Raw genomic sequence first — 72,089 nt, 5'->3', positions numbered from 1 at the left:
GTGAATTATATTTGCATAAAGCTGTTATCAGCAAACATACAAAGATGACACGCTACCTGCCCACACAGGCTGATGAAGGTGAAAGGAGACAGCAGGCTCTATTCACACAGTCCCTCAAGGACCCAGGTCAGAGGTTCCACTACATTGTTTCACTGCTGTCCCAACCCAAGGCTTCAGGGTTTGCCTTAGGAGAGCCAAAGAGCACCAGAGGGTCACAAATGAGCGATGAATTGCTCAGGTCTGGAAGTGGCACACATCACTTCCATCTACAACCTATTGCCCAGACCTAATTGCAAGGTCCTGCCTATCTTCAATGAGATGGGCAAGCGTTATCTCCCTTTTTTTTTCCAGAAAGCGGAGGAGACCATAATACAGTAGAATATAGTAAGCAACAAAGTCTATTCCACAAGGACAAACAGCTATTGAGCCCGTATTATGTTTCAGGCACTGCTTTAGGCACTTCCCATACATTATATGAAGGTGCTGTTGCTGATAGTAATGATATAATAGCTAATTTCTATTGAGCTTACTATGTGCACAGCACTATTCTACAAGCATTGTGTGCATTAGATCATTTAATCTTCATAGCCACTCTTTGCAGGGTGTACTATTACTCATCCGTTTTTCACATTAGGAAACTAAGGCACAGAGAAAGGAAATAAATTGCTAAGGTCTTATAGCAAGTAAGTGGCATGGTCAAGATTGAAACCCAAGAAGTTTGACTATAGCACCTAAACTCTTAACCACTACACTGGTGTCTTTCAAATTATTTTACCATGACTCACAGTAAGAAATAGGTTATGTGTGTTGACTGAAAAAAAAAAGGTACAACCTAAAAGTTGAGAATTATTTTTTATTCGGCAGACTTGCTGAGGGAGATAGCCTCTCAGAGAGCTCTGAGGGACAGCTGCAAAGAAGTAAGGGAGGGGCTAGGGTATGTAGGAGTTTTTGCAAGAAAGACCGAGTAGTCAGAACACCAAAAGATTATGGTTAATTAAAGAAAACCAGATATCTCAAGTTAAGGAATTTAGCAATTTTCTATGTATGGGAAGACGCAAGAGTCTGGGGTTATTAAAGACATTTCTTTGATATGCACCTTAGCTATCTAGGAACAATGTCCTGCTTTTTTCCATCCTGAATCCCCTTAGGGTACACTGTAGGGGGGTGGCTGAAGTGGCTGATGGCTCGATGGACACAACATTCTTTTTTTACTGATATGGCAGGTGACACTCTTTATTCACTTATGTGACACTGTGCACCTATATGTATGTATAACAGAAACAAAAGACCTACAAAACAATTTTCCTCCTTATTATGTGTGGAGTATTCTGATATTGCATATTCTGCTTTGTTTTGTTTTTCTAGTATTGATTGCAACCCTGATTCACTCCTGGTTCCATGATAAATTATTTTATCGTCCACTATTGAGTCATGGTCTCCAGTTTGGAAAACGCTGCCCTCCATTCACACTGTGGCCTCACCACTACTCCTCATTTCAGGTAGCAGGAAAACTGTGATAACCACACACCTGGCACCTGAAAACAGCAGCGCCAGGAGAAATCCACAGGGTGAGCATGCCTATCGCGCCAACAAAGGCGTTTTTCTCCCCACCTCTGCCCACTCCCTTCTTTGGTACCCTTGGCTGAGCAATCATCATTTAGGAATGAGAACACCTGAGATTGGTCCTCTGGAAGTGGGAAGCAGGGAGAGACAAAAGAGAGAGTGTGGAGGTCACAGGAAGTGGGCAGAGGCTTCAGCCTCTGTCATGGAGTGGGCTGGACATGAGAGACTGAGGGAACTGGTCTGCCTGGGAGATGTGTCAATATTAATTTATGTTTGTTTGTAAGATGAGGTTTAGATGCAAACATCATTGGGGGAACTGTCAATATTAACATTCCTCATAGACTCACAGATACTGCAGAATAGCAACAACAACAAAAAGAGAGAGAGAGAGAAACAAACATTGTGTCACCTTCAGCACAACTGTTCAATAAATTCTTGTGAATGGTAATATCCGCGGGTGCCTTCCCTGTATCAAGCACTTCAAATTCATTGTCTGATTTGATCCTTACAACCTCCTGGCCGGGACAACTGACTATATTCCTTTCCCATTTGGGGCACTGAAGAAACTGAGGTTTGGTAATATTAATTTGCCCAAGACCAAGAAATTAGTAAGTGGTTTTCTTTTAAATTTTTGATATTTTGTTCCTTATGGGTTTCTTGGCACTCATTTCAATTTTTTAAGTTTTGCATTAAAATATAATCTGTCTCGATTACTGATATTTTTGGCACCCTCCTCCCCTTAAATTCTGCGTAGAGGCGAATGCCTCCCTCACCTCACATGGCCTAAGAGCATCAAAATAAAAAGGAACCAGCCCCCAGAGGTGGAGTTATTCGCACAGAGCATTCATGATCCACACGTGAGCACTGGTGCCGGCCACACTCTTACGGCACACGCGTGACAGCACATGTAAGAACATGTGTGAGAGCACATGTGAGCACGTGTGAGCATGTGTGGGCTTCGGCACAATTTCCTGCCCCTGCAGCAGTGACTCCACCCTTTTTCTTCCAGTCAAAAAAGCCTAAGAGAAAGCAGATGAGTGAGGGAGGCATTGTAAGAAGTGCCTAAGGCATAAATGAGTTCTCCATCCTGAGGTGTGGTGGCTCGGTGGCTGAGGACCTCTGTGGCCTGTGGCTTCTTCTTTCTGAGCGAGGGGACTTAGGACGCTGTGGCAAGAGGAGAGACTTACTCACACATCACTGCTGTGGGAATGGGCCTCGTAGTGCAGATAAATGTCTCCTGCGCTCCGATTTAGGAATAGGTTACTGGTAAGATTGAGGGGTCTCCACATTTATCTGGGGTCCTGGCTTTGGAGGTGGGGTGGGGGGGTGCAGGTCAGTGAACCTACAGAATTGCTAACACAGATTCTGGTATTTTCAGGCAGCTTGGCATTCCCCATGAGCATGGACTTGGATGACGTGATTGATAACTTCCTGGCTGGCAGCCCCTGTTTCATTCTCTGTGGCCAGAACCACAGCTTTGCTGAGAAAATGTCCTAGAAGAAAAGATCTCTGTGCACAGGTAAAGCACATGTAGTATTATCAAGTTTGGCACCTTTACGGAAGAGGTGTATTCAGTCAACAAATTCATTCACTTATCCAATAAATATTTACTGAATGTTTAATGCCAGCAGGTACTCTTTTATGTCCTGGCATTACAGAGATAAACAGGACAGTCTCTGATCATATGCAGCTTCTTTTCTAGCCAGGGAGAGACAGATAGTAAACACACTCAAGAACAAGCTAGTGTAATATCTGGCCAGATAAGGAATGATTAAACCATATGATGAAAACAAAGGAAGTGATAAGGATAGAGATGAGGGCAGGGTTGGCAACGTTGACAAGGAGGATGGAGAGGGAGGTGAAGCATGTGCATACCTAGAGAGACACATTCCAGCAGGTGAGAAGAGGCCTCCATGGACCTGGAGGGTGGTTGAGTCGCTTAGTGTGCCTATGGGGTGTGGGGGTGGGGGGGAGGGGCAGGGAGAGTAGCAAGGAAGGATGGTGACTCTTCTTGCTTCCTGGTCCTCTGGCACAGGTCAGAGCTTATCATTTAATGGCACTCTTGCTGCTTCTACAGAAAAAAAAAAAGTACCTTCATTATGATAGTTTCAAGACGCAATAACTTGTGCTTTCCTTTACTTGGGTGGAATATTCCAGAATGCCCCAACCACTGGACCCCTAAAAATTTTACTGGTGTGGCATGCATCCTGAGTCTTGATGGAGTTTATTTCCCACCCTCTGGAGTACATGTTTCTTTTCAAGGTCTCCAATAGGCTAGCCATTTCTGGCTGAGACAGTCCAATTAGCATGCTGTCATTGGTATAGTAGATCCATGTGGGATGTCCAGAAGTCCAGACAGCTTTGAACTATGACAGAAAGCAAGACAGTTAACTGAGCCCTGGGGAAAATCTGTAAATGCATTCTGTTGTCTGTTCTGTCTGAATACAAAATGTCTTTGAGCCTCCTTATTGGTGGGAACAGGAAAAATCCATTTGCCAGCTAAACAAATGCAAAGAACAATTATTGCAATAAACCATGGAATCTAAGCTGGATAAAGAGGGAATCAAGGACGAGGGGATGCTGACTGTCTAGGGAAGGTGGAGGTGATGGACAGTGAAGTTAGATAAGATTAGTGGATCAGAGGTCTTAATGGTACCAAAGAACTGATGAAGTATGAATATTAGAGGACATAAACAGGGTAAGAGGTATTGGTCAGGTTGCGATGCTTAAATTTGGGACTTAATGGTAGTAGATTTATTGGTAGTAACAATATAGAGAGGAAAAGTTCATAACAATTGAAGGGGTCAACTAACTGAGATATCAGAGGCACCAAGAGTTATAGGGATATTGAAAGTTGCCGAGAATGGTTACAGAAGGGGCAGTGAAATGTGGAAGAGTGACCCTGGGGTCAGTAGAAGAGATAGTGGGGCTTACAGTTTGATGCCATGTACTTCAAAGTATCTGAGATGTTGAGAGAAGACATAAACTAAAAGCTGCAATATCCCAGGAGGGTGTTTCCCTGACTTTCAGGCTCGGTGAAATGAAGATGGGCAGAGGAGAAACGGCCCCCTCTTAAGAGAGCTGCAGCGGAGGCATCGTCCTCCAGGGGGCGCATGTTTTCCCCTACAGCAGGTTCATGAACCCAGCACGCAGAGAAGAGATGGAGGATAAAGTACAAGGGATATTGGCAATGAGGTTTGTTGGCAGTGGTCTGTTGGTTATGTTCAATAACCAGTTCTCCGGGGAGGGGGGGAGTTCTGATTTGCAGTGATTGCCAGTTTCTGTGGAGTAAATCCTTCCCACCCCCCAGCGTCCAGCCTATTTCAAATGGCCCAACCTCCAGGGCCGAGGTCAGGGTGAGTCAAGCGAGGCACTCACCTTAGGCTCAAAATTTAACGTGGTGCCCAAAAACTCAGTCATCATGATGAATAAGATTTGAAGACGATATTTTTTAAAGGAATACATTCATTCAATGAATGTGATGATGCCTTGAAACAGTTAAAACAGAATAACGGGGAGGGGAGTGCCTGGGAGCGGGGGCGGGGCTCCTTGAGTCTCTGAGGAGGCCCCACATCTCATTATAAATTTCGTGCACTCTGCGAAAATCCTGAAAGAACTCTTGTCTGCTGCTGCAGGCATCATCAGTTTCATCAGAATCAGGGCTTTGAATCACCATTTGAATCACAAGATTTTGTGGAGAAATGGGAGCCCGCTCCCAAGAAAATCACGGACTTTGCAGAGGCAGCACATGGTGAAACTTGAGGCAGTTTTTTCTTTTGTTAAGAGAAAAGGAAAGCCTATTGTCGAAACAATTCGCCAGGCTTGAACATTCATGAGAGTGAATGAGTCATACATCACTGTACATTTTTAAATATTATTTCTGAGAAAGAAATACATTTTCAATGCAAAAAAGAATGCATTACATGCGCCATTAGGAGTGTATGTTTTTATGTGCATTCTTCCAGGGAGGACTTCCAAGCATTCTTTTAGATCCTCACATGGCTTTCTGACCCCCTGAAAATTAATATTATTAGAGGGCAGCCTCCCTGAAATGTAAATGACAAATATACATAAACCCATCAACTGCAGCATGTCTATACACACATGCAACTTGTTTCATATATATATGAAACTTCTTGTGGGAAAATGTTTTCTGAAATGATGTGATTCATTCTGATTATGAATGCAGAAATACCCCCAGCAAGTTTTATAGGAAGTAAAACTATAGTTGAGAAAAGGTTCTAATTCCATGCTAACCAAGCCAAGGGAATTGAGGTTTCTAAGAGAACATTTCTTGGTAAAGCTAACAACTAAGTAAAGGGTTATGGATATAGCATCCCTTCTTTGCCCTTTCTTCCTTTCTGCTGCCTGGAATGTGGATATAATGGCTGGACCTCAAGCAGCCAGCTGGAATCATGAGACAGCACGGATAAAACAGCAGGATAGAAGGAGCCTAAATTCTTTGAACAGTGTATTGCCATATCAGACCTGGACTGCCTTCCTTCAGTCTTCTTTTTCATGATAGAAAAAGATAACCGTCCATCTTATTTCTGCTACTGTTTGCCACAAACTCTGCACGGATGTTCTCGCTTATGCAACATAATCACCCCAAAAGGTAAGTATTGCTAAACAAGTTTTACAGATGAGGAAACCAAGATCTACAGAGGCTGAGTAGGTGGCAGGTCGAGTTAGGCAGCCTGGCTCCAGAATCTTACTCCGTGCCAGACATTATTCCCAGCACATGACAATTGTTAATTTAAGTTGTCCCTACAGGAAACTTGGAAGATAGTTACTGTTATTCTCCCACTTTGTAAAAGAAGAAACTGAGGCATAGAAAGGTTAAAGGTTCCACAGATCACAGCGAGTAAGTTGGAGTCAGGGTCTAAGGCAGGTATCTGACTCTGGGACTCATTGTCCAGCACTTAGCGATACAGCATTTCTCAGAGGGGTGCTTTTGTCCAGGGAACAGATGTCAGTCATCTGGGTAAACCTGATTTAGGGCCATGTGCCCAGAGCTGGCCCTGATTTAACTCTGGCATTGAAGAGGCATTGGCTTTGTAGCATTGCCGATGCCAAAACTATATATAGACATTAATTTTAAAAAGGCAGAAACGAAAGCCAATATTTGCAAAACAGACAAACAAAAACCTCTCTTCAGTAGTCATTTAAATATCTCAAGGCGAGCTACCCTTGTAGCAAAGCTTAGAAAGGTATTTACCCAAATCATAATCTGATTTAATGCCCCCATACACGGAAGTTGGATTTGTCTAATTTAAGGGTATCAGAACTTGCGTGACAAGCCAACACTTATCTGATGTTCAGAAAAATATCATAATGTATGTTCCTAGCATGGAAATCCCTGGGCAACCATAAGTCAAAGTAATCGCCAGCATGTATTAATCACACTCTATTGGAGTTTGAAGGTGACTGCTCTTCATTTCCTGAGCTGAGAATAAATTGAGCCATAGACACAAGAGTCAGGCATATGGAGATCAAAATATCAGCTTGGTTTCTGACAAACCTGAGTTAGAGAATAGGGTTTTTTTGTTTGTTTTTATATATTTTTTATTTTTATTTTTCATGTGGTATAGTTGTTTTACAGTGCTGTGTTAGTTTCTACTGTACAGCAAAGTGGAGTTCCCTGTGCTCTACAGCAGGTTCTTACTAGTTATTTATTTTATACATTATATGTCAACACCAACCTCCCAATTCATCCCCTCCATCCCGCCCCTCTTTCCCTCCTTGGTGTCCATATGTTTGTTCTTTACATCTGTGTCTGTATTTCTGCATACTGGTTCATATGTACCATTTTTCTAGATTCCACATATATGTGTTAGTATATGATATTTGTTTTTCTCTTTCTGACTTCACTTTGTATGACAGTCTCTAGGTCCATCCACATCTCTACAAATGATCCAACTTCGTTCCTTTTTATGGCTGAGTAATATTCCATTGTATGTATGTACCACATCTTCCTTATCCATTCGTCTGTCGATGGATGAAGAATAGGGTTTGAACTTTGCAGCCAGGCTCCATCACGTGCCCTCTGGATTAAATGTGCCCACCAGGGCCACGCAAAGCTGGACCACTGTGTCTCCCTTTCAGAGGCTGGTCATTTACCTGGTGGAAAATGCCTGCAATCCAAAGACAGGCTTTCTTTCTCTGACACACACAGAGAGAGAAAAGATCCAGAAAAGGCTGTCCCAAGTACGCACAATTCAAATTCAGGAGAAGTCCTAGATTCGCTGAAAAAGTCACTCCACCACCCTTAGGGAAGAGCAAATGAAGAAGTGGGTGAAAGGGAATGAATGTTGTCCTCTAAAGAGCTGCCTGAGAGCAGACTCTCCTACTTTATGGGGGCAATGTGGAATCTCGAGAAATACAACCAAGAGGTCCTGCTAAGATGACTCGAGTGAAAGGCAATGCTGAGTTTTATATGACAAGGTGACAGATAGTCTCACTCCAGAGGCGCCGTACAAAAGCCCCACACTGCACGGGCATCTCCAGTGCGTGAAGAGCAGTCACCAAGGGCCAGCTTGGATTAGGGGGCCCATCTCATCAAAGGAGTGTCACATATGCGTCATTGTTCAGCCACAAGTATGCCCCATTCTCTCTACCCTTCAATTGGGTATCTAAGGAAAGATGTTCTAAAATGAAGGGGGAAGTGTGTGAAATCGCCTCCTCTGTGCAGCCTATTTACATCCAAGTCTTATTAATCTAGCCTGTAGGTGGGCATTAGCACTACCTTATAGGTGAGGTCTTTAAGGCTCAGAGGGGTTAAATGACCTGCCCCAGACCATATAGAGCTAAAAAGAGGATGCGACCAGGATTGGACACTTTAGAAATCCTCTTCACTTTCCCTCTTATCTCACTGCCAAGGAGAAAATGATCTTCCAAGAGCTTGAACCAGGTTGAGGAGTATAACATTAACTGATCTCTATCGTAAGATCTCTCGGTAAGAGTTGTTATAAGATCTATAAATAGAGGAGGATTGTGGCGAGGGAGCTATGAATATGTGGTGAGTTGAGAATTTCTTCCTTTTTCTGGCTCACCTAAGTGTTCAAAGCAGAAATCTTTCTCCTTCCTGTGAAATCTCATAACTATGTGATAGTCTTGAGTACCAGGTAGCAGAGATAATACGTCTGTCAGCCATACATTTCAACAATTTTTTCTTGTGGCAAAAGCTTGGGTGCCTTGTATTTCACAGTTACAGGTTCTCGAGGAGCCAAGAAGGATTCAGGATGAGAAGCTCTGCGGAGCTGGAAGAGGCGATAGTGATGGGTGACAGTGGAAGATGAGCGCAGACATCACTCGCCAGAACTTGGGTGTGAGCAGTTCTCTGAAATTTCTTTATTTTAAAATATACACTTAGGGTAACACTAAAGTAACTAATGGTTTGTTAATTTAATAAAGAGTTATACTTTTACAGGAAGAAGGAAGCATATGCATTGCCAGGATTTTTGCTACAGACAGTTCATACATTATCCTCTTTAATCATCGCAAGAACCAGCAAAAGGCTGTAATCTCTCTCTTTCTCGCTCTCTTTTTGAGCTTTAGTATGTGAAGATCCTTAGGCTAAAAAAGATTAACTCACCTAAGTATAAAAGTCCAAAACCCAAACTCCTTTCAACATACAAGAAAACATTCCAACAACTAATATTCTTAAAACACTATCGAGTTACAGTGAGCAGTTCATATACAGTGTCCTCTTTTGCTCACTTTGCAGGTGAAAAAGCTAAAGTTCAAAAAAGTTACTTCTTAGAGCCAATAAATAGCAGAGTTGGAATTCAAATGCAGAATTCGAATGACACTCCATCTCAGTTCTGCCCCAGACACAGCCACTGAAATCGGAGACACATTCCTCTCCACCCACAGGAAGCCTTTCTATTTGTGTCATGACCTCACAGACAGAACAAAGCTGGCTGCCTAAAGAAGACTTGGGGGTTCGTGTGCTCAGACTTTGAAAACCTAAATCTAAAAGTGATGGCTAACATCATTATCTTAAAAAAACAAACCCCTTAGGTACAGTTATGGTTGGCAACTCCAGAGTGCACCGTTAGAGGAAACTAGAACCTGTGGCATCCATCCCTGTATGAGTCAGTATGCTAAGAACAGAACCAATAGGATGTATATATTTCTCTCCAAAGACAGAGAGATAGATAGATAGATATACGTTCTTTGGCTCTCTATCTCCATCTGTCTCTCTGTCTCTGTCTCTCTCTCTATATATACACATTCTCTCTCTATATTTACATAAACATAAAATAAATATATTATTATATCTTATGTATTATCTCCTTTAATCCTCACAAGAACCTGCAAAACTAGGCTGTAATGTCTCTCTCTCTCTCTTTGATCTTTATTGGGATCCTTTAGCAGGATCAACAGAGAGAATTTATATAGAGAGGGATCTCCTTTAAGCCTCACAAAGATATCAATATATCTATAGGTCTATATCTATCTAGATAGATAGATGGGGGGGGGTAGATTTATTATAAGAAATTGGCTCATGTGATTATGGAGGCTGCATGGAAATCCCAAGATCTGCAGTCAGCAAGATGGAGACTCACGAGAGCTGGTGGAGTGGGTCCCAGTCAGGGGACAAGGCTGGCCTCTCAGCGCCAGCAGTCAGGTAGGCAGAACTCCCTCTTGCTCAGCCCTTTTTTCTATTCAGGTCTCTAACTGATTGCACGAGGCCCACCCTCATTGTGGAGGGCCATCTGCTTTCCTCAGTCTGCCAACTCAAATGTAATCTCATCCAGAGGCACCCTCACAGACACACGCAAAGTAATGTCGATCCCATGTCTGGGCAGCCCATGGCCTAGCCCAGTTAACACATAAAATTAACCATCACGTTACCTAACCAATGACATTGACATTGAGAAAGATAACTGAGATCTTCCGCCACGTACACCTCATCGCTCTTAGGAGAGGCCGGAGAACTGGACAAACGTTATATTTGTAAAGTCTAGATGTTTGCGCTAAGCCTGTAACTCCTTTTTCTCTGCTACTCTTACTATTTGTTCTCTTCACACATCTCCTGTATTAAGCTGCTCTGTGTTCCACTTGGTGACACTTGTCTGTCAACTGAAATAAAAATGTACAGCATTAAAATTGTGAGTTAAGTTATATTTGGGGTCCTTACTGAGGACAGTAACCCAGAGACAGCCTCTCAATTAGCCCTGAGGAACAGCTCTGAAGAGATAAGGCAGGAGCCAAGATACATATGAATTTTTTTTTTGCTGGAAAAAACATGTAGCCAAACATCAAAAAGACTACTGCTAACCCCAAAGAACAGACATCTCAAGTTAATGATTTTAGTGCTTTTTTATGTATGGGGAGATGTAAGAATCAGGGGGTCATCTGACATTTTTCCTTAGATATGCATCTTAACTATCTAAGGGACGGTATATCCAAAGCACAGACTGCTTCCTGTTTTTCTCCATCCTGAATTCCCCTCAGGGTAACTGCAGTGGTTTATGGCTTGAACCTTGTAGAACTGGAATGGTGGGCAACATTTTTTCTCTCTACACATCCAACTGAAAATAAGTTTCACTGACAGCAAAAGTTAGCAAAGGATGGAAGTGCAGAAGGCTTGAGTTTGGATTCCAGCTTTGCATCTTACTAGCTAATGTAAGATTGAATTATATAAATGTATAAATATCCAGCTTTTTAAAATACAAAAAAGTGTCAGATTCATGTGGTTTAAGGTAATAATGAGAGAGTAAGGGGAGGATACCTATTGTCTCATGTAACTCTCACAAAGCCATTTTGAAATAGGTCTCTCATCACTTACATGTTACTGATGAAGAGACTTCAGAGAGTTTGACCAAGGCCACAAAGCTATTGTGTGACTGAACTGGGATTATAACCAGGTCTCCCCATTTCCCCATTTCCACTCTTCTAGGCTTCACTTCCCATTATAATGTGAGTCACTTAAGCATTCTAGGCCTCAGGCATCATGTCTTCTATTTATCCTATGCAAGAAGAAACCTGGGGTTTTCTTTTTTCCACCAGTATTAACAAAGGAGTAAAACCATGAAAATTGACAGAATTCATAAGTAAAGAGGGTCAAACAACTAAAAGAATAAAAGTAAAGGATAAAATCTAGCTACATGCAATAATCATAGGGTATTACTCATGAAAGTAATAATGGTTAATATAAACATGTGATGCCTTCTGTACTTAGGAATCATCGTTGTAGTATTTCTCAGTGAAAAGAAGTGTCTCTTTATCAATGACCACACTATATAAATTCTTATAAACAACACAGAGGAGTAATGGATTCCTTTACAGATTGTTATTTAGCTCTGCATTTCACTCAGATTACAAGTTTTCTTGTCTGTGTAGGAAATGGAGCTGAAGACAAAGCTTCCCTCTCTCACTTCCTTGAAGGAATTTTGCAAAGCAATGGGTGTAACACAGACCCTCAGCTTCAGTGGGGGGACAGTATCCTTCCTGGAATGCAAGGCTTAGATGATCCCATGAAGGCCCGCCTCTGCCTAGGCCAGTCTATGGGTCCTTCCGCTTGGGGTTGGCAGAGCAATAAGGGGCCCTCTTCCCAATCCCATGTCTGCCACAGCTGAGACAAAGCACCATAACAAATATATGTACTCCTCCCTTTGTATCCCTAGACCCTCTTCCAGGGCTGCCCAACATGGCAGCTGCACTAAGCAGATGATACTTGCTACACACATCATTTAGAGGGTCTGGGGGTTGTGGCTTCGCAGGCACTAGAGATAGGACCCGGGGGGCAGGCAACACTGCCCAAAGATGGTGGGGGAAATGAAAGATGTGGGAAAACCTTTTTTTTTTTTTTTCCCTACAATAAGAAACATCTTCATCAGCCTATGCAGGCCACTCTTGCCCAACATGCCTTCCCAACCCCAGGCAGCTCTCTGGAGGGAAAGGGCAGAGAGCCATTCATGAGTCTCAGGCCACAAAAAATGAAATCTGCTCTCCGTCCTTGGATCAATTCCTGACATCCAGGATCAGCTGTCTATAGGTCGGAGATAGGTATATTTTAGGTGAAAACAGAGTAATCATTAAAAACATCCATTTTTAGGGACTTCCCTGGTGGCACAGTGGTTAAGAATCCCACATGCCATGAAGCAACTAAGCCTGTGTGGCACAGCTACTGAGCCTGTGCTCTAGAGCCCACGAGCCACAACCACTGAAGCCCACGCTCTGCAACAAAAGAAGCCACCGCCATGAGAAGCCCGCACACCACAATAAAGAGCAGCCCCCACTCTCTGCAACTAGAGAAAGCCCATGCACAACAACAGAGATCCAACACAGCCAAAAATAAATACATATATACATACATACATAAATAAATAAATAGAAAATGCTTGCTTTAAGAATAAAAAAAAGAAAGAAAGAAAATCAGAGTGTGTACATTGCTAAGCAGTGATTAAAGTGGTGTCAGCAAAGCTGCCTTGAGGAAACAGCCACGGTATTTTTAACAAGTAAATGGATAATTCTGTTCACTGGCACTGACTGGTATGAGTGGACATACCATTGGTTATTATAGGTGTCATTCTTTTATTTGAATGTTAGAGTTATTTCTTCGTTCACTTCTCTCAATATCTTTTTAGTAGCTAACAATTTCTAAAATTCTTGCCTAACTTAGCTATGCCAAGGCAATTCAAAAGAAAGTATATTTTTGTTCTAAACTGGACTGGAATTGTAAACTGTACTCAGGGAAATCCGGGCCTGGTGGTGACAAAGACATTAAATATTAGAACTCATGAAGGAAGGAGAAACTTAGGGGACAGAATCAGGCTTCTCGGTCAGTTTCTCCTCCTTACCTAGAGTTTTCCTTCATTCATTCACTAAAGACATATTTATAAATATATGTCTTTTTATAATATGTATTATTTACACATATAATACATATTCAAAATACAAAATTTATTTAAAATATTTATATACTAGGCAGGCTCTTCTCCACAAAAATTGTGTGGTTCTCTGTTTTCTTTTAATGAGAATCACACTGAGACCTGAAACCATCTATAACACACAGCTTACTGTCTATGTCTACATTCACACACATTTACTTTCTTCATCAGCCTACTCTTCCAGGAGATTCTTGCCCAGGAAAATAAAAATTGAAGATAACATTATTGTTCATGTCAGGACAATAAAAGACCAACCAACACCTAATGAATACAAAACATTAAATGACAGTTTATACCCTTAGAATCTTTAAATCCTATCCTCAAAATCTTTACCTTCCTGGATCCACCAATCCTAGTCTATTACATCCTGATTCTTCCCTAATTTCTAATCAAGCTCTACCTCTGTCCCCTCCTCCTTCAAAGCACCAGACTTCAGACAACTTCATCTTTTACTAAACAAATATTGTAATTATTTTCTAATTATTAAGAATAAGCTGTGGATTAGGCCATAAACTTGGCTTGTTTTGAGAATAATCTAAATATTATAGCAGTACTAAAAAGTAGAGAAATGGAATTTGTTTGGTTATTGGGCTTTTGTAATATGGTACCACAAAAGCAAATATTTAGACTGGTTATTTTAATACTTTCGGTGGAGAAAAGCTTTTATTGTTTATAAATTAGCACAGTATTTTGATCTCAATCTGTCAGAGGTTTAACACATAATGTGTAAGTAAATGTTTTTGCAAATTTATAAAAATATAAATTTTGTTATGCATAAGAACATGCATTCTCATAAATATGATCTGAAAATTTTTAATGTTGTGGAAACATGTAAGTTTAAGTTTAGTTTAAAATTTTTAGTACAAGCTGGAGTGTTCTTCAATTGTAATTTAACTTTCGCAGCATAATTGTAATACAGTTTATGTGGAACTGAGAAAACAGGGAAGATTACTTATAAATTGAAAATCCACTTTGCTTTTAGATTTATGAATCGAGAGATTACTTTTTGGACAACTTCAAATTTAAATTTCCTCATAAATGTGTCAACTTTAAATGACTCAGTTGTAAAATTTTTTCAAGATTGTTTCTTTATAGGTGAATCACTGAATTCATAATAGCCAGTGATATGATGCTGTCAAGAGGATTGAACTTCCGCTGGTTGAAGGTTAATACATCTTGACTGTGGCAAAATAAATAAATGAATAAATAAATAGTCCTTTTGTATTTTGATGAATTCACATGTGGATGCTTTCTTCTGAAGTATCGATAGAATCCTCTCAGTCCTGCACTGAAAGCGGAGAGCCTGGCTTACTCATGTAGTAGTATTAGTTTGGTAAATTGCACTGATGCAATAAAATGGTTACATAAATAAATCAACAATAAAAGGGTTAAAGTGTGACTGGTATGTGCAAGATGTTTTTAGGGGGTTCATGAGGCCAAAACTATTTCATCGTACCTCTTAAGACGGCATTTTCCTTTTTGACTGTTATTCTCTCACAAGCATACAGTGAAGAGGCTACATGACATGCAATATCGCAACAGTTAAATGCAGAAGATATGAGAATTTGGCTGTCTTTTCTTGAACCATGCATTAAAGAGTTTGTAAAAGTGCAAAATAATGCCAGTCTTCTCACTCAATTTTTGCATTTGAAAATAGTCATTTTTGCATCAAATTATGTTATTTGTATAATATGCAATGGGTTTATTATTATTTTTAATGAATTAATACATCAAGATTTGTTAATTGTCTCAGTTTTAATTTCTAACACAGCAAATATTAGTTTATACAGCCCACATTAAACTAAGGCCCTCAGGAGTCTCAATAATTTTTAAGAGTACAAAGCGGTCCTGAAACCAAAAACTCTGAGAACTACAGCCACAAAATTCTACTACTACTCCCCATTCAATGAGGAATCGTTTCCAGCATCCCCCACAGGCAGCCACCCAACCCAGGAAAAGGTGAAGAGTTCAGAGATCTGGGAGGCAGCTTGCTAATTTGTTGGACAATCATAATGTCATAATGTCTCTATTTTGTGCCCCGCAGAGCTCCTGGAAGCATCTTCTTTTTGGTCTTAGTACTTGCAGTCCTAAACTTCCATATGACGGTTCTTCAAATTCTGAAGACAGTATCATCTCCCGTGCAGTTGATTCTCCAAGAATATTATTCCTATTTCTTTTGCATATAATTTGCCATAATTTCTCATCTTCTCATCAGAACACTTCAGTTTTTCATGGTCTCAACACACATAGGAAGAAAAGAGAATTTCTCTGGAAAGGATCTTACCAGAGCCAAGTGCAATGACGCAATAGCTTTCTTGATGGGTCATTCTATTTTTTTTTCCATACTATTTTTTCTTACTGAACTGCTGGTAGCGAATCATTATTGCTTTTTATTGTGAATTTTCCAAGAAGTAGGTCTCTTCATTTCTCCTATTCCATGTTTGTATAATAGAGTCTTTAAACCGTAACCCTGATTCAAACATCTTTGTGTTGGGTTAGGTCCCAAAGTGTAGCATAGCACATTTTTTATCTTCCTTAGATGAAAAATGGCAAGACTTTATCCCATTATCATCTTCTTCCATTCTTGGAATAAGGAATTGGAATATGAAATTTTAAAGCAAGTAAGCCAGCAAAAAATTGATGTTGTATTAAAAATAGAAAAGTAAAATAATACTGATAATTATGACCTACCTATTCAGTGTCTGTAGAAAGGGTAAAAACTGGACTGGGGAGCAGTTTCACATCTTTTTAGGATTACCTGAAATAATCTTATCTTTTAGGCAAATTGCCTGAAATGACTGTACCAGGAAAAATCTGTTAGTGGCTTTTATCTCCAAAGAGAATGTTAGACAAATCATCTTACTTCACTTTCCTCCCTAGATCTAATTTTAAGCACTGAATGTACTGTGTGTTTATAGTTATCTTGGTCCCCAGATGAATTTGTATAACAGGAATTATTAAATTAACCTTTGCATCACATTGGCTTTGTTGTGGGGCAAGTGAACGTTATTTGGTGCAATCACCTGTCAAAGGCAAACTGTGCAAACTCTTCAGAATGTGTCACAAGGGCCAGGTAGGAGAGCATAACCCTGTCTGTTTCATTCAGGTGATTTTAATAACTCAAGTTAATAACTCAAGCTATTTTTTTTTTAAGAAAAATTTAACTTTGAAAATTTTACATAATTATATAATATACTTTGCATCCTGTAAAACTTGGCAACTCATTCTTTTCTTTGGCAAGAAATAACAGCTTTACGTAAAATAGTAATTCTCTAAACTACAGGACAGATTCCTAGTAAATAACACAATTGAATTATGTGAGGACATCATTGATTCATTTATTCAAGCTACTTGATACAAGATGGATAAGGACTATGCTTTCTGAGAGCTTGCATTCTAGTACAGATTGAAAAGTGTGATAAGTAATTAACTTGAAAATACTAACTAGGTGGTGATGATTTATTATATTATGTTGCCGAGTAAATATCACACTCTTACAGTGGACTATAAAACACAGTATCACCAACCATTATTCCAGCTATTCCTCCACCCCAACACATTCCTGCTTGCAGCACAAATTCAGGAGCTTCCCGAACATACTCCCATTATGGCTTATGGGTATCTTGGACCATGACATCCACACAGAATAGTCAGATGTGGACCATCCAAAGTATGCATCTTGCTTGAGAGACAGCAGCTGAGGTCTGATGTAGATGAAGTAAGAATTTTTTAGCTTCTCTAGCTCTGAAACTGGCAGAGATTATTCTGATGGTTAACAGGTATGTCAAACTTAATATGTATTAAACCGAGTTCCTTCCAAATTTTCCCTGTCTACAATCTTCCCCATTCTTATTAATGGATTTCAGTCCAGAAACCATGAATTTATATAACTCAAGCTTTTAAGTTGAAAATCCAAAATCAATACCTATGGTATCAACTTAAAGAAAAATGCACAACATGAGAGTTGTGAGTTTAAGTTTTATTCAGGGACTTACTGAGGACTATAGCGCAGGAGACAACTTCTAGTAGCTCTGAGGGAACTTCTCCAAAGAGGTAGGGGAAAAGTCAGTTTATATGTGAATTTTGTTTTGACTAGGAAATACATGCAGTCAAGTATACATCTTGGTAAAAGATTATTGCTAATCACAAAGAACAGCTATCCCAAGTTAAGGATTTTAGTGCTTTTCTATGTATAGGAAGATGCAAGAATCTGGGGTCATTGAAATTCTTCCTGAGATACATCTATCTATCTAAGCGCCTGTTTATCCAAAGCACAGAAGGCCTCATCCAGTGTTTCTTCCTCTCAGGGTGCACTGTCTGGCAATTGCAGCGGGTCACAATTTAATCCTTGTAGAACTGGGGGGTGAGCAACACTCTTTGTTTTTCTTTGCTCACAATAGTAGCATTCAATCCAACTTTAAAAAAGGCTAGCTAGTGTGCTATACTCTTTACATTTGGAGAAATTGCCCTGAATTTCAAATTAAAACTAATGTTGGTAAATTTCAGTGACCATGAAACCTTTTTTAAAAGTTCCATTTAGAATGTGATAGGTTAAAAAGGTATACTTTAAATCCTAAAGCTACCACTAAAAAATAAAACAGAGTTTTAACTAATAATCTCACAGAAGAGAGAGAATGAAATCATAGAAGATACTCAGTTCATCTAAAAGATGCAGAAAAAGAAAAAAGAGAACAAAGAACAGATGAGACAAACAGAAAATAAATAGCAATATAACAGATTTAAACCTAAATACCTCAATAATCAAGTTAAATGAAAATGGTCTACACATCCCTGTTAAAAGGCAAAGATCATCAGACTGGATAAAAAGCATAATACAACTATATGCTGTTTATAAAAAGCATTTTAATTATAAGGAAGTAATTAGGCGAAAAGAAAAAGGATGAGAATTATATTCCATGCTAACACTAATCAAAAGAAAGCTTGACGGACTATATTAATATCAAACAAACTTACCTTCAGAGCAGATGATATTTCGTGGATAAAGAAGGTTATTTCATAATGATAAAGAAGTCAATTAATCAGGAAGATATAACAACACTGAACTTTTATGTACCCAATAATAGACCTTTAAAATATGTGCAGCAAAAACTGATAGAACTGAAAAGAAAACAAATCTGCAACTATAAGAGATTTCAATATTCCTTCTGTAATAATGATGAAACAAGTGGTCAGAAAATCAGTAAGGGTATGTACAACTTGAACAACACAATCAATCAACTTGATCAAATAAAAATTTATAGAATACCCCATCTAACAACAGCAGAATGTATATTCTTTTAAAATGCATATGGAATATTTACCAAGATAAACAGTAATCTTGTCCATAAAACAGGTCTCAATAAATTTAGAAGGATTCACGTCACACAAAGTGTGTTCTGTGACCAAACTGGAATTAAGCAGGCTCATGAAAAGATGCTCACCATTGCTGTTCACCAGGGAAATGCAAACCAAAACCACAATGAGAGATCACTGCACACCTGTCAGAATGGCCATCATCAAAAAGGACACAAATAATGTGTTGGTGAGGATGTGGAGAAAAGGAAACCCTCCCACATTATTGGTACGAAGTAAATTGGTGCAGCCACTGTGGAGGTTTCGCAAAAAACTAAAAATTGTAACTACCATATGCCCCAGCAATAAGCATATATCCAAAAGAAACAAAAACACCAATTTGAAAAAATACATGCACCCCAATGTTCACAGCAGCATTATTTACAATTGCCAAGGTATGGAAGCAACATAAATGTCCTTCAACAGATGGATAGAGAAGATATGGCATATATATACAATGGAATATTACTCAGCCATAAAAAGGAATGAAAATTTGTCTTTTGCAGCAACACAGATGAACCTGGAGGGTATTATGATAAGTGAAATAGGTCAGACAGAGAAAGACAAATATCATATGATATCACTTACATGTGGCATCTTAAAAATACAACAAACTAATGAATAAAATAAAAAAGAAGCACACTCACAGATATAGAGAACAAACTAGTGGTTACCAGTGAGGGGAGGGGAGGGAGGAGGGGAGGGGGGAGGGGCGATATAGCTGTTGGGGAAAAATAGGGTTATTATAGAATTTTATGGAATTATGTATGTGAAACTTTTGAAAATTGTAAAGCACAATAGAACATAAATAATCTTTCATTCAATCAAAAAATTAAAAACTTAAAAAACTCCTCACAACATAACCCAGTCCCACAAACCTATAGTAGATGCCATAATATTATATTATCTGTCAGTTAAAATATACTTATATTCCGTCTGATACAGACACAAAGGTGATGTATTGTTTAATTGGCAAAAGAAATTCCATCATAGTGCAGGGAGAAAGAAAGAAAGAAAGGAAGAAAGGAAGAAAAGCAGGAAGGCAGGCAGGAAGGAAGGGAACAGAAATATTTCTGGAGACACCTCAAATAAATGTTTGGAAACTAAGTAATGCATTTCTAAATAACTCATGGGTTACAGAAAAAATCAAAGGTAAATTAGAAGGTATTTAGAATTGAATGAAAATAAAAACATACCATTCTAAAGTTTATAGGAGGCAGTTAAAGCAGTACTTAGGAGGAAAATTTAAAAGACTAATACCTATATTAAAAAGAATAAAGGTCTCAAACTAATAATTAATTTCTACCATGTAAAACCAGGGAAAAAAACAAACCCTGAAATTTGAGATAAGAAGAAAGGAAATAATAAACGTCAGAGCAGAAATAAATTGAATGGATTACAGAAAAATAATAGAGAAGATCAATGAATGCATAATTTTTTTAAAGTAAATCAATAAGATCAGTTAATCTCTAGTCAGACTGATCAGGTTTAAAAAAAGAGAGAGAAAAGACTCAGATTACCAGTATCAGGAATGAGAGATGTGATACCACCACACATTCTACAGATATTAAGAGGTAATAGTGTATTATGAACAATATTTTGACAACAAATACAATGATTTAGATGAAATGAACTAATTCTGAAAAAGGCACAAACTCTCAAATCTCACTCAAGAAAATATAGTTACCCGAATAGCTCTATATTTATTAAGGAAATTGAATCTACCTCTCTCTGCCAAAACCCCTCCAAGTCCACTGATGAATTTTACCAAACATTTAAGGAGAAAATAATATTCATTTTACACAAATTCATTCAGAAAACTGAATAAGAGAGAATACTTCCCAACTCATTATATGAAGCCAGCTTTATCTTGATCCCAAACTAGGCAAAGATATTACAGGAAAAAAAACCCAAAAAACTACAGACCAATATCCCTCAAGATAGTGGATACAAACATTCCAAACAAAGTTGTAACAAATAAAATTCAACAAAATATAAAAAGGATAAAACCTCATGACCAAACTGGGTTTATACCAGGATTGCAAAGTTGCTTTAGTATTTGAAAATCAGTTAATTTGCCACATCAATAAACTAAAAAAGAAAGAAATACACAACTGTATCAATAGTCATATGAAAATCATTTGAAGAAAATCCAACATCCATTCCTGAAGAAAACTTTCAGCAAACTAGAAAAAAATATGAATGACTTGGGCATCAAACTGACAAAAGATGTATAAGAAACAGACTTAACATGACAGAGCGCTGCTCAGAGAAATTAAAGAAGTTCTAAGTAAATGGAGAGATAAACTGTGTCCATCAGTTAGAAGACTCAATACTCTTAAGATATCATTTCTCCCCAAACTGATGTCTTGGTTTAATGCATTGCCAATCAAAATGCCATCAGGTTTTTTGACAAGTGACAGAAATTTACAAACTGAGTCTAACATTCACATAGAAGGACCTAGAATGTCCAAATGGCTTTGAGAAAGAATAAAGTTGGAGGATTAACACTAACTGATTTTAAGACTTCTTACACAGTAATTAAGATAGTGTGGTATACACCAGTCCGAATGGCCATCATATATATGCATGTATGACTGAAGCATCTTCCCGTGTATAATCTTTTTTTATCACTGAATTTCAATTTTATTTATTTATTTATTTTATTGTATCTATTATTGTTTTTTTTCAATTATATTTATTTATTTATTTATTATTTTTGGGGGGGATACATCAAGTTCAATCATCTGTTTTTATACACATATCCCCGTATTCCCTCCCTCCCTCGACTCCCCCCCCACCCTCCGTCGAGTCCCATCCCGTGTATAATCTTAATGACACTTTTCATAGAGTCCCCTGAGGGCATCTCACCCTTGCACGGCTGACCCACATCCTTGGGGAGCTGGCCCACCTCCTAAGGGTCCCAAAGCTGCCAGTCCTCAGGGAGCCAGTGTGAAACTGGGATCCACACTAAGTGGGGAGAAAGGGCTCTGCCCACTTTGTCTTGTACTTTGCCACTTGGGTGCTGAAGCACCACTGTTTGAGCCCCAAATCTTACAAAGTTTCTCCCCAAAGCAACTTCTTCAATGTTCACATCTAACCTCTTCCTCCAAAGGAGCTCAAATCAACCCCACATGACAGGAGGCCATAGGGAGGGAGCTGGGGTGGTAAGGACGTGGGACGATGCCTTTCTCTCTGTCTCTCTGTCTCTCTCTCTCTTTCTCTGGAAGTACAGAAAAGGGTGGAATTTAATCTTTATTTATAGGACACTGCAAGATATGAAATTCCACATAGAAATAAACCTTAAGAGGAGAAGCTTCATACAGTATGTACAGTTTGGAACTGTTCAAGTATAGTTTTGTTATACAAAGTGCTACGATAACAGACCACATTTAAAAAGAGTTCTTAGTTGAGAGACAGTAAGACAAACTTATACCAAACATAGTCCACAACAAACAACTTTATGCCTCAGGTGTACAATCTAAAAGCTGAAGGTCCTAGCAGTGCCATCCTGAACCTGGAATGTAATACTCTCTTAGCATAGCCCATGAAAAACGACTTTCCTGATTCCCAGACAAAATAAGCAAACCCTGATCTCCTCTTCCTTCAACTCAAAACAGAAAGTCATTCACTCTTAGAATTGGTAAAATTTGCCTGATAATCTTACGGTTTGTTTAAGCTCTTGATTTTCTTGGTAAACCTATCATACGTATTGCATGCCTAGCTGGGCTTTTGGAAGCATGCTCCCTGAATCATACAATATCTATTTTTTTTCTCCTTTTATTTTCACCCAGATATTCTCTGAGAGTCATAGATTTGTTGCTCAGGTGTGCTTTTTCTTTCTTCAGCGCATAGTGTTATCTTTCTATTAAGTGTGCTTCCTAACAAGAACATACATCCTTCATTTACCAAATTCCGATTTATTTGTATTAAACTATCTAGTGCTCATTCCTATGTTTACTCCACGCAATATTATTTTGGGGGCATTTGAGGTCCTAAGTAAGGTGGCCAATTCACCTCGGTTTACCTGGGACTTTCCTGATTTTAAAACTGAAAGTCCTGTGATCTGGGAACCTCTGTGAAAACAGGCAAACAGAGATGGTTGGTCACCTTAGTAAGAGTTATTCCTGACAAGGGACCTTATCATATTTACTCAACGAGTTTAAGCTCACCTCTCCTTTGCTGCCTCATGTCATGTTTTTTTTCCCCATGGTATCCAATTTTACTGAGTTTCCTTCCTTTCCAAACTCTAAGCATCATAATCCATTAGAGTTGGAAGGAAACAGATATTGTCTGGTCTAACTCATTGATCTATAGATGATCGAACTGAGCCTGGAGAGAAGCGAGCAGCTTAAATGCACACATCTTAAATCCTGTGACAGCTATGCCTTACAACAATAGTATCTATCATAGTCATAGTGGCTAATACTTCTGTGTCCTCAAGTCTTCCTGCTTGCTGGGGACAACTTGTCCTTTAAGATTAAAAAAAAAACTTTCTCAAATTCAGATCCCATCTATGACAAGTGGCCTGGAATCTCTCCCAACCTCCCCAGGATTCTTGGTGTTCTCCCTGTTTAGCTGGGACCTCTAGGTCAGGCCCCAGCTCTGCTGATTTTCTGATGCTGGACTTGCCTTCACTTTCTGTGTGGGGTGTTCTTCTCCACACACGTGGCTGGGGCTCCACTGCTTGGGACTTCAGCAGCTGTGGGCCTGATTTCCCTTCCATTGTCCTTCCTTCCAAAATTGTCATCTTTGTGTTTGACAAGGTCACTCTATGGCCGTGCTCACCAAGGGTCTTCTTCCTGTCATCATTAAAATTCTTCTCATTGGACTTTCCCTTTTAGTTTCTTAAAATGATTTTTCTTTAGCGCACCCCTCCATGTCAGACAAGCACTTCTCTTCTAAAACTTGGAGTTAGTTTTGTTGGTCCAGGTGGAGGACAACCGGAGAGTACCTTTCTCCCACCCCAGTCATACTTTGAATACACCGTCAAGTCAGTGTCCCTAAGCGTTGACACCTCAACTCGCTTCTACCCCAGGAAATTTCCCTGCCCACCCCACACACTGCACCCCCCAAAAGTGAGGCGTGCTCTTTCCTTCTCTTTTCACACCCCAGTCAGAAGTCTTAGTTATAAGAATGACTGTTGGTTTCAAATGTCCCTTATGTCTTTGTCCAGCAGATGGACCATAAACCCATGCAGAGCCCCATGAGGCCCCCGCCCATCATTTACCTGGGTCCCCACAGGTGCCGATCACGCTTGCTCTGGATCCCACTGCATTTAATGATCTCTAATAATAATATCTACAAATACCTATAACAATTCCCAAGACCCAGCTTAGGTGCACTGATACCATTTTCATGGTGTTACCGTAAGGAGAAAGCGATTTCTACCCTAATCCCTAATCTAGTTTTGCTCACATAATTTATGTGATTATCTGCTAAAGAGAGATGCTAGAATTACAGAAACACCGTGCACTGATGATTTGCTCACTCTTCTGAGGGAGCAGGGATGAGCTGCTTCTTTATGCTGCAGTAAACACAGGACTGTTTTCATTTTTTGACTCCTTTCTGTTAACCTATGTCAGTTTTTGGATAATAAGAAACCATGTGTAGCCTCCCAGATTGGGCCTGCCCTGACCCGAGGAGCAGGCTGGGTGGGCTGCAGGGGGCCGCTGGGGAGGACAGAGGCGTTCACTTCCTCTTCCCTCTGCCTTTATCACTCAGAGCCACTTCAGCTCAAGCTTTGAACCTTTATTTTACACCTCAAACAACCCCCCGTGAATAAAACACATTAATCTCTTTGGAGACAGTGCCTCACTAGGCCAGGCCAGTCTGAGCCAGGCCAGTCCGTTTTCCCCCAGGAGTTGATGGTCAGGCACTCCTAGCGGTGTCCTGAGGTTTCTGTCAGAAAGGCCTGCTCAGCAGCTTGCGTTCTGGCAACGAGAGCTTCAGCCTCCAGCCTGGCTGCAGGTAAATGCCCCTCCCAAGAGGACCTGTCACACCCAACCAACCCTTAGTACCCCAGGAACAAGGCGCTACTTTGGCAAGTCTCGGAGTCATCCAGGAGAGGTCTGGCCCTAAGTCAGCCCCTAGTCACAGGTCGCTCTGTCTCCCTTCGAAGAACTGATAACTGGTCTGGGTACATTGACTTGGAGGTGGTCGCTGGCAGGGGAAGCAGAGCTGTTCTTATACGTGGTGTGCTTTGCCTGACCGTGAACATGACTTTGAACGTGGTGCACTAGGTCTGACCCAGGAGATGAGTGCGATAAAAGTCAGAGTGAGTAGGAGAGCCATGGAGGTGTAGAACAGAAATTCAGACCCAGCCTGTGTCCATAAAGGGGCACAGATTTTATTAAAAAAGCACAGGTGGTATCTACCTCAAGCACTTCTGCTGGTAAAGAATGATCAGTTATGTGCCGTGCCAGCATTTTCCCAGTTTCCTTCTGAAAAGCCTTTAAGGATCATCTGGAAAGCTGTCCCCGGTCTCTTTTCCACCCGGGTCGGCCATGGAAACTGCATCCATTCATTTCTTAACTCACTCATTTACTCACCAGATGATACTGTCTACATTGTAACAAGAGCTGAGCTGGGAGAATGTAACTACCCTGGCTCCTGCTCTTAGGAAGCTTTAGGCTAGTGGAAGAGGCTAAAAGCTGAGACACTTATGGTACAGGTGGTCTGAGTAAAATGCTAAGAAAACACAAAGGATTTAGTGATTGACTGCTGCGTGCTGCCGGGAGGGGTCGGGAAGGGCCTCAGAGGGGAGAGACATAGTGTCTAGACCTAGCGGATGAGAGAACCTTGCCAGGTAGGGAAGGTGAAGACAGGTGTCATTGGGGACCTCACCAATGGTAGGACCGTCACGGTTGTGGCCCAGGCAGTCTCTGACCTCCAAAGCGACAGGTGGCGTGAACACACTGGTGCTGCCGGGTGATGACGGCTGCCTCCTCCTCCACCCCTGCTCGCGGGCATTTTCTACCGTGCACAGGCTGTTTTCTATCCTCATCCAGGAAGCAGAAGACTCTGGGCTCATTCATTCCCCAAGCATGGCACTTACTATACACGAGGCCCTGTCCCAGACCCTCTGAGGGGAGCAGAGAACACAAGGCCCTGGGCCTGTGCAGAAGAGCTTGTAGCCGTGTTGGGGGCTGTGTAAGACTGTGCAAAGGTGTCAGTGTGAGTCACAGAAGCAAAGGCCATGGGTTTGTGTTGGGGATGCAGGGCCTTCCACATGTCATGGAATACGATATTGAATATCACAAACACTAAAACTAGCTTTCTAAACTTTTCTCTGACTTTCTTCCGGAAATTAGGCTTGTTTACAAGTAATATGTTTACCCTGACAAATCTTTGTAGACTCAGAGATTCGATGGCCAGGGTTGCTCTGCAGATGGCAATGCACACAGTGTCAATAACCACCCATCTCTGATGTCATATCACTAATTCAATGTTCACAGCGTCAGTCGGTTTCAATGTCTATATTTACCCAAGAACTTAGCACCACCACTGTGACTATAGTTTTGTTGTCACTATATATTCCATTTTATTTTTCATCCGAAATTTTGGTTGAGTGCCTACCCTAGGTCCAGTCCTTTTCCAGGCAGGAATATTCAAAAGCAGGGGACGTAGGAAGAGGTGAATAGCCATGGGATGAGTGATGTACTCAGTGCCCTCTCCGCACATACTCTCCCTTGGAATCCAGCCTTCTCTGCAGATGGAATAACAGACCCGCCTCCCCTCTCAGAACTTCTCTACCAATTCAGTTGCAAGATTTCAACTCAGCTCCAGGCTTTTTTTAAAAAAATCTTTTGGCCGTGCAGCACGGCAGGTGGGATCCTAGTGGCCCAACCAGGGATCAAATCCACACCCCCTGCAGTGGAAGCTGAGTCCTTATCACTGGACCGCCAGGGAAGTCCCATCAGCTGCAGGATTTTAAACGCAAATAGCCTGAAAGACATAGCTCCTAGATCCATGGATCATTTCGTTTGTGGCTCAAGGTGAACACATTTCCAGTGGGTTTCATTATGAAGGAAGAAGATCACCCATGGGGACGGGGCTTAAGAGACCTGGAACACTCAGGTGAGTTGTAGGGAGGAGGGACTGGGGAAAAGGACACATGAAGGCACGCCCTGTTGACATGATGAGTTATCATCGCTTCTTAGTGCAGAGGAGACAAGAAAGCACCCCGTGTGAGCGAGCAGGGACACAGAGGGGAGGGAAGGAAGGAGGGAAGGATGGAGGAAGGGAGGGAGGCAGGAAATGGAGTGGGTGGGGGTGCAGAGGGAGGCTGGGGTCTGGGAACAGGGTGGGTTTCTGGGTAGCATGTGTATGTAGAGAAGGGGTGGTTACCCTAGTGCTTTTCAAACTGCCATGTGAACACAAATCACCTGGAAATCTTGTGAAACTGCAGATCCTGACTCAGTGGATCTGGGGTGGGGCCTGAAATTCTGCATTTCTGACAAACTCCTAGTTCAGGCCGATGCTGCCTGGCCCCCAACCATACTTTGAGAAGCAAAAGAGGGACAAAACAGGAACTGGGGAGGATTCAAAGACAAAATTTTCCCACTTCTGAATATTGCCTTGGTCTAGGTCTGGACCTGGGCCTGAGATCCAGATTGTGTTCTAACTGGCTTTTAATTGATATGCCCAAGTAGACTTAGTTAAAGCTAGTTTGCATCTCCCCAGAAACAATACCTGAGGGCCAGTTTTGCTTTAGATATGTCTGGAAAGCCAGGTATGTAGGTATGTGCTGCCCTCTGCTGCTCATAGTCTGACATGCACATTCTGCTGCATGGGGCAATTTTGGGTCCATGTCCAAAGTCATTAGATTCATTCCTTCAAATTCTGTATCAAGAATTCTGATACAGGTTCACTGTGTATCAAGCCTTTCAATAGCCACATTTTCAAACTGTAACACAAGCTGCTAATGCAGAGCTGGTTCTCCAGACTACATGTTAGATGCGTAAGGGGCCCTTTATTGCCCTTTAGGACTGGGTGGTGGGTATGTTAGAATGACTTTGAAGTTTTTTCACGAGAGACAAGAATAGCATTCCAAGCCATTCTGGCAGGCAGCCCCTCCTCTCTGCGGTGAATCACCGCAGCATTGTTATTTTTCAGAGGAAGAAACTGAGGGCTCAGAGAGGCTACGTGATAGGGCACATTGACAGTGGAAAAGCTGGCCCTAGAAACTGTCACGGCATCTGCCACCTCACCTATGAGTCCCAGGCCATGGCTCTGTGTGAGGAGCTGCTCAGTCCTCTTCCAGACCAGCATGGGCGACTCTCCAGAGCTCCACCAACCCCTCCTGCCCAATAAACCTGTTTGGTCAGTAGCAGGGGAGAATGAGCCGCGGGGCAGCCTCTCTTAACTATTTTTAACACAACAGCTCAGCTCTGGCTGTCTCCAGGCTTCCCTGGTCAAGCACCATGCCAGTAATGACCACTGAGAAGCCCTAGAGCTGGGAATTTAAGCCCCAGGACTTTCCTTTAAAGATTACCGTGAAAGACAGAGATGGAAGGGATCATGAGAAACCCCTCTTCATGTAAATAATAAAAACAATAGCCTTCAATTTCCATCTTATGATGGAGAGCAACTTCAACCGTGATGTTAAGGTTTGTACACATAACCTAGGTGACAGAGATTCAGCAGCAGGCCACAAGGGACCTGTTGACTGATGGTGGGGACAAGGGCCAGAAAGAAAAGCACATGACAGTTATGGCTTCCAGCAGCCAAAGACAAAAGAAGAAAAAGAAAATTGATTGGTGGGGAAAAAAAATCCGAGAGGCCGATTCTGCTCTCTGTCTTTTACTGCTTACCCTCCTTCAAAACTGTTTTATGCCTCTCCTTTCTCCTAAAATTACCAGCTCTTTTCCTTTCAAATTCAGTGATGATCTCCATGCATATTTAGAGACACTGATACATGGAGAAAATGGACAAACACCACCTCATTTCCACTACTGCCAAGTCCACCACCTCCCCCCTCAGCTGTCCTATGCCCACGAGAAGCTTACTTCCGGTTGGGAAAGGAGAGAGACATGGCTGTGGTTTTAATGGGGACTTTCTAAGGGATGAGAAAACAAAAACAGTTTAAGGGAATCAGTTCCCAGATTCTCATGGAGCACCAGCAGGTCTAAGAGGGTCATGTAGACCTTCTTGCTGTGTAACCAGCCCTGGTGCCACACTCCTCTGGGAGCCTCACCAATACCAGGAGCAAATCACGCATATCATCATGGACTTACATTTCTTATTTCGTAAGACTGTTCGGGCTAATTCCAGGCCTGCTGGAATTAACCCCAACAGCACAGCCCACCCCCAATCTGCAGTGAAAGACCTTTTTATGGTAAAACAAACACTCTTAGTTTGACAGGACTTATTTGCCTTGTAACATTGCCTAATCAGATAGACATCAAACAGTACATACAGATTCCAAACATTTTCAATAGCCGGTGAGGGGTTGTTTTTAGATTTAACCAAATAGCTGAAGCATTCAGGGATTCTAACACAGACGGTCTCATATTTTTGTAGTAACTTTACAAATCTTTTACCTCCCTGATCTATAGCTATATGCACTTTATTCAGTACATCTGTTGAATGGTGAAGAACCATAAACAATCATTAATTAAATCTAAATCTTCAGACCCCAATTCTCCTCCATAGAGATAACATCCTGCAGGGGCTTTAATTCAATTTCCCAGTAAATGTGATTATCAATATCAGTATTATTAAGTTTCATTAGCTTCAACGACATTAATTTTACCTATGCTTCCTGAATTATAGCCAGTAGCACTCTGGATATATGGTTACAATCTGAATCAGATATAATCACAATGCAATTATTTTTTTCCCTCTCAACAAAATCTACCTTTGCATACAGTATATGAATTCCTTTCCTAATGCTGCTGTAATAAATGACCCCAAACTTAATGGCTTACAGAGATGCAAATTTGTTATCTTACACTTCTGTAGGTTCCAAGTCTGACATGGTTCTCACTGGGCTAAGAGCAAGGTGTTAGCAGGGCTGCTTTCTTGTCTGGAAGCTCTAGGGGAGATTCTGTTTCCTTGCCTTTTCTAGCTTCTAGAGGCTGCCTGCATCCTTGGCTTGGGGTCTCCTTGTTCCATTTTCAAAAGCCAGCAATGTTTGGCTGAGCCCTTCTCATGCTACCAGCTCTCAGATTCTCTTCTCGTCTCTCTTCTTAACCTCTTCCACTTATAAACACCCGTGTGATGACATCGGGCCCACCTGAATAATTGCGGGTAATCTCCCCATCTCAAAGTCCGTGTGTTAGCAAACTTCATTTCATCTACAACCTTAATTCCCGCGTGCCATGTAACCTAACATACTCACAGGTTCCAAGGATTAGGGAATGAATATCTTTGGGGGATTCATTATTTCATCTACCATTCCCTATATATCATTTCTCAGCAGAGTATGAACTTGAGGCCATGTCTTTGTTATTCCAGGACTCAAAATGTCTGAATAAAAAAATAAAAAGTCTTGAGTACACAGCCAAATTCCTTCCCTCTGGGTATATGGCTTAAATAAATACTGCTCCCCAGTGAGAAAGGCCCACAACAGGGTCCACGGAAACATACTTGTCCTGTTTAAAACGTGTCCAGTGGAAAGAATAATAAAACAACTACCTATAAAAAGGGCACCAGGTCCAGACAATGTTAAGAATGAGTTTTACAAACTTTCAAGGAACAGATCATTTTCATGTCATATAAGTTGTTCCAAAATATGGGGAAGAAAAAAGAAATATTGAGAGAAGCCAGCCAATTGTTTTTATCAGACTAGCAAACCCAATAACAAATAACTATTATTCAGTGCACAGCTGGCCCATGCAAGTCCCCTCAATTTGTCATCTGTTCTCACTTTCATTTTTTCCCCTGTGCCCTTCAACTCTGCTGCCTGTGCCCTGTCCCCTTCCCAGCCCTTGTCAGGGTCAGCACTCTAGTATATTTGCAACCTTGTAAAATGGGTTTTGATGCCTGTGTTTTTAAATTCCATAAACAACATGCTGTTAAAAAAAAAAAAAAGTGTAGGGTAAGAAAACTGTTTGCTAATTGCATATGAATTGAGACACAAAATTCTAACTCCTTTTAAAAAAAATATTTATTTATTTATTTATTTATTTATTTATTTATTTTTGGCTCTGTTGGGTCTTCTTTGCTTTGTGTGGGCTTTCTCTAGTTGTGGAGAGCAGGGGCTATTCTTCGTTGTGGTACACCGGCTTCACATTGGATGACCACTTGTTGTGGAGTAGTGGCTCTAGGCTCATGGGCTTCAGTAATCGTGGCACACAGGCTCAATAGTTGTGGCTCGTGGGCTCTAGAACACAGGCTCAGTAGTGTGGCACTTGGGTGTAGTTGCTCTGCGGCATGTGGGATCTTTCCAGATCAGGGCTTGAACCCATGTCCCCTGCATTGGCAGGAGGATTCTTAACCTCTGTGCCATCAGGGAAGCCCCATAACTATTTTTCCAGTACGCTCCTTGTATTAATGTACTATTATGTTCAGATGTCCAAGATATTGTTCAGCCAAAAAGTTGCCAAAAAAGTGCATGATATTATCCAAAAATAAAGACATAAAAAAAATGTGTCCAATTACCATGAGTTGCATGATGGGGGAAAGAATTGTTAGCGCTCGGTCACCATGCTGACCCTGGGAAAGAGGGTCTCAATAGGCTGCATTCCCCAATTAAACATTTTCATGGACTGGGGGGCTTATAAGTCCCCCACGAGCATTCACTTGGGCTTCTGCTCTGAGCCCCCCTGGCCCCTGTGTCTGGGATGCCTCAGACTCCATTCGCATGAACACATCTAATAACCCAGCTTGTGTGGACCTGCCAGCTGGTTTTCATTGCTGGGTTTGGGCATGTTGTGTTAATATCTGCCCTAATTACAGGGCCCATTTTATCAGGGCTGTGTTATCATCCCAGGTGACTTGCTGTGTTTGTCCTTCTCCCTGGAATAGGATGCCTTCCAGGTGCCCTGTTTATGTTGTAAGGTCTTTTCTTGCATATATGTTTTTCCTCATGAAAAATGAATTCTGCCTGGCCCGTTTCTCCTAGCCCAGCTCCTGCTTCTCTTAAGATCTCTTATTTGAAGTGAGCTAAATGCTGTTTGATCCCCCAGACATGATGTTGCTGATGAGTATGAACTATTTTAGTGCAGTTAGGAAATAAAGTGGAGACCCCAAAAGACTGAGTTCCTCAGGCTAATATCATATGAGTAGCAATGACCTCTAAGTGAATTTTGGTTTGGCGTGTACTGTCGTGCTTCTTAGTAGCCATCCAGGCTGAAATTTTGTCTTTTCATCCTGAGTCATTTGAGCCCATCAAGTTATACCTAATTGTTTTCCTTTGTCAGTGATCCAAGTATGCTAATTGTACCTGTACCTCTGCAGGGATTTCTTACCCACAACAACTATTTTTGTAAACAATATTCTGGCAGATGAGACAGGCAGTGGAAAACCTTCCACGATTATATGCCAATACCTTTCTTAAACCTTCATTGTCATAATTAATGGTCCATATTAACCCCACCCCACCCCCACATCTCCCTAAATTAATTCTATCTCCCCAAATAGCTCATTTTGAGGCTCAGGCAGAAATGTATAGTGTGCCCTTACATCTAATCGACCTGAAAGAGTTTCTTATCCACTCCCAGGCAATTTTACCCTCATGCTTATAAAAGGCCTTGGCTTTATACAGCCAGATGGGGTTCAAATGCTAAATAAGACTCGCAGGGTCCAAAATGGCAATGCACAAATCTACCGGCTATTGTAGGAAAAGGATACAATATAGAAAAGCATTAAAGTAAGAATATCTATCACAGCCAAAGGCTGCCTCACAGCGAAGGGTCTGGAGAGACTCCTGGGCTCCCGTTTTCCTCCCGCTGTAAGGGCTGGACCAGGACACCCTTTGTCTCCTGAATCAAGAACCACCAACTTTTGTAGAGAATCCCATGGAATGAGGGGGTCCAAATGGGAAAGAAACTCAGACAGTGTTTCTTATACCTTACTGGCTGTGTCAGCATTTTCTTGCTTCTATAACTGGCAGTAAAGGAGAGTTTACCCTGAGGTGTAAATCATTGATTTCATTATTGTCAGAAAACAATGCTGACAAATTGGTATAAACTGTCTTGAAAGTCCTCAGACGCAAGGTTACAAAGCAACACTATTAAATTGTTATGTTTCATGCCCAGTAACATATAGCCACCTGCCACGTAGCCACATGTATTATTTTTTGTGAGTCAGGGTATCTTACGTCATTCAGGCCTAGGAGTTGTCTCACGGCACATGTGGACACGTAAACTGCTTTTTAAAACAATTGCCATTTGTCTTTTGTAGAGACGCATTTCCAGTGAAATATTATAGATATTTAATGATTTATCAAAAATTTAAATTATATTCATGCTTTAAAAAAAAATCATTTTTGTACTAATATTGATGTTAATGATAACTCCATTCAGAAGAGAAATTTCCTGATCTTTCAAACCTTATGGTCACAGGAAATAAAACATATTAAAATTTTAAATCTTGGATTTCCCTGGTGGCGCAGTGGTTGAGAATTCACTTGCCAATGCAGGGGACACGGGTTCGATCCCTGGTCTGGGAAGATTCCACATGCCACAGAGCAGCTAAGCTTGTGTGCCACAACTACTGAGCCTACGCACTGCAAGTACTGAAGCCCATGTACCTAGAGCCATGCTCCGCAACAAGAGAAGCCACCGCAATGAGAAGCCCACGCACCACAATGAAGGGTAGCCCCCGCTCACCACAACTAGAGAAAGCCCGTGCACAGCAATGAAGCCCCAATGCAGCCAAAAAACAAAACAAAAAACTTTTTTAAATATCTATTTTTGTTGGAGAGAAAACTCGATCTAGTGAACAAGAAAATGCTTTGAGCATAAAAAGCTACTACATTAGGATAAAATTCTGTAAGGGTAAAAGCCTGGAATTACGAGTTAAGAAGCAAAAGGCAAGATGTGAAGTTTCTAAATGTTAAAGAAAATCTTACATTCAGGAGTGATGTTTTTGTTTTAAAATGTCAATATTGATAATCAACTGGGATTATGTCCTTTGCAACTCTTTCAAAAATTATATATTTTGCAACATTTCTTCAGACAAAAACATTAGATTTCAACAAAGAGTGTGAAGAAGTTCATATTTTTTCCAAATCGTTTTCAGAAAAGTGTGGAAAATTGAAAGACGTTGCCCTAAAGAAATTTACTTAGGTGTATTAGAAAAACTGTCAAAATTTTTCACAGTAGCATTTTCAAAATAACAAAAAAAATTTTTTTTAAGTGTAACAAACCAAATGTCCATTGAGGGGATTAACCCTTGGCATGAGCAAAATATGCCAAAGGCAGGGGTACACAGGCGCTCCAGGTGGAACTGGTCCAGTGCAGTGGTTGGCACACTACAGCCCGTGGCCTAAAGTTAGCCTGTCATCTGTTTTGTAAATACCATTTTATTGGAACATGCTAATTCATTTACATATTGTTCATAGCTGCTCTTACGCTACACAGCAGAGTTGAATATGTGGACACCACATAGTCTGCAACCCTTCATTCTTTTCTTCTCACAGCAGAGAGGGCCAAACTAATTTGCTCATTTGATAAGTTTTGGCCTTTTACAGAAAAAGTTTTCTGTCCCCCGGTTTAGTTCATCAAGCTGGGGGGAGGGGCATAAGCATTCTTTACAATATTCTTTTCTTTTAATTTTTTTTTAAAAATTGGAGTATAGTTCATTTACAATGTCATGTTAGTTTCACGTGTACAGCACAGTGATTCAGTTCAATATATATATGTTTTTATATATATATATTCTTTTCAGATTCTTATACATACATCACAGGTTATTACAAAATATTAAGTATCGTTCCCTGTGCTATACAGTAGGTCCTTGTTGGTTATCTTTTTTTTCAATCAATTCTTTTTAATTCCATAAGCTTCCATCTTTCTTTGTTTTTAATGAGCAATTTTGTGTTTAATTAATTAACTGGCTGCGTTGGGTCCTTGTTGCTGTGCGCGGGCTTTCTCTAGCTGAGGAGAGCAGAGGCTAACTCTTCGTTTCTTCCGTGGTTTCTCTTGTTGCAGAGCATGGGCTCTAGGTGTGCGGGCTTCAGTAGTTGTGGCTCAGGGGCTCTAGAGTGAAGGCTCAGTAGTTGTGGCACATGGGCTTAGTTGCTCCACAGCATGTGGGATCTTCCTGGATGAGGGATCAAACCTGTGTCCCCTGCATTGGCAGCTGGATTCTTAACCACTGCGCCATCAGGGAAGTCCAGTTATCTATTCTTTATAGCTTTTTCGTACATTATGTTTCTCTTTTGTAGGTATGAGATATGGTATACATTTTTATTTAATATAAAATATCAAAGAATACTTTCTATTTCCATACAACTCAAAATTCTAAGTAGATAGTAAGAACACCCTTGACTATTACAGCATAATTTTTGAGGAATAAGTTTTCTTTAGTATTGTTTCTCATTGTGTGCTCTGCAGTTCACTCATGTCAAGGATAATCTACTAACAAAAGTACATAGGAGTGGGAGGATGGTGTTCCAGGATCACAAAGTTTAGAAAAACCACATCTATATCTCCACATCAAGATTCACAATGCACATGATTAGTGTATTAAAGGCTCTGACAACTCCTGCACAAAAGTGACCTGTTTACATTTGTTTCACCAGGAATTTTCCAAACATTTTTGAATACATCCTTTTTTTTTTTTCACATAACATCTATTCCCTGGAACACACTTTTGGCAACTCTCTAATAATCTAATGGCAGTGGATAGGAGGAAGAGAGGGCTAAAGAGAAGCAAAGGGCCATGACAATGGTTTGGGTGATTCTATGTTGTTCTGAACTAAAGCTGGGGCTGTGGAACAGAAAGGTATGGATTGAAATAGGAAACACTTTAAAGAAAGAATCAATAATGCTAGAACTAGATTTGAATATGAGGAAGGAGGCAGGGAGATAGCACATGACCATCTACACATTGTCCTATCGGAGTAACTGGGGACAACTAAATGGGAGAAGATTATGGTGACAGAGGCTGGACCAGGCTATCGATGGGGCAGATTAAGTGCCTGCTGCCAGATCTGAGGAGGCTGCTCCCCGTGTTCCTGCTGGTCAGGGAAAGGTGGAGAGGCAGCTGAACAAGGACTCTGGTCGATCAGTGTATGTTTATTGAAGGATAAAGCCACCTTCATTCTCTTCTCACAGAAGAGACGACAAAGCTCATTGGCTCTGTTGATGAGTTCTTTAAGAAATCCATCAGCAAGCCCCCTCTGCTTTGGTTCATAAAGGTTATTGCCTGTTATTACAAAATGGGGCAGACAGTGAATCTCCCTTCAATGTGCTCATGTCCTGTGGCCTGTGCCAAAGTCAGGGCTGGTGTTTGTGCAAAATGTTGTAAGAGGGATTTGCATCAGCTGGTGTTGGCACCTTGTTTCTGAGCAGAATGTTGGAAAGGAGGGAAGTCTCGCTGATTATTGGCCTCTAGCCTTGATATGTCAAGTGGGCTAGAAACTCTGAGCAAAGTGGAGGAATGAAGGGAGGACGAAGTTGGGAGAGAAAAAAAAAGCAACAAAAAAAATTGCCTTTGGCCGTCTTTGATCCTGGTGAGCGAGGAGAGCCGGAGAGCTGGCGAGGTTGTGGGGAATGGCCCTTGGAAATACCCTTATCAGCCGCTGCTCGGGTCCAGGCCCCACTCCTGCCCTCAGGACAATCACCATCAAAAGCCCACGGCTGAGCCCTGTCCGTGGAGCCGTCTAATCTTCCCTAAAGACAGCCTTTTCACGTATTTTCTTCTGACCTTAAAAATTACTCCTGAACCATTTATAAGGAATCTCTGTTTTTGAGATTCTGAACAAAAATAACAGCTGAAAGTCAGGTGTTCACTTAGACCGCGCGAAGTCACGTAGGCTGCACTTCAAGGCTCCCCAGCCGGAGCATGGGCGTGCTTAGGCCCCTGGCGGGGGGCGGGGGTCCTGCGCTGCCCTCCCTGTCCTGTCCAGGCTGCCTTGTCCCGTGAGAACGCTGTGCTGGTGCCACAGCTTTGCTCTGGCTGGCCCCCAGCCCTGGAGGTGCCAACGCCACGCTGTGGCCTGGCGGGGGACGTGGTGGGGGACGTGGTGGGGGATGGGCCCGAGCCCTTCCCCATCGGAGGTGGAAGCAGGACCTTCTGGGGGGCTGGGACTGCAGCCCGGCATTGAGCACCGTGGCTGGTCCAGGGTGCACACTTAGTGGCTTAATAGATGTTTGTGGAACAAAAGTGAATTGACGAGAGTGGCCGCGTGCCCTGTGTGCCTGTGCCATCTCTCACCAGGTGAGCAGAAAAGAACAGGAAGTGACAGACTGGGAGGGAAGGGCCAGGGGGCAGCGGGGTGAGTGCACAAAGGAACACGCCCGCTTGCTGTCGGCCTTGTAGATTGTTCATAGTTTAGGTTAAGCGACTTTTCTTCTGAAGTCAAAACAGCGGAACAAGTTTATCATGAAGTGAGATCACCCCAAGGCTGGCAGGAAGAGACAGGGGCAGGGGCAGAAGGAGTGCCCGAACCACAAGACCAGGGATTGTTACCGAAAGCTCTAACACATCTGTAGCTCTGCACTAGTACAAGGCAATAGTTGTTTGTAAAGAGGACGAAGGGACTGACATTTTGGAAAGGGTTGTCTTTGTGCTAAGGGCTCTACTTAATTTGTTTAAGAGGAGACTTGCCTTAATTGAACTCCGATACTCAGCAAAGGAAACGTTTAACCAACAGTGTTGGGGGGAGGGGAGCCATCTGATAGTAACATCCTTTTCTCTGCCTGAGCCGTTTCTCCCACCTGGCTCTTCTCCAGCCATTGTACTATAGCTGGCAAGGCCCCCTCTGACCTCTGACCATCTTGCCCCAGCTCCTGTGTTAACACTGTCAGGGTGGCAGGGTTTTTATGGAATATACCAAAAGCCACGGGCCACCAGCACCGGGGCACGGAGTTATCTCGCTTCTCCTGGGCTGGAGTTGTCTCCTAATTTTTCAGGCTGCAGCCAGCCTGAGAGAGGGTTTTGCCTCTTCCCTACTTAATGCTGCAGTGTCCTCTGTGAACTCTGGGAGTCTTGTCCTGTCACTCTTCCTGGGCCCTCCACTCCCAGCCACTAGATCATATTGTTTTTTCTCCTTTAACCTATTAATACATGATCTAAGAATGCGATTCCTTTTGATCATAAGGTAGATTTTAGAAAAAGTGTTGTTAGATTCTATATATTAACATCATTAATATTTTTACACCAATACCCATTCATGGCTTGTAGTCGTTTTGTTTTGTTTTTCCTGCCAGTTTTATTGAGATAAAATTGACACACCTCACAACACTAAGTTTAAGGTATACAACATAATGACTGGACATACGTATATATTGTGAAATGATTACCTCAATAAGTTTAGTTAAGGGACTTCCCTGGTGGCACAGTGGTTAAGAATCTGCCTGCCAACACAGGGGACGCAGGTTTGGGCCCTGGGCTGGGAAGATTCCACATTCTGCAGAGCAACTAACCCCGTGCGCCACAACTACTGAGCCCATGTACCACAACTACTAAAGCCCACGTGCCTAGAGCCCGCGTTCCACAACAAGAGGAGCCACCGCAATGAGGAGCCCACACACCACAACGAAGAATAGCCTCCACTCAACCCAACTAGAGAAAGCCTGAGCACAGCATTGAAGACCCAACTTAGCCAATAAACAAATAAATGAAATAAATAAATAAATAAAAATTAAAAACAAATAAGTTTAGTTAACATCCATCACCTCCCGTAGTTACTAAAAAAATTTATTTTTACTTATGATGAGAACATTTAGGATCTACTCTCTTAGCAACTTTCAAATATACCATATAGCAATGTTAGCTGTAGTTCTGGTGTTGTACATTACATCCCCAGGATTTCTTTATCTTATAACTGAAAGTTTGTGCCTTTTGACCACCTTAACCAGTTCCCCCAACCCCCATCCTTTGCCTCTAGCAACCAAAAATCTGATCTCTTTTTCTATGAGTTTGTTTTTTGTTTTTTGGGTTTTTTTAGATTCCACGTATAAGTGAGATCATGCAGTATTTGTCTTTCTCTGTCTGATTTATTTCACTAAGCATAATACCTTCAAGGTCCATCCATGTTGTCACAGAGCCTGTAGTTTTCTTCTAGTGAACTGCCTTTGTGAAGTTTTGGTAACAGTGTCATGATGAAATCATAAGAGAAACTGTGAAGCTTTTCTTCTTTCTTAAAACATAGAGGAATTATTCATTTGTTAAAGGCTCAAAGAGAATTGACCTATAAACCCATTTGGACCTGTGACTTTTTAGGGGATGGGAGGGAAGGAGACACCATTCTTTGACAAATTTCTCATCTTCTCTATAGTTAGTTATAGGTTTAAGTTTTCTACTTTTAAAGTATATTTTAGCAACTTGTAAGTACAAATCTTTCACAATTTAAAATGTATTTTTATGGAATTATGTAAAATAATTTAAAAAAATTTAGAATTTCCCTTGTATCTGGGGTGATTTTTGCATTTTTATTTTTGGGGGTATTTGTGACTTCCTTGTTGTTTTCCACATTAATCTAGTGGGAGGTGTTGCTCTTTTGTTATGGTAACTTATCCTTATTTATCTCTTAAAAACATGTTATATAGATTTAGCTTTTTTACCGAATTTGATAGGCTTTGGTCATGTACTGAATTAATCATATTGATTCAATACATATTTATTATGCACAATCCTTAAAAGATACCAGAGGATTGTTGTAAAGATTAATTGTTTTACAAGCATTAGCACAATTCCAGAAGAATTATGGGTGCACAACAAGGGTTATTCTATGTAATAATAAATTGTGAATAAGACAGTGTCTCAGCCCATATAAAGATGACAGTTTTCTCTGATTTTTAATAGGTAAAGTCGTTTCAAATTTCTATTATCTAACCTTATTTTATTTTTGTCATGCTTTCCTGACTTTTTCCCTATTGACAAAGTTTCCTTTAATCTTAATGGTTTCTCTTTCTATTGGTTTGGATGCTCTACAATCCATTCATTCACTCATTCAATCATTATTTGCTCTTTCTTGGATATTCCTTCCTTCACCTTTTTTCCCAAATTTATCCTCTGGGAACTTTCCACTATCAGCCATGTTGGGTGGTGGCAGCTGCATACAGAGAAGAAAGGTGAGCACTAGCTTCAGGGGGTAAAAAGTTCCCTCTGATCATGGAAAAAAAATGGTAAATAACAGATACAGAGTAAAGCAGCAGGAAGACAGAGCTGTCCGCTATTTTTTTCAAAAATTGCACTGACTCAAACTTTGAAGCAATATGACAGGCTGTGGAGCTCACCCCCCTGAAGACCAAGACATTCACCAGCCACATTCATTCATTCATTCATACACACAGTATGTAATGAACACCTGCTGTGTACCAGGTGCTCTCCCAGGCAGTGATTGATGGTGGTGAACAAGACAGATAAGATTTCTTCCACGTGGAGTTTACATTCTTGTGATTGGAGAAAGAAACAACAAGTAAGCAAACACTAACTCAGGTTGTCATGAGCTGATGTGAGAAATAAACCGGATGGTAGAGAGAAGTTGGGGGGAGCAGGTAATCATGCCACTTTACGCAGGTTGGTCAAGGAAGGAAGCATCAGTTCAGAGGAGACAATTTTGCTGAGACATGCAGAGAGAAGTCAACTCTGTTAAGAGCCAGCCAAGAAGATTTCAGGCAGAGGGGGAGGTAAGTGCCTATGGCCTGTGTTGACTGAAAGAAAAATGCACAACATAAAAGTTGTGAGTTAAGTTTTATTTGCGGACCTTACTGAGGACTATAGCCTGTGAGACAACCTCTCAGAGAGCTCCAATGAACTGCTACAAAGAGGTAAGGGAGGAGCCAGGAGGTCTCTGAACTCTTTTTTGTTTGGGAAGAAAAAAGGTAGTCAGGCATCAAAAGATTACTGCTAATCATAAAAACAGACATCTCAAGTTAATGACTTTAGTGCTTTTCTATGTATGGGGAAATGCAAGACTCTGGGGTCATTTGACATTTTTCCTTAGATATGTATCTTAATTATCTGGGGGCCGGTATATTCAAAGCACAGAATGCTTCCTATTTTTCTCCATCCTGAATTCCCCTGAAGGCAACTTTAGGGGCTAGTGGTTTGATCTTTGTAATACTGGAATGGCAGGCAACATTTTTTTCTTTGCCTCTGGTACAGGACAGAACTTGGAATCTCCGAGGAACAGCAAGGCGGCCTGCAAGTGGGACCCAAGATAAGCCAAGAGAGAGTCACAAGATGAGGGAGCAAAGGCAGTAAAGGGACGAAGTGCACAGGCCTTGAAAGCTCTGATGGAAGTCTGTATTTCTCTGTGAGTGCAGTGGGAACTCCTAATGGATTTTTTAAGCAGGGAGTAACATGGTCCATTTTCATTGTGAAACAGGTATAGTGAAGAGAATGGTTTGTAGCAGTGGTTCTCAAACTTTAGCATGCCTCAGAACCACCTAGGTAAAACAGATTGCTGGGCCCCACCTCCAGTGTTTCTGAATCAGTAGGTTTGGGGTGAGGCCTGAGAAGTTGCGTTTCTAACAAATCTAGGTGCTTGGACTGAATTCTGTCCCTCACGAATTTGTATGTTGAAGCTCTAACCCCCAATGTGGTGGCATTAGGACATGGGGCCTTTGGGAGATAATGAGGTTTCAATGAGGTCATGAAGGTGGGGTCCCCATGAGGGGATTAGTGCCCTTATAAGAAAAGACTTCACTTTCACTTTCTGTACCATATAAGGACACAGTGAGAAGGCAGCTGTCTCCAAGCCAGGAAGCAAGCCTTATCAGAACCCGACCGGACTTCGCTGGTGGCTTAGTGGTTAAGAATCTGCTTGCCAATGCAGGGGACATGGGCTCAAGCCCTGGTCCAGGAAGATCCCACATGCCATGGAGCAACTAAGCCCATGCGCCACAACTACTGAGCCTGTGCTCTAGAGTCCATGAGCCACAACTACTGAGCCCACGTGCTGCACCTACTGAAGCCTGCATGCCTAGAGCCTGTGCTCTGCAACAAGAGAAGCCACTGCAATGAGAAGCCTGTGTACCGCAAAGAAGAGTAGCCCCTGCTTGCCACAACTAGAGAAAGCACACACGCAGCAATGAAGACCCAATGCAGACAAAAATAAATAATAAATAAATAAATAAATAGTGTGTCTTTAAAAAAAAAAAAAGTACCCAACCATGCTGGCACCTTGATCTTGGGCTTCTGGCCTCTTGAACTGTGAGAAGTAAACTTCTGTTGTTTAAGCCACCCTCTCTGTGGCACTTTGTTACGGCAGGTGAACTAAGATACTAGGTGATGCTGCTTCTGCGCTGAGTCGTCTGCTGAGAACTGCTGCTCTGAGAGAGCCAGGAGGAGGTCCATGGAGACCAGTTAGGAGCTGTTTCAGGGATCTGGGTGAACATGGATGTGGTGGTGTAGTTTCAATGGAAAGGAGATTGAGAGGGAATCAGCTGATCTACAAAAAGCATTTACAGTCATATAAACAAGAAATGTTGATGTAGTTCCTAACTAAAATTTACTCTAAAGTTTGCAAAGAAATTCTACCAACCTTGTTTCAGCATTATTCTATTTTTTTTAAAAAATATTTTAAAGTCACAAATTAAAAGGTTCACATAAAGTGGTAAAACTGAGAACTGAACATTTTCTCTGACTTAGGTAATGTGAGGGCATCTTTTAAAAATTCTTATGTCAGCATCATGGTAGCACAGGATGTCCCTCCCTTTTATCCCTTTTTTAAAGCACATAATTAGTCATCCATCCATGAATAAAAATGCCTCGTGGGAGTTGTGGGATGCAGCACTGTATGCCAAGGGACCCAAGAGGAGTCCTGCCCACCTGTGCATCTGGTAATAGGCAGCCAGACCTCAGTGAGGGCTGTGGGACCAGGGGAGCAGCAAATCTGTCCCAAATCCTCTTGGTTGTGGCCAGGGAAAACCTGGAGAGTGCTGACTTGGGCAGATCTCAACGGTGAAAGAGAATTCGTGGACGTCTAGACTTCCCAAGGGGTGATTCTAGGATGTAACTGGAGAAAAAAAAATATGAGTTTGCACACAGTGGAGAGGGTAAGAGGAACTTTTTGGCACCGCTTCTCCCCCAGGACAAGACAGTGAGGGGCTACACTATCCCGTGGGGACCTCTCCTAGGAGGGAAGGGGAGTCGTGAGTGAGTTCCCAGCTACCCCCAGCAGCGGGACAGCCGGAGAAACCCATTTCTCTCCAGCAGCGCCCAGAGCACAGAGGCAGGACCTCCATGGAGGGTGAGAGGAAGGAGATTAGGAAAGAGGCAGATAAAAATATCAAATGCCATTAAAGGGATGCAGTTCCTGCTGACAGATCAGGACTCCAGCAGGAAGCTCACCCACAGGCCAGTGGGAGGACCTCAGGATTTCCCCACTGGCCGGCAGGCACCCCTAAGGCCCCAGGACTAAACACACACCTCCCCTCACTCTGTAGCTGGCTTGGCTCTGAGTGCAGTGGCAAGAGAGAGTCTGGTAAAAGGCAGTGCTATCAGAAAAACAGACCAGGATGTGTGGACAAAGAAGCCACGAATTTAAGCTATAGCGCCACCTTCTGGAAAACAAGAGAGGTTTCAGCAGCCAGCCAGGTGAGTTGTAAGAACCAGAGAAGACACAAAATCTTAAGAATTCTGCCACAAAAGAAAGCAAGACGTGTGGAGCAGGTAGATCCACACAAAGACAGAGCAAAACCCCCAGATATAATAGGATCAATGAAAAATACACCCCATCAGGAGAAGTCTGCGACTTCAAATGCAAAAGCAGCAATGCAAAGCTATAAGGAAAACAAAGACGCAAAGAAACACTGCACCAAAAAATAACAATAATCCTCCAATAAGTGAACTCAAAGGCACAAACTCTTGTGCTCTAGCTGCTAAAGAATTAAAAATAGCTATTCTGACAACGTCAGTGGGCTACAAGGAACAGAAAGACAATTCAGTGATGTCAGGGGGAAAAAATACACGAACGAAGTGAGAAATTTAACTAAGAGATATAAATCGTAAAAAAAGAACCAAATAGAAATTCTGGATCTGAAGAATTCAATGAGTGAAGTGAAAAAATGCAGTAGAAAGAGACCACGGCTATAGTCAAGAAGACAGGACACGAGGCAAGGATGTGGAGGAAGGGGAACCCTGGTACACTGTTGGTGGCAATGTAAACGGGTTTGGCCACATAGAAAATGGTATGGAGGTGGCTCAGAAGTTAAAAATAGAACTATCATATGATCCAGCAATCTCTCTTCTAGGTATATATCCAAAAATGAAAGGAAACAGGATCTCAAAAATACACCTGTACTCCCATGTGTACTGCAGCATTATTCACAATAGCCAAGACATGGCAGCAACCTATGTGTGTGTCAACAGATGAGTGGATAACGATGTGGTGTATACATGCAATAGGATACTATTCAGCTTTAAAAAGAAGGAAATCCTGCCTCTTGCGACAACATGGCTGGATCTTCAGGGCAATATGCTAAGTGAAAGAAGACAGAGAAAGACAAATACTACAAGGCATTGCTTATATATGGAATCTATGAGAAAAGCCAAACAGAAACAGAATAGAATGGTGGTTGCCAGGGACTGGAGGTGCGGAAAATAGGAAGAAGTTATTAAAAGGGTATGAATTTTCAGTTGTAAGATAAATAAGGTCTGAGGATCTAATGTATAACATGGTGACTATAGTTGATAACACTATCGTATAATTGAAATTTACTAAGAGAATAGAACTGAAATGGTGTTTCTCTCTCTCACACACACACAAAGGGTAAATGATGTGAAATGATGGATGTGTTAACTAACTCGATGAGCGGACTCCTTTTCACAATGTATACATATGTCAAATTGTCACGTTGCACAGTTTAGATATCTTATCATTGTGTCTATCAATTATACCTCAGTAAAGCTAAAAAATAATAAATAAAAAACTTCTATGGAGAAAGAAGATTGGGGCAACTGAAACTTAAGTTTCATTCTCAGTCTACCTCTACGAGCATGGCTTCGTGACTCTGGACCACCTGGTTTCTATACACTACTCTGGCTTCACCCCTTGGCTCTGCTCTTGGAGTGTCCACACACTGGCTTCCTCCAATGAATTTCAGTCTCTCCCACCACAGGGTCTTGGCTTATACTGTTCCTCTGCCCAGAAGGTTCTGTGTCTCACCTTTCTTGGAACTGTTCCTTTCTTCCTTGTTTCTATCAGATACATGAGTTACTGCTTCCTCTCCCTCTTGGATACATTGATGTGGGAATATTACAGAGGATGTAAAACAATCACTGCCCCTCACTCATTCTTTTATAAAATAATTTTCTCTTAACTTGAATTTATTTTACACAAAGTAAAACTGATAAATACATATTCCTAAGACCAAATAAAAGAGAAGTTTGGTTTCTTCAAAGTATAAAACTGTGAGGCTGGAAAGTACCTAATCAAAGCTCTTACTAAACCTCCTGGGGTTTATCAAAAATAGCTACAAATTCTTTGTAACAACTCTCATTAAGAAGTGGAGTTTGTTTTCCTACATCTTGAATCTGTGCTGGCCCTGTGACTTGCTTTGACTAATAGAATGCCGCGGAATTAACACCGTGGATGTTCTAACAATAGGCTGTAAAATAATGCTGTCTTGTGAACAAGTCCAAGTTAGCCTCCTGCAGGATGATGGGTCTATGGAGAGGGGTCTCAGCCGTCATCGCTGGCAGCTGTCTCGGCCAAATGCAGCTGAAGATGTGAGTGAGCCCAGCTGACACCACATGGAGCAGAGACAAGCTTACTGACAGATTCCAGCCCAAGTTGCCAACCCGCAAAATCATGAGCAAATGAATGGCTGTTGTTCTAATGAGCTCAGGTTTTACACAGAAGCAGCTAATACACCTTCCTAATCCCAGGTATCCAATAAAGATCTCCCTTCTCATTGGCTCATAGTTGAAGTGGTTCTAGAAGAAATATTAGGAAGGATCATACACCTTTCTGTGAGTCACAGAGAATTGACTCATTCAATAATACTTGCACTGCCATGCCATCAGTATGTGCTGAGACAATCATAAGATGGCCCTGTGTACATTCACGAGACTTCCTACTACAACCTGGTGGCCACAGTTATGAGACATGCATGTGTTACCTGATATTGAAGTAGATAACTTAACAAACGTTAATGGAGTCTGAAGATTTTCTATTCATAAGTGCAAATAGCATGCCAATTGACTCCAACAAGCTATGTCATAATCCACAGTCTAAAAATTCATGTTCACTTTAAGAGTCGGTCAAAGCCAGACTCCCCTGGTGCCACAGTGGTTAGGAATCCACCTGCCAATACAGGGGACACAGGTTTGATCCCCGGACTGGGAAGATCCCACATGCCTCGAAGGAACTAAGCCCGTGTGCCACAACTACTGAAGCCCAAGCTACCGGAGCCTGTGCTCTCAACAGGAGAGGCCACCGCAGTGAGAAGCCAGCACACTGCAATGAGGAGTAACGCCTCCACCCCTGCTCACCACAACTAGAGAAAGCCTGCTCTCAGCAACGAAGACCCAATGCAGCCAATTAACTAATTAATTAATTTAAAAAGAGTCAATCAAAGCCAACTCACAAACAAGTGAGAACACAAAGACAGAAAAGCCCCTACCTGCAGGTGAAAATTTATGCCACGCTATGCCATGAGCCTCTGTCATGTCCTCTGTATGGCTGACTACCCAACTAGTCACAGCTGACTCAAATCAGATTAGGCTTTGACCATCTTGCAACTAAGTCTGGAATTGCAACCTTCAGCACTGAGGCACTGCTGCTCTTCCTTCCTCATCTAGACCCTATTTCACAGTGGAAACAATCTCAAGGCAAGAAGAGTCCCTTTCTCTCCTCCCTCCCTCCCTCCCTTCCTTCCATCCTTCCCTCTTCTCTCCCTCTCTCTCTCCCCACTCCCCCCATCTCCCTCCCCTAGCTGAGATTCTTTTACACAAAAGAAGTCCGCCTTTCCAAATTTCACCTGTGCTGACTTTGTTGCCTCACGGTGAACAGAAACTTCTATTGCACTTGTGATCTAGGGCTCTGAAACTTAATTCAGGTCTATTAGCAGAAACTTGACCAAACAGAAATGGGCCCTTTAAAGCTTGTTTCTCCCCTATTTTCATCAGTGAAATAGCATCCACCAGAGAGCAATAAAGTTGCCATGTGGTTAGAAGCCCCACAGACTTGTCAGCAGGATGGAATAGAAAAGGAGTGCTGGGGCTGGAGGGAAAGCCTTCTTATTCTGGGAGCAAGCACACACTTTTCAGAGAAAATCACAGTGGGTTTTTTAATCCTTAGACAGGTGGGCTGAGTATGTGAAAAGTAAATGCAAGGTTTTAGGGGGAAAATAATGTCATAAGAACAAAACCAGGACTTCCCTGGAGGTCCAGTAGTTAAGACTTTGCCTTCCAATGCAGGGGGTACGGGTTTGATCCCTGGTCCGGGAGCTAAGATCCCACATGCCTCGGGGCCAAAAACCCAAAACATAAAAAAACAGAAGCAATATTGTAACAAATTTAATAAAGACAAAAAAAAAAAAAAATGGTCCACATCAAGAACAAAACGAAGCATACTCTTGCCTTAGGACCCAGCAATTGTGCTCCTTGGTATTTACCCAAACGAGTTGAAAACTTATGTCCACACAAAAACCTGAACGTGAATGTTTACAGCAGCTTTATTCATAACTGCCAAAACTTGGAAGCAACCAAGATGCCCTTCAATAGGTGAATAGATAAGTGAACTGTGATACATCCGTACAATGGATGCTGGTGAAAAAAAAAAAAAAAAAAGAGCTATCCAGCCATGAAAAGACATGGAGGAAACTTAAATGAGTACTTCTAAGTGAAAGCAGCCAACCTGAAAAGGCTGCATGCTGTGTGATTCCTACTACATGACATTCTGGAAAAGGCAAAACTCTGGAGACAATAGAGAGATCCAGTGATTGTCAGGGGTTGGGGGGGAAGGGGTAGGGATGAATGGGCAGAGCACAGAGGAATTTTAGGGCAGTGAAAATACTTTGTATGGTATTTCAGTGATGGATACGTGTTGTGAAATATTTGTCAAAACCCACAGAACGTATAACATAAAGAGTGAACCCTAATATAAACTATGGACTTTAGTTAATAATAATGTATTGATAATTTCTGTAGACCTAAAACTACCCCCCAAAATGAACCCTGTTAATGAAAAAATGTCATAAGGAAAGGATGAGACTGTCCCATCTCAGAATGGACTACGTGCAGAGCCTACATATTCATGAAGCCCTGTAGGCACAGGGTCTAGGGCCCGTGATATTTTTTAGGGACCCACACAGATGTTTTAATTTTAATTTCTTTAAAACTCAAGAGAAAAACATGAATGTAGTAATACATATTATTACATATTATAATAAAACATAAATCCAGTCTTTATACCAGCTCAGTCATAAAATATAATTTTAAATACATTCATAGGAGAAGGGGCTCACCAAGGTGCAAGGGTCCAGGGCCCACAACTGTTGAGATGAGGTCCTTGCTGTGTGAGGGTGAAACATAACACCCAGTGAACTTGGGTGTGAGCCTGCTGCATGCTTGGAGCTCAGTTGGAAACGAGTTAAGAGCTTCAAACAGAGCTGGGATGTTAAGAAAAGAAGGGGCCTGGACTTCCCTGGTGGCGCAGTGGTTAAGAATCTGCCTGCCAATGCAGGGGACACGGGGTTGAGCCTTGGTCTGGGAAGATCCCACATGCCGCGGAGCTACTGAACTGAGCTCGTGTGCCACAACTACTGAAGCCCATTCACCCAGAGCCCATGCGCCGCAGCAAGAGAAGCCACCACAATGAGAAGCTTGTGCACCACAATGAAGAATGGCGAAGCCCCTGCTTGCCACAACTAGAGAAAGCCCGTCCAACGCAGCCAATAAATAAATAAATAATTTTTTTTTTTTTTTAAAGAAGGGGCCTGGGGCAAGTTGTTCCAGAAGAAGCTTGGGCAACCAGCCTACTGGGGAAAAAAAGCAAAAACCAAATTAGAAACTGCATGAGTGGGAGCAGAACAGGGTTGGTTGAGGGTGGGGGTGGGGTGGGAAGCTAGAGTATTTTCTGTTTTGGATAAGAAGCTGGGCACAGAGGAACTAAGGCATTAGGTACCAGTTACACAGGGATCACCAGATGGGAGCTGGATTCCGGAGGCAGGGACCAAGTGAGACAGCAGAGTCTTGTTCTCAGGGTGTGAGGATGCCAGAGGGAGAGACTCCTCTCTGGCTGGGTAGAGACTGAACAGGCTTGGAAAGCACTTCTGGTGGTTGTGTTCACAAACAAAACAAAACAAAGCAAACAAACAAAAAAACCCAGAAATCATTCCTGGCAGGAAACCTGTGTTCTTTGTCCATCACAGATAAGAATGCTATGGGCTTGACTTAGATCCATCCTACACCTCTCCTTTTATGTGAATAAATGAAGCATATTCTATCAGCCCCAGTGACAAGCAATCCAACCAAAGAGTGCCCTCGTGAGTTACAAAAGGTTATAAATGTCTTTAAACTATTTCCATTCTTGCAGCAAGCTTTCAAAATTAATAATGCCTGAGAGGAGTAGATCCTACTGTAAATCCTCACTGAAAGCAATTAAAACCATCATTCCCTTTAGTTGTTGCATTTTCATCAGTTTCAAAAGATCTTGGATCGAGAAATATTACTGGGTCTGGATTGACTTCTTTGCAATATGACATAATGCAATGGTTCCCCAATTTAGATGTGTATAAGAATCACCTGGGGGGTTGCTGAAATGGTAGATGCCTAAGGACTACCTCTCCCCCTCCCCATTTTGGATCAGTGGGATGCAGGAATCTGCATTTTTAACAAAAATCTGAGCTGGTTTACGTGCCAGTGATTGGTAGGGCATATTATGAGAAACATCTTCATGGTACTCAAGGTATAATCTCTAGTAGAGAGAAGGGTTTCTCCACATTGAGGCCCTTTAGGGCTCCCCAGGGAGCTTTTTACAATGCCAGTGTTTTACCCTCAGATTTAGTAATTCCACTCCCGTGTAAATATCCACCAGAAATGTGAACATATATTCACCAAAAGATACATACAAGACTGTTTGCAGCATCAAGACTTCATAATATCCCCAAACTGGAAAGATTCCAATTCTTATCAACAGTTGAAAAAATGTCATGAGTGGAATATTACATGACAATAGGAATAAACTACAATTGCATCCAGCAACATGGATGAATCTTGCAAGCATACTTTTTTTAAAAAATATATTCTTTATTGGAATATATTTGTTTTACACTCTTGTACCAGTTTTTAAGGTACACCAAAGTGAATCAGCTGTATTTATACATATATCCCCATATCCCCCCCCTCCTGCGTCTCCCTCCCCCCCTCCCTGTCCTAGCCCCCTAAGGCATCTCCCATCATCAAGTTGATCTCCTTTTGTTATGCAGCAGCTTCCCACTAGCTATCTATTTTACAGTTGGTAGTGTAAATATGTCTATGCTACTCTCTCACTTCGTTCCAGCTTCCCCTTCACCCCCCACCCCAGCCCCATGTCCTCAAGTCCATTTGCTACTTCTGTATCTCCACTCTTGCCCTGTCACTGGGTTCATCAGTACCATTTCTTCAGATTCCATATATAGGTGTTGTTAGCATAGGGTATTTGTTTTACAGAGTGAAGTAAGGCAGAAAGAGAAAAGCATACTTTTCAGTGAAAGGAGCCAGACACAAAAGAATGCATGATGTATGGTTCTATTAAAATATGTAAGTAAAGTTCAAAACCAGGCACAACTGCTCTATGGTGTTAGAAGTCAGGATAGTGGTTGTCCTTGAAGGTCTGGGGAGTGACTGGGAGGGGGCATGAGGGGGCTTCTGTGTCTGTAAAGTTGTTTGTTTTCCTGGGTGTGTTTACATGAGAGTGTTCACTACGTGAAATTCATCAGCCCATGCTCAGGTTCTGGCAGCTTGTCTGGGGAGCATGTTAAATTTCAACAAAGTATCTACTTAAGACCTGGAAAAAAAAATAAGTCATCCTCCGGGCTTTACCCAAGTCCAGTTAAATTTGAATGTCTTGTGGGTGAGTAGGTGCGAGGTCCTAGGCATCAGCTGTTAGAAGTTCCCAGGTGTTGCTATTGTACAGCTAAGGTCAAGAACCACTGCTCTAGAAAAAGCCTAATCTGTGTCTATAGCAAAGATCTTTCACTTATTAACTGTTGACCTTTTAAGATGACCTAATATCCCCTCAGATAAACTCACTGACTTGCACAGTTTACCTAGCCCTCTGAGCCTCTGTCACAGGAGGTTGATGATGACATCCACTTGGTAAAGTTATTCTGGCTGTTAAATGGGAAAATCGCACAGAAGCACTTGGCATCGTGCTGCCAGCATTCTTTCTTTCCCTCTCTCCTTCTCCAGGGTGTTTCCTCTCCCATTGGATCTCTCCCTTGCCTGACAGATTCTCTCAGGGGATCCTCTACCCTTTGGGCTCTCTCCCTCCTTGAGAAGGAAGGGTGTCTTTACCTGGATAAAGGTAACTAGAGATTGCAGGCAGAATGTGGTGAATGCACAGCGTGGAGCACCGTGTGGAGTGCATGGACTAAATGTGCGTAACATAACAATGTTTATACAAGCTCCAGACACAGGCACACTTCCTACCAAGCAGCATCATGAAAGCATTCACCAAGTATGTTAGCATGATGGCCTGAGCACGAGGAATAGAAATAAAACAGGATAAATACATAAACTCATACGTCAAACAGACAAAGAGGGCTTTGTATGAAACAATGATGTTCATATGCCACGGATGGAGTCCGTTCATGCACCTGACCTCCCAAAAGCACATGAATGAAAAAACGTAAATGGATATTTAGAAATGTGTATTTTTTATGGAAATAGAGACAAAAGCTCAGGAATCTAATACAGTCGATTTCCTCCTACACTACAGGGACCCCCATACCTGTGGACCCTTTCTCATGAGAGCAGGGTTTTCTGGGAAGCAGAAATGAAGCTTGAGAGCCTCCTCCTGTTGCGGCAATCTTTCCCCAAAATATGTTTTCCCTGATGCTCTAGATGACTCATTTTTCCTTAATTACAGAGTTGAGTACAAGCTTGATCAGCTTGGACGTCTGGGTTGCTGGTCGTGGATCACTGTTCATCATCAAGCCACACAAACTATGAGAAAATAGACGTTTCTTGTTTTTTGTTTTGTTTTGTTTGTTTTGTTTTATTTTACAAACCCTTGTGTCGAGGGCAGCCTTTTTTTTTTTTTTTTTTTACTTTGAAACTATTTTTATTTATTTTTTTATTTTTTTGGGGGTACACCAGGTTCAATCATCTGTTTTTATACACATATCCCCATATTCCCTCCCTTCCTTGACTCCCCCCCCTGGAGTCCCCCCCACCCTCCCTGCCCCAGTCCTCTAAGGCATCTTCCATCCTCGAGTTGGACTCCCTTTGTTATACAACAACTTCCCACTGACTATTTTACAGTTGGTAGTATATATATGTCTGTGAGATGGAGCTATATGTAATGAGGTGGATAGAACTACAATCTGTCATACAGAGTGAAGTAAGTCAGAAAGAGAAGGACAAATATTGTATGCTAACTCACATATACGGAATCTAAAAATGGTACTGATGAACTCAGTGACAAGAACAGGGACGCAGGTGCAGAGAATGGACTGGAGGGCAGCCTTTGAATACATCGCAGCGAGGGAACTGCTCTGCTACGTGCGAAACCCCGACCCAGAAGCAGGTCGTCTGCGAATGGTTTAGCAGCAGGTTCCCCACCCCCACGAAGGTGCGGTGCGTGACGGGCGAGGGGGCGGACGCCTTTCCGGCTGCGCCCCGTGTCCCAGGACGAAGAGGTCTCCGCACGGACCCCGGTCCCGACGCGCCGCGGAGCGTGTCGAGCAGCGCGGCGCAGCGCCGTGCCTTGTGTTGTTTTAAACCGTTAGGTTTGGGGATAATTTATCACGCAGCAGTAGATAACTAATACAGCAGAGAATAGCCTTCTCACGCTCGTGGACCCAACCTGTTAGCCATCATCTGCCGTCTGCCAGGCACGACCACTCCATCCAATGAGTGTGTAAAGCCTGCAGGCATTGGCACCATTGGAGGGGCATGTCAGCCACCTCCACTGGTTATCAGTGTCCCCAAGAATCCCCACTACCGTCCCCCCACCAGATGCTACAGTCTCTCTCCTTCTTTGGTGTTTATTTATGGGGGTAGCGGTAAGTGGAATACAGGGTTTGGGGCGTGAGGGTGGCGGAATAACACAAGAGTTAGTCTTGGAGGCTCAGGACCCTGAAGGCCCAGGACCCTGAAGGCCTGTTTGCATCTTGGCTTTGCCACTTGACGTTGTACCTCTTTAATTCTCAGTTTTCTCCTTGGCATCGAATGGGATTAATAATCATATCTACTTTATAGCGCTGTGACAACTGAATCGGGGGATGCATAGAGGTCACTTAGCACAGGGCCTAACTATAAACAAACAAAGAAATGGCTCTAGAGCCCAATAAGCTGTATTCAAATCCCAGCTCCATCATCTACCCTGAGCAAATTATTTAACATCTGGATGTGTCAGTTCCTCAGCTGTGAAATGAGGATGATAATGTCTACCTCATGAGGCTACTTGAAGAGTAATGGGACAGTGTGTTGATACATGTAATATTATATAGCACAGGCCTGTTAATAGTAATAAAAATAACAGTAAACCATCATCAGAATCAGCCCTCTCCTCATCTGACAGCAAAGGCCTTTTTTTGTTTGTTTTAAGCTGGATAAGACCTGTGCCTGAATCATTCTTCCTGTGAGATAAATTCTGAACCAGATAGTCCTCAGTTCATCATGGAACTAAAACTTACTTTTTTTTTAAATAAATGAGATTGAAATTAAGTTTTGATGGCATGAACTAAAAAAAATGGGCTGCAAACAACTGCTTCTGGCCAATTATATCCACTTCTGAAAATTTTCTGTTACGCCTCCAGCTTACTGTGGCTTTCTCCTTTAAATTAAAGTCTTTGTTTTGACTTCCTTGTATTTCAGGATTAAAATCCACTACATTTAGGCTTCCTTCTCTGTAGGTATCAGCAGGGTTGAGGGGAGACTTGCAGAATCCCACAGTGTGGGAATGGTACCTGGTATGGGTCACCATCTATACACTGGCTTCCCCCGAGATGTGACTCATGTATCTGGTCCTCAAGTGTGATCATCCATCCCTTTGAGCAGTCATCCGAGATGTCCTTATCCCCATCGAATCCCTAGCCATACAGCCCACTCTATAACCTCCATCCAGCTCCCCTGAATATAATGTGCAGGATGAACTTGTGCATGTCACAACTTTCACAGTCTCAGCCTTGAGACACTCAGGGGCTCACCTGGTCCTTCTGAAACCTTACCCCGTAACTTACACACTCAACGCCCATGAGGTAGAAACAAAATAAGTAACAGAGACCCTCTCAAGCTTGTCTTGCAGAGTACCAGGAAATCCAGGTATGGAAACACTAACAGCCCCTTCCACTGAGCATCACACAGGCACGTTGAGGGACTAGAATGATTGATCATGAACTTTGGACATCATACACCTAAAATCTACTGCATGTAACACGTGGAACTCTCCCGATATTGCACATACCACCCATGAAGAGACATGAAGGACAGTCACACCTGCACAGAGGTCTCCTGAAACTTCCCCTTACTTTCCACCAATCATTTCCGAGCCCGCTCTCCCTCTTTTTTACCTACATCACAATAAATACCCCACTCAAAAGCTCATCGGGGAGACAGAGCTGAGCTTTGCTTCCTGTCTCCTTGCTTGGCTGCCCTGCAATAAAGCCTTGCTCTTGCTGCAAAAGAACTGCCTCTTTTGGTCTTGCCATTGCGCAGGGCAACAGGTTCACTTGCTCGGTCACACTTCCATTCAGTCTGCTTTGCCAGGGGACGTGAGTAATCGGGCTGCTCTCCCAGCACTGGGCTGCGGCTCCTGGGATACCCTGAGACTACCTCCGGCCCACTCACCGGGACACCTCCTGCAGGCATTGCGATCCTACAGTTTGGGGAACCAGGATATTCCACCCTAGACTCGTCTTCTTCATAGCCTCACCCCGGGAAATGAGGCGCAGTTCTCCTCCGCTTTGGGACGTTTCAACGCAACTGGGTATCCACAGATATACCCCAAGATATTAACAGTAATCATCTCTAAGGGTGGGACTACGGATGGTTTCATTTTCTTACTTAATCTATTCCGTGTTCTCTACTGATTTTTCTTTTTCTATTTTACAAAGAACATAATATTAAAAAAATGAAAGTTGTAAATAATTACTGAAACATTACAAACAATGGGGTGTGTTATTCTATAAATGGTGTCGCAAAAAACCCCAAAAAACAAACAAAAACAACAACAACCTCAATTTTGAACCACATTTCACATGATCAACTAAAACAAATTTCCGTTGACCACATAATCCAGCTTCTGGAGAAGGAGCCTAAAATTAACCAAAATGTGTCCAATGCTTTACTCACAACGCTATTCCTTGAAATATTACTTATAATAGAAACAAACTAGAAATAACCTAAATGTCTAAGAATGGGGGAATGATTGAGTACATTATAACCATAAAACAGAATTTTTTTACAACCACTAAAAATGTTTGATGTAAAAACAATTTTAAGAAGAGTATTTATGAATGTATAGGAAAGGTTATTTTGTGGTCCTAAGTTTAAAATTATACGTGTAACTGAGCAGGACACTGTGGGGCCTTCTTGGAACAGACCTCCCTGCATGTCCTCTGCCTACCTCTCATCTGTAGAAAAACTTTAGCCAACGAATAAATTTAATCAGAGAAGTGAGAAAATGCAGAAAGGAAAATAGTCAAGCAAGACAAAATAATAGTAGTTTTACCATTTAACAAAGTCAAGGACCTTTATTTCCTCCTCAAGGGCTATAGATAATATTCTAAGTCATGTCCTTTGAGCTGTTTTGCAGATACTGAAACCCCTACCAGGTGTAAGAAGTTAACTGTATGCTGCCCACAAGCATGGAGACCCCAGACCAGTTGGAGCCATAAGGTTGATCGTGTTGACTCCTGATTTCCTCACCATCAACCAATCAGAAGAACATCCACAAGCTGAACACAGGCCCTACAACCCTCTCTTCAGCACGTAGCCCCTTCCTCTTTTTCCTGTATATATACGCACAGAAAAAAAAAGGCTGGAGGAAACAGCACTCTTGTAATGGTATCATGAGTGGTGAGAATATAGGTGATTAATATTTCCTTATTTATAATCTACATTTTCTAATTTTACTATAATGAGTATACATCATTTTGTTATCACAAAGATTTTTTTAAGGAAAATGACAAGAACCACTAAATAAGTATATGAAAAGTATTAGCATATAAAGTGTTAGTATATAAAGATCCTGTCCAAATGGTTAACAGATAAATGTATTCTTATACTTCTGTAATTTCCATGTTCTGAGGGGAAAATATTTACAACTGTCGAGCAATTAGATAGGAGCAAATTAAATACATGTGCCTTTTTATTTTCCATTTACTAAACTAGCAAAAGAGAATAAAAATGGATAAAATCTCTTTTAAGTGTCACTCATAAAATAATCCATGTGTTTTGTATCAGGGAGAACTTGGCACAAAGTTGCCGTGTTTGAAGTTCATTAACATGAATCAGCCTTACAAAAGGCTGAAAGGATGTCCCTGTTCGTGCCAGGGCAGGAAATGTCTGCCCTCCCCCAGCCTCCAGCTCCTCCCTCTGCAGCCAGGGTCGGCACCCTTAAGTGGGGCAGAAGACATCTAATCTGCTCACTCAGGACTACTTCTGCACGCAACCATGGCCACCTTTGTGGAGCTCAGTACCAAGGCCAAGATGCCCATCGTGGGCCTCGGCACCTGGAAGGTATGTGTGCAAATATTTGGACACCTGCTTCCCTCGAGGGCCTTTGGACATTTTCTCCTGTCAGTAGGGAAAGTCCAGAGGCAAGGGTTTGGGGAGGTAAATGTTGGGCCCTGTAGGCAGGACAGAGGTTGCTTTACTTTCTCAGGGCTGATTCAGGCTGCAAAGCTCCAAGACTGGCTTTTTCCAGCAATGGTGAGAGCTTTGCTAGCAAGTAGCAAAGGTTAAGCAGTTTAGGGTCTTTAAAAAATACACCTGCTTTCCTGGACACTTTCTCTCTTGGCAGCCTTTCCCTCTCAACTCCCCCTGGCTCTAGGACACTTGGAGGGCCCTGGGTTGGCTTGGCCTGGGTTAGTGGTTGGGAGGAGGGGCTGGGACAGCTCAGGAGGCCCTGGCACTCCATGCTGCCCAGGGTGGAACCTACCCGGGCAGCATCAACACCGCCTGGGAGAGTGTTGAAAATCAGAAGCTCAGGCCCCACCCCAGGCTACTGAGTTGGAACCTTCTTTTTAACAATCTCTGGGGCACACTAGAGTCTGAGAAGGCTGTGACCACAGGGAGGGTGGTCCCAGCCAGAGGGGGGCTTGGACTGGGAGTTGGCAGCTCAGGTTCCCCAAGTGTCGCTAGAGTGAGCTGGGAAAACTCACTCACTCAGAAAGGCACATCCAGTGCTCAGGGAAGCAGATTTCGAGCCCCACTTAGGATAAGTTTAAAATGTCTTCCCATCACTTTCTAACTGCCCTCACTCTCATTTCCATCTGTGATGGCCATCCTAACTAGTTCCAGTTCTCCACTTTCCTCCTTCTCTTGTCTCTCTGTTGAGTCTTTCTCCTCTGATTCTGCCCTTCTCTGCACCTGGCTTTCCCATCTCCTCTCCTGGGTTCACCAGCAGGCTCCCTCCAGGTCCCAGGACCCAGTCATCCTCAGGAAGCACTCTCCAGGAATCTGTCCAAGTGGATCAGTTCCAGCTTGATTCATGCCAGCTTCTCATGCTTGAACAGGGCTGCTTTGCTCCAAATCAGAGCTTTTACTTTGACACAGATGTGACAAATAATTGCTTCCAGATCTCCAGTGCATCTGCTCACCTTGTATAAATTTACCCAAAAAATTATTTTCAGAATTTCAGAATTAGATGTAAGGATTATGAAGGGAAACACTTTCAAGGTGTCGGATGATGTAATTTTTAAGGTTTATGTGTTTACCAGTGAAGGTAAAGGTGGGTGTAGTGATTGGGAGGGATATCCAGGGATGCTTCTTTTTTTTTTTTAATAAATTTATTTATTTATTTGTTTATTTATTGGCTGTGTTGGGTCTTCGTTGCTGCGTGGGCTTTCCCTAGTTGCGGCAAGCGGGGGATACTCTTCGTTGTGGTGCTCAGGCTTCTCAGTGTGGTGGCTTCTCTTGCTGTGGATCAGGGCTCCAGGCCCACAGGCTTCAGTAGTTGTGGCATGTGGGCTCAATAGCTGCAGCTCGTGGACTCTACAGCTCAGGCTCAGTAGTTGTGGCGAACGGGCTTAGTTGCTCTGTGGTATGTGGGATCTCCCTGGACCAGGGATCGAACCTGTGTCCCCTGCATTGGCAGGTGGATTCTTAACAACTGTGCCACTAGGCAAGTCCCCAGGGATGCTTCTGAATGTGTTTATTATTTCACGATGATAGAAGAGGTCTGAAAAAGATTTTGTGGAAGATCAGTATTAAGTGCTTTTTTTTTTTCATTGTTTGGTTTGGCTAGATTAGACAGAATGTGGTATTTTTAATACCCTTCCTTCCTCCCTCCCTTCCTTCCTTCCTCCTTTCCTTCCTTCCTTCCTCTCCTTTCTCTCTCCATTTCTTTCTTTTCTTTCTTTCTTTCTTTCTTTCTTTCTTTCTTTCTTTCTTTCTTTCTTTCTTTCTTTCTTTCCTTTTCTTTCTTTCTTTCTCTCTCTCTCTCTCTTTCTTTCTTTCCTTCCTTCCTCCCTCCCGTCCTTCCTTCCTTCCTTCCTTCCTTTCTTTCTTACCTTCTTCCTTTCTTTCCTCCTTTCTTGCCTTGTAGGGGCAGTGGGAGAGGGCAAGGAATAAACTCCATTCTCGCAAGGCTTTCTACTTCTTTTCCTGGAAGCATAGTTGTATGAGATCTTGCATCACTGACCCTTAGGTCTGTGCCGGGTGCTGTACGGAACTTTCACATTCATTGTGGTGCTTAACACAGTGACGTCATGAGGGTAAGGTGCTATTGTTATTATCCCCATTTTGTAGACAAGATTTAGAGAAGTTAAGTAATCTGCTCAGGCCACACACCTAGTACGCGATGAGCCTGGATTTAATGCCGTAATGACCGTTTTCTCTCTGAAAATTCCTTTGGGTTATTTCAAAATCCAGTTTTCAGCCTGGTCATTAGAAACAGTTTGCAGTCTCCTCCATACACCTGGAGACATTTCTGGGCTGGAGGCTGAACCTGGGTTAGAAAGGAATGGGCTTTGAGCTAGGATATGACATGAAGCTATAATTCTAAAGGTAATTCGCTTTCCTTCCTTCTCTTTGAAAAGTTTTCCAAAGCACGTTGTTTCTTCCCAGGTGTTCCCTGGAACGTGAGACCTCAGGGAAACCTTGGTGTGGAGGAGCTGGGCTGTGCAGGAGAGCCTGTTGAAGGTGGTCTGGGGATAAGTCTGTGATGGTCTTTTCTTTTTCCTTCCAGTCTGCATCAGACGAAGTCAGAGGGGCTGTGAAGGTGGCCATTGACATAGGGTATCGCCACTTGGACTGTGCTTATGCCTACCGGGATGAGCACAAGGTGGGAGAAGCCATCCAAGAGAAGATCCAAGAGAAGGTTGTGAAGCAGGAGGACCTCTTCATCGTTAGCAAGGTACCAAGGGCTCGCCTGGTGGGAGGGCTGCGCTTCAAGGCAGGAGGAAGTATTGGATTTGGTCAGCACCTAGAACTCTGCCTGCCTTTGCTCTAAGTACTCAGGTCATTTCCCCAGCTGTCTTCATTGCTGTCTTTATAACATCCTAGATACAAACATCCATATTCTAGCCCAGTATTGCTGAGCAGAGATACTGCTACCCATCTTGAGTGGTTTTTCCCATAGTGGGGATGGTTCCACTGAGCCATGACAGTACCCTTAGCAACCCTTTTCCCATCAGTGTGCTCTGTCTGCCCCGTGGCAGCAAAAGCCAAGGCTGCAGTCAGAAATGGATCCTGAAGCCCCACCTTTCAGCATTGTTGTCTCAACTGTTGTGGCCCAGATGTTCTCAGCCACAAGTATTTTGGGAAATGGTGGAATCGTTTTTTATTTTCACATATGAATTTCATTTTAGTTCAGTCTAGTAAAAGGCAAGTTACAAAATGTTATTAAAAAGGTTGGGGGACCGAGTGAGGGAGGGTTGAGAATCACTGGATCTGTGTTATATACCCGGCTTGCTAAAAGGCACTAGTTACAGGTACTTGGAAAGTTCATGCATCTAGTGGGACAAACAGACCCCACTGTATGCTGTGGTTTAGTCTGGATGCACTTCTTAGAGTCATCACTTGGGGCCCATGGGCTTAGAGATGTGGGAGAGCAGAGAGAGGACCACCTGCTCCCAAAGGCTTAAGAACTTAAATGCTGGCCACAATTCCTGACCTTAGAAAGCCTACAGCCAAGGAAGAGAATACCACATGTAAACAAACACTGAATCCATCCCCAAATATGCTAGGCATCATAAGAGATATGTAGAATGCCAGGAGAGTTGAAAAGATAACTTGTCCTCAACACTTAAGAGATATCATTGACTTCCTGAGCAACCTGGTGACCTTGCATCCCTGGATCGTGCCTCTTAAACAACTGTGCTGTAAATAGCCTGGTTAGATCGGGGTGAAGGTCAAAAGGCAGGGAGGGCAGGTGTGATACAGCCCCTTCTTTGTCCAGTGCTGACTCCTCACTGCTGTGCTCTCTGCAGTTGTGGCCCACCTTCTTCGAGAAGCATCTAGTGAGGGAAGCCTGTCAGAAGACCCTCAAGGATCTGAAACTCGACTATCTGGACCTCTATCTTATTCACTGGCCACAGGGATTACAGGTTGAAGCTACTGCCCATCCCAATTTCTAGTTCCCAAGCAGGTGCTGGAAAACAGCTGGGGTTTGGGGGCTGGAGGCCAGGGGGAGCTGAAGCAGGACGTCCTGCACTTCAGGACTTCATGGGAAGGTTCTCAGGATGAGATGGTGGAGCAGAAAGGTACTGGCCTGAAAGGGACGCTGAGTCCATGTACCACTGCAGAAGTGACTACATGCCTTGCTTTTCCCTGTTATGTCTGAGAGAGCTATGATTTCTGGCAGCCTAGGCAAACCACAGCTGCCACATAACCTTGGTCCTGATTCCATACCAAGGGTTCCCCTCCCAGGCCAACTCTTACATAATGACTTTTCAGGGCTTAACCCTCTTGTTAACCAAAGCACTGGGAATGCCATTTTGGAGAAGAGCCCAAGTATGGTCGTGCTGAAAGCTAGCCAGTCCTCAGTGAAGAAACAGAGATCACTGCCTGGGGCTCTGCTCCTGCCTGCACCCCAGAGGCTGAGGGACATGAATTCCCAGCTCTCTCATCTCATGAAACTGAAGTTTGTTCGCAGGCGTATGTGAGATCTGGGTATATGAAGTCTATGCCCATGGTGATAATGGTGGCTTCTGGAATGTGATCATGATAGATTTTAAAGTTAATCCAGCAGTTTCTGGCAATTCCCTGGTGGTCCAATGGTTAGGACTCCATGCTTTCACTGCCAAGGGCGCAAGTTCAATCCCTGTCTGGGGATCAAAAATCCCACAAGTTGCACAGCACGGCCAAAAAAAAAAAAAAAAAGAAGAAAAATCAATCAATCCAGCAATTTTCAAAATATAAGAATTCATATTTTATACTCTAGTAGATTGGTTTAGAGATTTTATTTAAACTTACATTCTTGAAATTGATACCCTGGAGCTTGAAAACATGGTATGCAGATGTGGGGGTTTAGCAGGAGTTACGATCAGGATCTTGAAACCTCATTTGACAGAAGCAAGTGTTCAGATGCACATTGCGCTAAGCTTTTTGTTCTGCATTTACAGCCTGGGAAGGACTTTTATCCCAAAGACGATAAAGGCAATATCATCCTCAGTAAAGCAACATTCTTGGATACCTGGGAGGTAGGTTCCGTCTTGCTCCCAGCGCGCTGGGAGTGCGCGCTGGGAGTGAAAACTTGCCTCAGTCATCCACAAGGGTCTACACTGGTGTGAAGGAGTCCAGGTGCTCGATGCTGTTTAATTTCATTGTCATTCTCTGATTCTTTGAACTCCTTCCTAATCACCTTTGTCTTTTTGGGTCCATCTGACCCTATTTACATTTTCAAAGGTTAAGACTGAGTCCTCTGAAGTGAGAAAGTAGCACTGACATATATACACTATCAAATGTAAAACAGATACCTCGTGGGAAGCTGCTGCATAGCACAAGGAGATCAACTTTATGCTTGGTGATGACCTAGAGAGGTGGGATATGGAGGGTGGGCAGGAGGCTAAAGAGGGAGGGGATATGGGGATATATGTATAAATACAGCTGATTCACTTTGTTGTACAGCAGAAACTGGCACAACATTGTAAAGCAGTTATACTCCAATAAAGATCTGAGAAAAAAAAAAGACTGAGTCCTCAAAGGAGGCTGGGAATATAACATACCTCAATATGGAGGAAACCCATGCTATTCTCAAAGCAGGGGGAGGGATTTGGAACAGAGGTTTTGCCCTGGGTTTGCATGTATTGATTGGTTGAGTAACCTAGTATAGGTTATGTAACTCCTCCAAGCCTCAGTTTCTCCTGCCTCTTAAAAAAAATCTTCTAATAGATGCTAATAATTTATATCTTTCAGGATATGGTAATTTAAATATTAAGATAGCTGACACGTATGGAGTGCCAGGAAGTCACAGCTTATTTAATTACCCAACCCTACGAGGCAGAAACTGTCATCGCCCCCATTTGCAAATGAAGACATTAGAATGGAGAGAGATTGGTGACTTTTTCAGGTTATGTATAGTGTGAGACAGAGCAGAGTCTCTGTCTCAGAAATCCAACCACCAAAAACCTTAACATGGTGCTCAGCACCCAGTAAATATACACATTCACACATCAGGGGATAGGTGCGTCCCACTTCTCAGATCAGATAATGACCTATTCCACATAGATCGTACTCAACACTGAATTAAGGAATGAAAGTCTTTCTGTGATGTTTTTTTTTTCTTTCCCTGAAACAATGGTTTCTCTTGCCAGTGCTAGGAGAGAACAAAGTGAATGACCAAATCGCAAATGAATAGTGACAGAAACTCCAAGAGCTCATTGTGTGGTTTTGCCAGGTTTCAGTGTGGAGCACGCAGAATTATGAGTTTGTATTGTGTTTTACAGGTTAAACATGTATTAAGCCTGACCTTTCTGAAGATCTTAGAATTGCCATAATTAAATGAAATATAACTTTTCTGTTTGTTCAAAGGTATTTATTTGTAAGCACAGCACTCTTGTGGCTTTGAATTTTAACAATGAACAGTAAGAAAATTTAGGTAGCAAAACAGACGATGATGGAGGGAAAGGGTAATGAGGAAGAGAAGTGATCGTTTCATGACAGCAAGGTGAGCAATCCTGTAAATGAATTTGAAGGGAACTGTCTTTGGCAAGTACATCATCAAACATGCCTTCTAGCAGCAGAAAGGCTGTTAAAAAAAAAGATGGAGAAAACTCTGCATTTCTATGGGTGCGGTTTTAAGACTGTTATGAAGCTCTCTGGGTTGTATGTAAAAGGAAAACCAAAAAGGAAACAAACTACCAGCCTGATCAAGAGCCATATGACAAAGATCTTCAGAATTACCGTTTGATTTCCTCGACAAGAATTTGTCATTTGCAGTTAGGTTCTATAAGTCAAAATTAGCAATAGTAAAAGAGCAGGGACTTCCCAGGTGGTCCAGGCTTCTCATTGTGGTGGCTTCTGTTGTAGCAGAGCATGGGCTCTAGGCATGTGGGCCTCAGTGGTTGCGGCATGTGGGCTCAGTAGTTGTGACACACGGGCCCAGTTGCTCCGCGGCAATGTGGGATCTTCCTGGGTCAGGGATCAAACCTGTGTCCCCTGCATTGGCAGGCGGATTCCTAACCACTGCACGGCCAGGTAAGCCCCTTGCCCTCATTCTTAATGATAGTATTCATCGTGGCAACTATGTCATTGTTCTCTGTGAAAAGTACCCTGATTTTCACAGTGCTGCATCCTTAGAATGGATTTGAGAATGACTGCTAAATGAAAGATTTTGAGGGCATAAAAAGATTTTGATGATCAAGGTCAAAGGATCTAAGATGAAAAGGCCGGACTGCAGCAACTGACCATTTATGTGGACCCACAACCAGTTTGATAGAAACCTCCTGGAACACCCTGAAGCAGACAGGAGAAATAAAGTGTAAGGATGTCAAGATGTGTCATACACCCACCTGTGCTTGCTCTATGGTACGCAGAAACTGTTATCTTGTGTCATTGCCCAACTCAGGTATTTCAGGGACCTTGCGATCTCATCAATTCTAAACATTCTTGCCCAGTTTGAAGGCCTGCATCCTCTACCCCAGGGGCCTTCTGTGCATTAAAATCACCTGGGGAGTTTTAAAGATCCCGGTGCTGAGGCCACATCCTGGGGTGGAATCTGGGCATCAGCGTACTTTAAAGCTGTCAGGTGATTCCAGATTGCAGCCACATTTGAGGACCACTGGCTAAAGTGTCCCCCGAACACCTCATACTTATTACCCCTGCCTTCCTCTCTGTCCGTGGGCTGGATGGAAAATTCCTCTTCATGCTTCAGTTAATCGTTACTGCAGTGGATCCTGTGCCAGGTACTTCCGTCCCAGAGAGGACTAAGCCAAGCCAGGATCCCTGGGATCCCTCCAGCACTGCCCAAAGGTGTCTCTTTCTATGACAGGCCATGGAGGACCTGGTGGATGAGGGGCTGGTGAAGAACATTGGGATCTCCAACTTCAACCACTTCCAGATCAAAAGGCTCTTGAACAAACCTGGACTGAAATACAAACCAGTGATTAACCAGGTAGACTCTGTTTAGTAACGGGTAAGCATCCCGCCCTATTACTTCTTAAACATTTGGAGGCAAGTTCAATGCTTTGCAATGAGTCTCAGCTTGAAGGTCAGTCATCAGGTACCTTGTCGGTCGTGTGGGCCAGCCTGGTCGAGCCAGCCTAGCAGTGGGCAGTGTTTGGCCTTTGAATGACAGTATCTTTTTGTGTATGTGGAAGTCCCTATGAGAAGCTCAAAAAGCAGGCAGACTTTCCTAGTGATGAGGGTTGTTTGCTTTTACAGATTGAGTGTCACCCATACCTCACACAGGAGAAGCTGATCCAGTACTGCCAGGCCAAGGGCATCGCTGTCACAGCTTACAGCCCTCTGGGCTCTCCAGATAGATATGGGTAACGCATCTCATCTTTCTCTGGACATTCTTTAAAAAAAAGCCATCAGAAAGAAAAATGCGTGTAAGGCAATGTGCCTGGCATACTCAAACAGTGGGGAAAATATGGGAACTTTAAAAAAAACAGCAACATGTCCAACCTTCTGGGAATACTCCAGTTCAGCCACCCAGCACTGGACCAACCTTTGCAAAACTATTGAGGCTTCATAGCCCATGGGTGGACCTATGGGTAAGGTATGAAGTTTCCAAATTCTCCTGCCTCGTCTCCCACATGGAGAAGACTGATGATCAGCCTTGGGGCCGTCGCTGGAGTAATATTCATCTACATGTGGTAGCCATGGTGATAATTCACACCAGCCATCTTTCTCCCTCTAGGGCCAAGCCAGGGGACCCTTCCCTACTGGAGGATCCCAAGATGAAGGAGATTGCTGCAAAGCACAAAAAATCCACAGCCCAGGTACAATGTGTATAGTTTCCTTTCCCTCCACCAAACCAGTTTTGTTTTATTCCTTGTGTTGTCTTCATTCAACTCCTTGCAGGAGGGAAAAACAGGAGAGGAAGCTCACTAAGGCCCTTCCTGAAAAGCCTGTTTGTTTGGACTTCCAGGAAATACCATGGTTATCACTGAAACAAGGATGGCTTCTGTTGAGTCTTATTTCCAGGAACGAGAGTGGCTCTGGAGCCAAAAGATTTGGGTTCAGATCCCAGCTCCACTACTCATCAGCCTCATGGCCCCAAACAGTGTCCCAGCCAATTACCTCATTTTTAAAAAAAGGAAGTTTTTTAAAAAATTAATTAATTTATTGGCTGTGTAGGGTCTTCGTTGCTGCACATGGGCTTTCTTTAGTTGCAGCGAGCAGGGGCTACTCTTTATTGCAGTGCACGGGCTTCTCATTGCGGTGGCTTCTCTTGTTGCAGAGCACAGGCTTCAGTAGTTGTGGCATGTGGGCTCAATAGTTGTGGCTCACGGGCTCTAGAGCTCAGGTTCAGTAGTTGTGGCACATGGGCTTAGTTGTTCTGCGGCATGTGGTATCTTTCCAGACCAGGGCTCGAACCCATGACCCCTGCATTGGCAGGCGGATTCTTAACCACAGCGCCACCAGGGAAGCCCTAAAAAAAGGAAGTTATGTGAGGATTAAGGGAGATACTGAGCAGAGGACTGGCAAGTGTCTGATGATTATAAAGTGCTCAGTCAACACTAGCTGTTGTACTAAAGACACAGTGAGTGGCAGAGATGTTTTATTTTTCTGGAAAAGTAGAGGGAATGGTCCTTGTAGGCAAGTGGAAACACAACGTCCCCTTCTGCACAGGTTTAGGTCCGATTCCACATCCAGAGGAACGTGGCCATGATTCCCAAGTCTGCGATGCCAGCACGCATCGCTGAGAACTTTCAGGTAAGATTCCAGTTGGTTGGCCCTGGTTTTCTCAGTGGAGGAGGCGACGGGAGAGACTCCATCATTAGGCCTCTCATGAGGTCCCCGTGTTTTCTGTGGGCTTCCCCCGCTTCCCACCACCCTGCCATCTCTCAGGCCAGGGAGCTGACCTCAGAGCTGAGCTGAATGATCCATGACCAAGGATAGGCTGGGGGAGCAGCCGGTGATGTCCCGTCAGGTCTAAGCACAGCTGTACCTCTCTTCATGGAGAAGGCCCTTGGCTCCTCCTGAGCAGTTAGGTCATGGGCCACATGCAAGAGCAGACCGTCCTGCCTAAACCCTCTGCCTCCCAGCAGCAGGGAAGGTATGGACTTGAGGAACCGCCCTACTGGAAGAACCCACATGTCCATCAGGGAGAATGCACACTGTACAGCTCAGTCCCGATAAGCCTGGTTGCCTTCCCCGTTGGAACACTAAACCTTAGAAATACCTCTGTCTCTGTGTAGCACCTAATTTAGAGCCAAATTCATATCTGGTGGACGTAATGGGAGAAACTCCCTTGGCCAGTTACTGCTGCAGATGTGAGCTTGCTCCCCGCTGGTGTGGCTGGGAGATCTCAAATCGCACCGGGAATTGGCTTGCCGATGGTGTTCTGGAATTCTCACTTCTCCAGGTCTTTGACTTTAAACTGAGCAATGAGGAGATGGCGACCATACTCGGCTTCAACAGAAACTGGCGGTACTGCACCTTTTGACTGTAAGTGGCACCGGGCTGAGTTAACTAGGAGGATTGTCAGGAGTTTCTCTAAACCAGTAGAAGGTTGGCTGGAAGGATTGGAAGATAACTGGGACTACTTTTATTTTCAAATACTGTTTTTTTCTGGTGGTGTTGAAAATCAAAACTGGAATACCTGGAATCATTATGAGGAAAGACACATCCTTAATTGCTGTTTACTGTCAGAACTTCTGGATGTAGTGCTAGAATTTTGAGAGAATATGTCGTCAGTCAGTAGAAGGCAGGAGCATCCATTAATGCTTTCACTCAGTAAGCATTTATTGAGCATCTACTATGTGCCAGGCACTTTTTAGGTGCTTGGGATATCACCTAGACAAAGTTCCCGCCTTCACATTCCAGTAAGGGAGTAGAGAAATAAATTCAAAAATAAATATATCGATTAAGAGTGAATCCTACCACTAACAAAGAAAGTAAATTGTAGGAAGACATTGTCTACCTTCTCTATTCTATTCCATTCCATTCCCTATTCTATTCTAACTTCTCTATTCTTGTCTATAGAGGGAGTACAGACATATGCTCAAAAAATGTCAGCAATAAATGCGATACAGAAAAATTAAGTAGGGTAAGGGGATAGGGAGTGGTGGTGGGGTGGGGGAATTGATCCCTTAAATAGGGTGAGTCAGAGGAAGATTTGCTGATAAGGTGACAGGTGAGTAGAAACCTGAAGGAAGTGAGGAGTGAGCCATGTCTGGGGAAGAGCATTCTAAACAGTGAGAACAGCAAGTGCAAAGGCCCTGAGGTGGAATCGTGTTTAGAGCCTTCGAGGAAGGAGGCCAGTGGGGCTGGAGCAGAGTGAGTGAGGGAAAGAGTGAGAGAGGTGAGGTCAGAGGCGTCAGGAGCTCAGAGCAAGCAGAGTGATGGAGAGTGTGAGCAGGGCTTTTGGTTTTGGCTCTAAGCAAGCTGAGGAGCCATTGGAGGATTTTGAGCAGAGGAGTGGCATGATGGGGCTTATGTTTTAAAAGAGCCACACTGACTTCTGCATTGAGAAACTACAGAGAGACTATTGTAATAACCCAGGGAAAAGATGACAGTGGCTGGACCTGGGTGATGATGGTAGGGAGATGAAGAACGATCAGATTCTGGATATATTGGGAAAGTAGAGCCAATTGGATCTGCTAACCAATTAGGAGTCAAAGAAGGCTCCAAGTCCTCAGTTTTGCTTTGGCCTGAACCACACAAGGTGGAATCGCTAGCTGGGGAAAGAAATCAGGAGTTTGTCTTGGGACATGTTTGCAACACCCAGCAAAGGTCTAAGAGGGGATGTCAAATAGGCAGTTGGATATATCAGGGTGGAGTTGGGAGGAAAGGTCTGGGCTGCAGTTAAATATTTGGGAGTCAGTAGCACACAGGTGGTATTCGAAGCTGCAAGATTGGATACATGGTTTTCTAAGAAAACAAGTTTCTAAGAAAAGTTAGACAATGCCTTCCTACAGTTTACTTTCTTTGTCAGTCAGAGGATTCATTCTTAATCAAAAGCCTCTTAAAGGAGGTGGGAGTAACTTCACCTTAAATTATTTATATCTTTTATAAGATTCCAAGAAAAGTTTTTCACTCTTGCTAGGTGATGGTTCTAAATGATCTATTGATTATCTATCGATACTTTCTGATCAATGTATCTCATTAAGTATATTTTAAAGATATTTGTCTTTGGGAAGGTGGCTTATGGCATTTGTTACTGCCAGGTCCCCGATTTAATGACAATCTGAATCTCTTCCACTGGTTTTAAAGCCAAAATGATTTCTCACCTTTTAAAAATAATTCAGTATCTCAAGCATTGCTCCCCTGTCATGATATTACACATCCCTCCTGCCCACCCCTAGTGTCATACAGGAGCCTTTCCTTATCTTACAGTTGCTTCCTTTTGTCAGAGAACAACAAAGCCGCAGCTACTTAGAATGAAAAGGAAAGTCAGAAGTAAACTGCTCCTCCTTGAGCATCACTTCCCCTGGAGGCAACAGAGGGGTGGGCTCAGGAGTCAACCTACCTCATTCCAATCCCGGCTCTGATGCTTAATTTCTTAGCCTTGTGACGTTGGGTAAAGTTCCTAAGTTTCCCAAGTTGGTCTCTTTGTTTGAAAAATTGGGATGATAGTACTAAATCCTGCTAACATCTATTGAGTGTTAGCTTCGAATGTGCCAGGCATCCTAAGCCCTTTACATTCAGTGCTCACAACAACCCCAAGCTGGTCCATTGTTGTCCCCCAGTAATAATCCTCGCAGGGTTATTAGCTGCCATGATGATGTTTATTCTGGTGCCCTGCTCACCCTGCCTGCCCTCCTTCCTAGAGCACCCTTCAGATCAGTTTGATGGAAGGTGGAGGAAGGCTTGGGTTCTCACAGAATCTTGCGGGGGGATGGGGTGGGGATGGAGTGAGGCCGAGAGAGCACAAAGCCCATAGGATCCATCGAAGAAGAAGAATGCCTTTTAACCCAGAGATGAACATTAACATATTCTTCACGACTGTTTTCTCTGCAGGCTGATTAATCTGGAGGGGTATCCCTTCCATGCAGAATACTGAAGCTGAATCTCTTGAGAGATGGTCCTTCCCATTCTCTCTCTTCACTCTACTAAAGTGTAATTGTCTCCGCCAGCGTCCTGTGGTAGCCAAGCTTGTCTGAAATCACACCGAGCCTGCACTGCTTTGGCAGTGTTGTGTCTTGACTGGTTTGTTCAACCAAAAGAGCAGATTATAACCCGGAGCTATGACTCAGAGAAGCCAATTACAATTTTTTTCACGTCTTGGATCTGATCACGGGATTCTGCTAATCTTGAGGATACAAGATTTAAAACAATAAAGAATGGTAATAACCAACATGTACCGAGGATTTACTCTGTGCCACTGCAGTTTGGAGTGCTTTTTGAATGTGTTTCTCACTGAATCCTACAACCACCCCTTAGAGGTAGATACCCTTACATTTCACCGAAGATGAAAAGCAGGAACGGAGAGGCCAAGGAACTTGCTCAAGACCACCCAGGTTGTAAGTGGCTGAACCAAGTTTCAAAGGCTCTGGGAGATCTTTGGTTTCACTGGCAATCGAAATGTCGTCTACTTACTGAAGTACGGTTCCCTCATATATCTGTAGGTCTGTTACCTCTTTGGCTAGGGCTTCCCTGAAAATGGTGGGGGCATTCTTGAATCCCTGGGGAAGCACAATCCAGCAAAACTGCTGTTTCAATTTGGTCTCTGGGTCATCCCATTCAAAAGCATGAAATTCCTGAGATTCAGGACCTAAGGGTATGCAATAAAAGATGTCTTGGAGGTCCAAAACTGTCGGCCAGCAGAGAGCCCCAGATAAAGCTGTAAGTAAGGTGTAGGGGTTGGGTACCACCGGATGAATGTCCTCAGCTATTTATTGCTCTCAGGTCCTGTACAAAGTGATATTCTTGGGTGCCTGGCTTCTGCACTGGTAGGATGGGAGTGTTGTGTGGTGACTGGCAGGGGCAGATGAGGTGATGTTCAAGGAAGGCAGATTTCACTGGCTGGTTTCTCTTTCTGGCATGTTCCCTTAAGAGCTGTTGTTTTAAGTTCGGGATCTTAGACCCTGGACGGAGTTTCACCTGTATGGGTTTTGCCATCTTTGTTCTTTTTGGCCTCCCATTTGCCCAAACATCTGATCTTACCTTCTGCAGGAGCTTGTCAGGAAATTCCAGGCTCTCAGTCTTTCCTAGCTATAGTAATATAGCTTGAAGTGAGCAAGCTTGTTCTGATAGCAACTTAATGTCCATCCTTTCTTGGGAGAAAGTTACTCTTGCATTTAGTTTACTCAGCAGGTCTCATCCCAGCAGAGGTGTTGGACACAGGCATGTATGGTAACTGCTTCAGATAAGTCTTTCTCAGCTGATATTCCAGTGGTTCCCAAAATGGCTTTTGGAGAGGTTTTGGAGACAGTCATTGCCTCTGAGGAGGCTTTGGCCAGTTTAGAGTTGTTAGCAAAGAGGAGGTAGCTCCGCTATTCATCAAAAGATCAACAAGCTTATTTCCCATAGTCATTTTTACCCAGCGCTCCATGTGGGAAATATCAGTGAAGCCCATGGTTCCTGGGGGAGCCCCTGGGCCCTGTCATTCTTGGTCACTGTCAATCATCTGGGGCAGCAGTGGAAGGGGCTGTGAGCAAATTGTTTTCATGTGTACAGTTTCCCTGGCACTCTGCAAGACAAGCTTGCGGGGTGGGGGGTGGGGTCTCTGTTTATTATTTTGTTTCTACCTCATGGGCCTTGTAAGTTACAGAGTATGGTGTCACAATTCCCATCCACATTTTTATATTTTTGCTGTTTATTTATACATCCATAAATAATCTATGAGATTGTTTTGTGTGCTTTTAAAAATTAAAAAAAAAATTTCCTTCATGTGATTATGATTTCCTTAATTTAAAAGCTTAGGTATAGGAGAAAAAGATTAGATTCCTATTAATAAGTTATATGATGTTTTTTGTTTCACTTGAATTTAAGCAAACAGAGGTGAATTAAGATGTTGATATGGAGAAATATTTTAAAAAGCAGCTTCCTGATTTTTCCTGATTTTATTTTTCACATTTGCGTCTCGCGTAATGAAAGCTTTGTAGGCCTCGGAGACTTCCTTCTCACAATTCTAACCAATACAATGAATTCCTCCTAAAATTTGTTCACTGATTTTGGATTTCTGGGAATAAAGCCACACTAGTCATCAACTAAACCTGCATCCAGTCTAAGGTATACACTACAGGTGTGTATTAAATTAACTCTTTCTACTCTATG

At 42.6% G+C, this 72,089-nt stretch overlaps 1 protein-coding gene across 1 annotated transcript; it reads left to right on the top strand.

The window, feature by feature from the left end:
- The first annotated feature begins 56,708 nt into the window (after positions 1–56,708).
- On the top strand, positions 56,709–69,873 carry AKR1B10 (aldo-keto reductase family 1 member B10). The gene is given in 10 exon segments (XM_057732117.1): positions 56,709–56,774; positions 59,446–59,613; positions 60,689–60,805; positions 61,823–61,900; positions 64,690–64,812; positions 65,082–65,188; positions 65,563–65,644; positions 66,498–66,581; positions 67,234–67,298; positions 69,831–69,873. Coding segments are annotated over 10 exon segments (933 nt in total).
- Positions 69,874–72,089: the final 2,216 nt, after the last annotated feature.

The sequence above is a fragment of the Hippopotamus amphibius genome, chromosome 4 (assembly GCF_030028045.1).
Source record: "Hippopotamus amphibius kiboko isolate mHipAmp2 chromosome 4, mHipAmp2.hap2, whole genome shotgun sequence".
Classification (NCBI taxonomy): domain Eukaryota; kingdom Metazoa; phylum Chordata; class Mammalia; order Artiodactyla; family Hippopotamidae; genus Hippopotamus; species Hippopotamus amphibius.
Note: the sequence above shows the minus strand (reverse complement) of the source record. Positions and strands in the feature narration are given on the sequence as shown.